A 72,089-nucleotide genomic window follows, 5' to 3' on the forward strand; every position below is an offset into this window, starting at 1 on the left:
AAAAGGTCGACTCCTGGCCCACTTCCCGGAATGAGAAGTTTCTCAAATTTATATTTGTCAAAGCGGTAACCCTGTACCGAATTTCAAGCAAATAGCGCCATGCATATGATTTTTAGGAATAGTACGGTCTCTGGTTTACTTCGCGGAAAGAAAAGTTTTTAAAATAATAAGCTAGTCACAGAAGTACCCCTGTACTAAATTTCAAGCAAATCGCACTATATACTGTTTTATTTAGAATAGGTCGGCCCCTGGTCCACTTACCGAAATCCAAAGTTTATCAAATATTGTCTTTGTCAAAGAGGTACCGAATCGCAATATAAATGAGATTATTTGGAACAGTTTGGCCTTGGTCCACTTCTCGGACCAAATTTTGAATCTAAAACATCCTCAAACCCCCTTGATCACACACAAAATTTTATCCAAATCGGTCCGGTCGTTTAGGATGAGTTCAGTGACAAACACGAGTACTAAAGAAATATATATATAAGGTGAATTAAATCTTCTTAGCGCAGGTGCTATCTCTATTTTGTCTGTAGCTCTTTTTCCAATACACACATCTCACTCAAAGCAAGTTTGCTCCTTCAATTCACAGCGAATATAGACACGAATTGCATTTTCAACCCGTGAATTTTGTGTCACATTTTTTCCCTCTCACCAATTTTTCATAACGCGCCTAAAGAAGTAAAACTTCAAAAACATTTTTCGCGGGGGAAACTGCTTTTGGGTTTGAGGGCGTTTGCTTGTTATACACGAATTGAAAGCGTAAAAACATTTGTCATGTGAGCACTTATACTCCATTATTTACTTAAATGTGGGCTACTATTAGAGTACCTAAATACCGCTAGCCGCTAGTTTACTATACCGTGGGTGGTATGAGTAGGTGGCGCTGCAAATTGTGTTGTAAATATTAAAAAATCTAAATCACATAATTCCTTAGACAAAGTATCGGTTTAACGATTATTGACAAACATTTGAGCAGCTTATCAATACTTTTCAATGTAATCCATTAGCATATAGCTTCAGCATTAGGAAAGCATTGTAAGTGCTAAATAGTTACAATGTGAAAGTTTCATTGCCCAAATGGAAACTTTCGCGTTTGTTCGGGTGAAACGAACATTATGTACCTAGTTGTTATGTTTTATGTATAAGTTTGTAGCTCATCCCTAAATTTTAGCGACAAAATTTAGTTTCGGGAAGTAATTCTAGACAGGAAAGTTCTCTAGACTCCTGTAAGAGATCAATCTGCGTACCATGTGGCTTTTATCGAAAAAGTAGTACACTGGACCTATATAGTAATTGCACCCCAAATTTTCCTAAATTGCATTCTGGTTTGGTGGCATGCACAAACAGAGCCTACAAACCTTAAACGTTTGCAAAATGTATAAAAGAGTTCGGAGCGCGAACGCAATAGAATATTTCCACAAGCGATACATCAAGGAGGTTAGTGGTAAAGAATGCACAAGCACATTTTTAACCCCACATAAGTTGGGGCTATCGTCTCTATTTGATAGCTGCTCACACCGCTAGGATGGGTATCGGATCAACTGTGATTGCAGTCACAGTTGTAGATGTATTGATAAGAAGGAAACCATGCAACATCTGCTATACCATTTCGGTCAAACAATTCTCGAATATATTAATGAGATAATGAGATATAATACAGAGAGAATTGAACATTACAAGGGGATGGTGCGCCAGTGTGGGGCTTAACATCAACCAATTTAAGACGACCACCATCCCCTTCACCAGAAAAAGGGCCCTACCAGCCCTAAGAGCAATAACAGTAGATGTCATTGCACCTTACCTTATTGATAATTTTCTATGTATAGAACTACTTAGTACAAATTAATAGCTTTTTAAACTTACTAGACAGGGTCTTAGATCTAATATTTGTAAGCTACAATGTTAACCATAAGCTCTCGATAGCAGCTAGTTACATCTCACCTCCAAATCAACATCATAGCCCGCTGATGCTGGAGCTTGAGTTTTATCAATATTTCGAACTACCAACATGTGATAATAGAGCGGGCTTTAACTACTCGCGATGTAATTTTGATGAGTTAAACATTTTGTTTGATTTGAATTGGGACCATCTTTTTGGAAATGCAGATGTAACTGGTTGTTGTGATATTTTTAAATCAACAATTTATGACTCAAACGGTTAAGGAATTTAAAGAATAAGTTCTATAAAGAGTAAAACGCTCTACCAATGCCAATGTTCGTGAGCGCTACATATTTTACAGAGCTGAATTTAATAAGCTCAATAGATTTTTGTATCGGCGGTACGTTCATAATGTTGAAAACAGTATTAAATGTAACCCTAAATTTTTTTGGAGGTACATTAAGTCGAAAAGGAATTGTTCGGATATTCCGACATCGGTCCACCTTAGAGGTATTTCGGCCAACTCAATTTCGGAAGCGGCTTACTTATTCGCTGAATTATTTTCCTCGAATTTCGTTACGGATAATGGTAGTGGGGTGTCGTCTGAATATCTGCCAATTGTAGATACTTCCATCAATTTCGGGAAGCTATGCTTGACTGACTCGGACATAGCTAATTTTGATGAATGGAAATTTACTTTTTTTATTACGCCTATCCTTAAAGGTGGTAATAAAAATGATATCGAAAACAAGTAAGGAAGGCTAAGTTCGGGTGTAACCGAACATTACATACTCAGCTGAGAGCTTTGGAGACAAAATAAGGGAAAATCACCATTTAGCAAAATGAACCTAGGGTAACCCTGGAATGTGTTTGTATGACATGTGTATCAAATTAACGGTGTTAATGATTATTTAAAACGTAGTGGGCCTTAGTTCTATAGGTGGACGCCTTTTCGAGATATCGCAATAAGGGTGGACCAGGGGTGACTCTAGAATGTGTTTGTACGATATGGGTATCAAATTAAAAGTATTAATGAGGGTTTTAAAAAGGAGTAGCCCCTAGTTATATATGTGAAGGCGTTTTCGAGATATCGACCAAAATGTGGACCAGGGTGACCCAGAACATCTTCTGTCGGGTAATTTATTTATATATGTCATTTATATGGTATATTTTATACCAAGATAAAGTGACTTCAGATAAGTACGTGAACTAAGTTTAGTTAAGATATATCGTTTTTTGCACAAGTTATCATGTTAACGGCCGAGCGGAAGGACAGAGGGTCGACTGTGTATAAAAACTGGGCGTGGCTTCAGCCGATTTCGCTCATTTTCACAGAAAACAGTTATCGTCATAGAATCTATGTCCCTACCAAATTTCACAAGGTAAATACATTGGTAAATGTTTGTTCGATTTATGGCATTAAAAGTATTCTAGACGAATTAAATGAAAAAGGGCGGAGTTACGCCCATTTTGAAATTTTCTTTTATCTTTGTATTTTGTTGCACCATATCATTACTGGAGTCGAATGTTGACATAATTTACTTTTATACTGTAAAGATATTAAATTGTTTGTTAAAATTTGACTTAAAAAAAAAAAAATATTTTTTAAAAGTGGGCGTGTTCTTCATCCGATTTCGCTAATTTTTATTTAGGACACATATGGTAAAAGGAGTGACGTGCCTACCAAATTTCATCATGATATCTTCAACGACTGCCAAATTACAGCTTGCAAAACTTTTAAATTACCTTCTTTTAAAAGTGGCCGGTGCCACGCCCATTGTCCAAAATTTTTCCAATTTTCTATTTTGCGTCATAAGGTCAACGCACCTACCAAGCTTCACAGCTTTTTCCGTCTTTGGTAATGAATTATCGAACTTTTTCGGTTTTTCGAAATTTTCGATATCGAAAAAGTGGGCGTGGTTGTAGTCCGATTTCGAATAGCGATCTGAGATGACCACCCAGGAACCTACATACCAAATTTCATCAAGATACCTCAAAATTTACTCAAGTTATCGTGTTTACAGACGGATGGACAGACGGACGGACATGGCTAAATGAATTTCTTTTTTCGCCCAGATCATTTTGATATATAGAAGTCTATATCTATCTCGATTAGTTTATGCCGTTACGGATTACCGTTATGCGAACAAAGTTAATATACTCTGTAAGCTCTGCTCAGCTGAGAATAATTATAGGCCGATATCCAAACTTACCACTGTGTCAAAGTTATTTGAGTGCATAGTTAAGAATAAAATTTACTTCTCCGTGAAACATCTAATATGTCCTCAGCAGCACAGTTTCATTGCGGGTAGATCTACCATAACTAATCTAGCTGTTTTTACGGAAGACTGTTTGGATTCCTTTCAAAAGGGCTACCAAATCGACGCGGTCTATACTGATTTTTCTAAGGCTTTCGATAGGGTATCGCATCGAATACTACTGGCAAAATTTGAATGCTTGGGCTTTCACTCTGAGTTTCTGAAGTGGATCCCTTCTTACTTAGAGAACAGAAGTTGTGTCGTTCCTCTAGATAATTTGTAATCTTTTCCATTCGCCCCAACTTCCGGTGGCAAAGGTAAAGTCATATCGCCCCGAAACATGGAGGAATTGAGAGAGAATATCCCAATCCGTCAGCTCCCGAGCGATGATATCCTCAAGCAGATAGTTTTTGAGAAAAGGTATAAAGTAGAATTGGGAGACAAGGGTACATGGAAGGAAAGCAGAATTGAAAGCATTCAGCAACGATATAAAATAGTATGGTACACCGATGGCTCGAAGACGCCAGAGGGGATTAGATCTGGAGTCTATGCACCAGAGCCAAGGGAGCATACCCGAGCATTTTTCAAGCGGAATTTTTCGCCATAAGCCAGTGCGCTGACCTGAACCTTCAGCACGAATACTCCAAAGAAACAATCGCCATACTCAGTGACAGTCAGGCCGCCCTCAAGGCAATCTTGGCGTTTGAAATAAAATCAACACTGGTCCTTGAATGCGTTGGAAAGCTAAATCGACTAGGGGCACACAACGAACTACTGCTGACATGGGTTCCAGGCCACAGGGGAGTTGAGGGTAATGAGCAGGCGGATAGTCTGGCCAGAGAGGCAGCAATGACATGACCATTTGTCCCGAGCCTTTCCTGCCAGTAGGCCTGCAGGAAATTAGTGGGCATTTATTAGTAGAAGAGAAGGGAAAGAGGGGAAAACACTGGCGCAATATGCCAGGCCTGAAACAATCTAGGTTACTGTTAGGGTTACAGCACGACTCGATATAAGGCATTGATAGGCCTCTCGAAAGATAACCTAAGAATCCTAGCAGCTATTCTTACAGGATACTGTAGAGTGAATATTCACATGCAGAAGCTGGGCATAATATCGAACAACATATGCCGATTTTGTGATCAATCAGCAGAGACGGCGATAATGTCCTCCTGGAGTGTGACACAATCCCAAGACGCAGGGCTAAGTTTATGGGCTCACCATGGCCAGAGAATTCTCACATTAAATTCCTCAAGACAGGTGAACTGTTAGGGTTCATCAGCGATGTCGGCTTGGATGAGGTGCTGTGAAGAATCTGAGGGCACAATAAACCAATGGTCGTATTGCAATCCTCAACTAATTATATATCTATCTATCTATCTATTAATGAAATATTCAAACTTGAAACAAGGGCTAAAATTAAATTTATTAACTCCTCAAGATGGTTCGAGCCTTGTTAGCTGGATCAACGAGAGCTAGAGACATTCAGAGATGCCAACTCCTTTCAATCTTACCTTAGCCCTACTACTTGGGTCGCTTACACTTAGAGGACACGGAAAGTTATTCCCTTTGTATCTTTTTAAGGCAAAAGAAAGGTGTGAGTACCAAGTGCACGTAAAGTTTGATTTGTGAACATACGTATTACTGGGGTTTGCCCAATGCTTGAAATTCGACACAATAGTGTCACACTATTCCACTTTCATACACAGAATAATTTAACGGAATATAACATTATCCAGTACTAAATCATTCTGGGTTCCAATTTCGGTTTCATATTTCTGAAATTTTAGATCTTTAAGTTCGATTTTAATTTACAAATAAAGTTCGGGGACGAATGCATTGCAAGTTTCCATTAAGATTTTATTCATTTTTTTTCAATTTAATTTTTGGTCTGGCTTTGTTCTGGTTTCTGCTCTTGTCCAATTCCTATTTAGATCTTAGTTGCGCACTCAATTCTAGTCTGGGTCCTGGTTTTAGCCAGACCTCTGTTGGTTTCGGTTTAGATATCGGGTTTCCAGTACCGATTTTCATTTTGGTTCCGGTTTCGCCCCAGCATCCGGTGCGTATTGTATCGATCCCGGAACGTTTATCGATCTTAATGCGTTTCCGACTGCAGTTCATTCCTAGGCTTAGGTTGATCTGACCAAACCCATAGTATTCATTCCTAGGTTTGGTTTCAGAATGAGTTCCGACTTCGCTTCGCTTTCGGTTACTGTTCGGATTTGTCATCCTTTCTTTTAACCTTTTCCCTTTGCTTCCCTCCCTTTATTTTTCTTTCTTTTCCTCGAAGGTTTTAGGGATTGTTATCGGTATACCATTAAGGTAGAAGCGCGACCATTTTGGGCAACATCATTGAACATTCAAGGCCCTCCCGCCCCCCACCCACAGGTTCCTCGCCTGCTAGAGAAACAGGATTGGCCCTGGTAGGTTAGGTTAACAATTGGGTTTGAGAAGCTATCAATTGCGCTGGTAACCTCTTAAGAGGATTGCGCTTGAAACCTTCCGTCATTTGCATTATGGTATAGATTGCATCATCTTCCTTGCTTTCAGAAAATGAGATGGCTTTCTTCGCAAATCAATAACTCCCTATACGTCGTTTAGCAGGTCACCATTGCCATTGAAACCTTCCGTCATTCCTACGAGCCTTTCTTAGAATTTTCACGCCGTTCTTGTTCATATTCTTTCTTCCTCCTTCGCGTCACGATAACGCTCCTATACACTGCATGGTTTTGCGCTTGTAGGCAGTGGTCTTTTTCCTAGGCAGCTTGATATTTATCACTGTTCGAGTTTTTTTTTCCAGATCTATTCTCTGAGATATGTGCCCGCGTTGTTGGCTACATGCTACGTGACAAGTCGAAGACTGTTCTCTGTTGTTATTGTTGTTGTTGTTGTTGTAGCGATAAGGTTACTCCTCGAAGGCTTTGGGGAGTATTATTGATGCGATGGTCCTTCGCCGGATAAAGATCCGGTACGCTCCGGCAACACAGCACCATTAAGGTGCTAGCCCGAACATCTCGGGTACGATTTATATGGCCACATTAAACATTCAGGCCATCCCTCCCTCCCCAGCCCCAGGTTCCATGAGTAGCTTGGGGTCGCCAGAGCCTCGTCTGTTAGTGAAGCGTGATTCGCCGCTCGAAGGTGAGGTTGACAATTAGGCTGGAGAAGCTATATATTGCGCTACACAACCCCTTGAATCCCACTGCTCTCTGCTCTGCGAACGCAAAAATTGTTTAAGTCCATTATAGCAGACTTGAAATGATACTTAATTTAGAACCCTGTTTAAACCAATAAAACCCTATTTTATTTGAACTATGATTAGGCACCTGTATATTTCCGCAGTTGCTTTAAATTTATATTTGGTTAAGTATTCCAGTATTCGGTGCGGCTCTAGGCTTTTGGCTTTTGGCTTGCTTTTGGTGTGACCATTGCACAGCAGCGTAACATATTTAACAGAGCTCTTGTATTACCAAAGAAATTGTATTTACATAGGCAATAATGTTACTTCAACAGAGCTCTTGTACTTACATAGGCAATAATGTTACTTCAACAGAGCTCTTGTACTTACATAGGCAATAATGTTACTTCAACAGAGCTCTTGTATTTACATAGGCAATAATGTTAAAGTTTCTCGCCGTGTGGCAGCACTGCGTGGCGCGGTTCAGTGGCTGCACACATTTTCCAATCAGCTGTAGCTTTGTTTGTATCCCGGCATCGCATAATATTTTGTAATTTTGTGAAAAAACATAAATAATGCGATTAAAATAGTCTATTTAATTCAAAAACAGATAAAACAGTAAAAATGGATGTAATATTACCATACAACACAAAAAACAGAGAACATTTCTGTGATTGTGCATTGAAATGTGGATTCCATGAATTCGTTGTGGTAAGGGTGGGCAAGGCACAGCCGGCATTTACATCTCCATCTCTATAAACAATTTGATAATCCTTTTTTATATAATTACTAGCTGAAGTTATTGTACACAATGAAGGATTCCGACTTGGATGTTTTCCCAATGATGGCGCGTGAACGCTTAGATCTAATATTATACGGTTGGGAATCGTGCCAAGTGCATTGGGATGAATTGAAAACTAAGCAGACTACGTCAACAATACCACCGCACTTATGCACCGTGCTAAAACAAATAACACAATATTCGCTAGATCTTTGGTTTAGTAACGAATGGGAAGACTGTAAACCAAAATACAAAGCAATGCTTATGATTTGTTTAAAACGTGCAATTGAGTTGTTGATGACATTAGCTGATGACACGGTATTCGATTGGGGTTATACATTACATTTGGGTACTAAGCCTTGGGATATACCATATTTGCAAAAATTTGTTAAATGTAATAGTAATTTAGCGAAAAAATTTAAGCAATCAAGTGAACAATTAGAAGCGCCAGCAACGGCTGAAGGTAAGTGGTTGTCGGTACCAGTCAGTGATAATCTATTTTTGTTTGGTATTCTCTTTCCTCACTTAGATATAGAGCATTTAAAAAAAGAGGGCTTACTTTTGATGTTATTGCGTCTTATAAAACTTTTCGATGCTGGCTACATTGAAGGTGTGCGTAGGTTATCAATGCGTGTTATTGCTGCGTGGAATCATGAATATGAGCAATGTAAGCTTCTGACAAACGTGTCTTATCCGGAGATCAATAGACAACATCAACAGTGTTTAATACTCATTTGTCATATTTATTTGATGGCCATTTATGAAATGGATGATATACGTGGTTTTGTTATTGATAATATGGTAAGCGTGATTTAGTTTATGGGGGCTAGTTTTATCTATTTGGTGGTATGGCCTAGAAGGCTTATTGTGGTCATATTAACCGTTCCCAAGATGGTCGGTGTAGTACCTCAAAGATGCTTGTTACCGGAACGTGCCAGTTCTATATCCGGCAAAGGACCATCAACATCGGTAGCACTCCCCGAGGTAGTGCCTTTATCGTTAATACAAAAACAAAAATGAGCGATAGGAGTATTTATGACCATGAAATAAATAATGAAAGCCTCTGTGCTTTGGAAACCAGCACAAAAACTACTTTTCCGAAAACTGCTACTCCCTTTGTAGTCCCCAATCATTGACATAGCACAGCAAACGAAAGACCCAGCAGTTACTCTGTAGAGAACTAGCCAAGCGAGTGAATAAAGATCTTCTGGCAGAGATGTCTTATTCATTGTTGTTGTTGTTGTAGCAATGTTTCGCCCCACCTAATAGCTGCGACCGATCACAAATTGTCCCCAGCGGGTTAGGGGATCAGAATATACCCGCGGTAGGTATGCCTGTCGTAAGAGGCGACTAAAATACCAGATTCAAGGGGCTGTGTAGCGCAACTTTTCAGGTTGCCAGCGCAATATATAGCTTCTCCAAACCCAATTGTCAACCTCACCTATCCGCGGCGAATCCTGTTTCACTAACAGACGAGGCTCTGGCGACCCCAAGCTCCTCATGGAACTTGGGGGTAGGGAGGGAGGGAATGGCCTGAAGGTTTAATATGGCCACATAAATCGTTCCCGAGATGGTCAGGCTAGCACCTTAATGGTGCTATGGTACCGGAGCGTACCGGATTTGTATCCGACAAAGAACCATCACATCGATAACACTCCCCAAATACTTCAGGGAGCAACCTTATCGCTACAACAACAACAACAACAAATTGTCATCAATATCCTCTAACGGGAGTCCAAGGAAACTTGCTGTTTCGACAGGGGTGGACCGGGGGATTCAAGGGGTTGTGTAGCGCAATATATAGCTTCTCCAACCCAATTGTCAACCTCACCTTCGAGCGGCGAATCCCGTTTCACTAACAGACGAGGCTCTGGCGACCCCAAGCTCCTCATGGAACTTGGGGGTGGGGAGGGAGGGATGGCCTGAAGGTTCAATGTGGCCATATAAATCGTTCCCGAGATGGTCGGGCCAGCACCTTAATGGTGCTGTGTTACCGGAGCGTATCGGATCTGTATCCGACAAAGGACCATCACATCGATAACACTCCCCAAAGCCTTCGGGGAGTAACCTAATCGCTACAACAACAACAGCAACAGGGGTGGACCATAATGAAAGGGGTGTTAGAGGCGTTGGTTCCACATTACATTAAAGATATGGTTGGTGTCATGTGGGACACGTTGCAAGCGGGGTATACATTTTGTATGTCGGGGTTGATTCTGGATATGTAAGAGTTTAACCTGTTACAGTATCCAGAACGAAGTTGAGCCAGAGTGACTCGCGTTTCCCTGGGGTATATGCGTTCCTCTTCCGCAAGTTTTGGGTACTGTTCCCTGAGTACTGGATTCACCGGGCAATTCCCGGAATAAAGGTCCGACGCCTGTTTGTGGAGTTCACCAAGGACCTGCTTGTGTTTTTTTTGCTTCATGCGCCTGAGTTCTCAGGTGCCGTATTACCTCAAAATGCTTACGGAGATGACTCCTTAAGTCCCTAGGCGGTGCAGGCTCATCAATCAGATGTCTGTTGGGATGCCCAGGTTTCTGGGTATTCAACAGGAACCGTTTGGTTAGCATCTCATTTCTCTCCCTGATGGGGAGTATTCTCGCCTCATTATGTAGATGGTGTTCTGGGGACATAAGAAGACAGCCCGTGGGGGTTATGAGCGCAGTATTTTGGCAGGCCTGTAGCTCCTTCCAGTGGGTAGTTTTTAGGCTTGACGACCATATAGGGGACGCGTAGCACGCAAACGGCTGGCCAATTGCTTTGTATGTGGTAATGAGCGTTTCTTTGTCTTTTCCCCAAGTACTGCCATCAAGGGATTTGAGGATTTTATTACGGCTCTGGATTTTCGGAACAAATGCGGCTGCGTGCTCACCAAAATGTAGATCCTGATCAAACGTCACACCCAAGATTTTGGGGTGTAGGACAGTCGGCATAGTGCCATCGACGTGGATGTTCAAAATAGTCGACATTTGAGACGTCCAAGTTGTAAATAAGGTCGCGGATGATTTAGTCGGTGATAATGCCAGGTTTCGCGAGGCAAAAAAACTGGAGACATCAGGGAGGTAGCCGTTTATTCTGGTGCAAAGCCCATCGATCTGTGGGCCCGGGCCTGTGGCCATTATTGTGCAGTCATCGGCGTAAGAAACGATAGTAACTCCTTCCGGTGGCGAAGGTAGTTTTGATATGTAAAAATTAAACAAAAGTGGGGATAGGACACCACCCTGTGGCACCCCTTGTTTAATTCTTCTTGGATTTGATATTTCGTTTCTGAATTGCACCGATTCCTGCCGACCACCCAGGTAATTTGCGGTCCACCTTTTAAGACATGGGGGAAGAGTATACCCTTCCAAGTCTTGCAGTAACGTGCCATCGATGACCGTAACCAAAGCTTTTGATAGGTCTAGCGGTACGAGTACTGTTCTATGGTGGGGCTTCTGATTTAAACCATAATTTATATGGGTGCTAATGGCATTTAGCGCGGTGGTGGTGCTATGGAGTTTTCTAAAGCCATGCTGATGACAGGCTAGCTGCAAATTTGCTTTGGGGTAGGGGAGCAAAATGGCTTCAAGCGTCTTGGCTACTGGCGATAGGAGAGATATCGGGTGATATGACTCTCCTATGTTAGGTGGTTTCCGAGGCTTTAGTAGCGGGACCACCTTGGCCATTTTCCATTTTTCGGGTATTACAAAGGTGGAAAGAGACAGGCTGAAGACATGTGCTAAATATTTGAAACCCTCTTTCCCTAGGCTTTTAAGCATCGGCATGGCTATGCCGTCTGGGCCCACTGCTTTCGATGGTTTAGCATGAACGATGGCATCCTCAACCTCTCTGGCGGTGATGGTAATTGGTGACGCGCTGAACTTATGTTTACGTGCGTGTCTGTTGGCCCTCCGTCTATTTTTGTCGACCGTAGAATGTATTATGTATTGTCGGCAGAAAGCGCTCGCGCATTTTTTCGCATCCGACAGCACTTTGTCGCCAAAGGCGATGGAAACTTTGTCATTGTGCCTAGACGGATTCGATAGGAACTTTACAGTGGACCAAAGTTTACCTACACCGGCAGAGAGGATACAACCGCTTACGTGCTCCTCCCATTTCGCCCGCTTGTGTTCATCCACAAGCAATCTGATGCGTTTATATCCCTTATTTGGGGGTCGCCGGGATCGAGCTGTCTTATAAGGTCACGTTTTCTAGCTAAACTTGCGGCCTCTGCCGGGAAGTGGGGCTGAATTTCGGGAATTCTACCGGCGGGAATAAAACGAGCCGAGGCGGATTCAATGACCTTGCGGAAAGCACGCTCCCCTTGGCGGGCATCAGTTGGGATAGGAAGGGCAGCAAAAGCGGTTGTCTGTAAAGGATTTGTATTCGTCCAACTTTCCTTTTTAAAGTTAATGAAAGTGCGTTTTCTGCGACGATAAAGTCGGGAGGACGCTATAACGAAATAAGTATAGGCAGGTGGTCGGATGCCAATGTTACCATCGGCTGCCAGTTGACGCAGTTTTCGAGTTCTGCGCTCACGATTGAAATATCCGGCGAACTGTGACAGCTTCCTACCATACGTGTGGGGGCGTCTCCGTTTATAGTGCAGATCGTCGTTTCTTCTATTTGATCCGCTAACATCTCACCCCTACTGTCCACCCGCAATTTTGAATGCCATAGATCGTGATGGGCATTGAAATCGCCTAAAATAATGTGATTGTTTCCAGTGAGTACGCCGCTGATTTCAGGGCGGTATCCACTGGGGCAACAGGAGACAGGAGGGTTGTAGATGTTGATGATTTCTAGATTTGCATCGCCCGACCGGACAGATAATCCTTGACGTTCTAAGACACTGTCCCTGTGGTCGACGTCGGGATCAAATATATGATATTGCACAGTGTGGTGTATGATAAACGCGAGGCCGCCTCCATTTCCGCTCCCGCGATCTTTTCTGTGGACATTATACCTAGAACAGGTCTGCAATGGAGATCTTGCTGCGAGTTTAGTCTCTAAGTCTCTGCTAAGGCGCAGACTACGGGACGTCCTACGACGTGAACAGCAAGGAGCCACAAAAGATTTATAGAAGTTACGTGGACGTCTGTTTTTGGGGTCTAGCCCAGAACAACCTGTCCGATGCAACCATCCCTTACACGAGACACACTGACAAGAGTATGACCGTCCTAAAAAGTTTCTTTTCCGGCAGATGCAGCAAAACCATCCCCCCTATTGCGAGTGCCGGTCGGAATAGACGACAATTTGTCGATTCCATTTTTTGCATTTAATGTTATTACTATACAAATTAATCGCCAAATCTTTGGACCTTTATAAACAGCTATTTTATACAAGAGAGATTTTCCTTTTCTCTCAACTTTTCGATGTATGTAACATAATTTGTATACATTATAAAGATAATCGATTATCGCTCAGCGGTCGACTATCTACTGCAATCGACACTCGCAATAGGGGGGCATTTCTCAGGACCGGGGTCAGGAGATGGACCCGGATTGGGTTCGATACCTTCCCGGAGCAGGAGAATATGGAGCAGTCCCGCTGCAAGGAGCTGCTGGGAGGATGACAATTTGTGGGAGGGACGCAACAAATTAAATGGGGTTACACTGAAATGGCAGTCCTTGGTCGGGAAAAATCCCAAGTCGCTCTGGTACAGAGAACCGACGGCCTTGGGAAGTCTTAGTCATTAATGGCATTTGTTAAATTATAGCGGGCTTTGTTGTAATCAGCTAAGCTAATCGAATCCGTTGAGAATATTATTTAGGGAAAACAACACGAGATTGATCACTCATTGACTTATTATTGTGAACTACAAATGAAACATTAAACTCTTCTCCTTTTCTTAAAGCTAACCAACATACGTTTCTACTATGAAAATATGTCAGATGAAGTAAGCATAAAGCCTAATCGAGCAGAATTAGAGTATACGCCTGCTCGTTACATAGCCATAACATGTATTAATTTACAAATAAGTAGCAATGAATTTATTGATGCCTTCATCTATGATTCATTTGATGAAAATTTCGTAAGCCTCTTTGGCGTTATATCACAATCGTATTTAAGTTATTTGCTAGGAAATCTACTAATGGAAATGAATAAATTAAACGAAGATGATTTTCAAAAATATAGTGAGAACTTCAAACGTATCATACATTTGTACATTAAAGAAAGAGAGCGTAGCGAAGAGTTTATGCTACGTGAGTTGCATAAGAAAGAATTAAAGCGCCGCAGCCATACTGTGTCCGCAACAAAAGAAAATATGACAAATTTCTATAATAAAATGTGTAAAGGCAATCGGTTGAGTAATATTGGCAGTACGGAGCATACAGAGGAAGATGATGAGAAAAAAAGTGTTGCATTAGAAGATGAAAATGAACGGCGTGTTGATCCTGTTTTTCAGCATTTACCATATAACGAGGATGTATTAAATTATGTTTATACGGTGTTGGTGAAGAGGGTGCGTAAGAATTTCGTAATTACCTGTTTGTGTTGAGATGCAAGTAGTCATACATCAATTTTCTCTTTTCAGACACATCGCGGCTGGTATTTTGCTAAGCTTATAGTTTTACTCAAAATTATTGGGCTGCAATTGAACGCTATTGAAACGTGGCGTTATCATCCAGGACTTACACCAGAATTTTTACTAAATCTCGAAGTGAAGCTGTCAAGACACTTTGAGGACTTAGCCACAATTTTTCAGGAACATCTTTTCATGGAGCAGGAATTTTGGTTGACGGGCTTCTATTTAAATCCCTGTAAAAAGTATTATGAAACTGTGATTCGCAGTGGTATGCGTTCGAATCGTTTAAGTCATCGTTTCGAAACTGGCGAAAACTATGATGATGATGATAGATTCGACAATAGGCGCGATCGCCGTGGTACACGCGATAGAAGTGGTGTAGATAAGCACGAGAGAGTCAATGCCATTAATGCTAAATACGGTTTGTTAAGCTCTACAATTGATGTTAAAGAAATTGTAAAATTAGCAAATCATGAATCTCCCGATATTGATTACGGACAACTATACAAAGCTTTGCGTTCTTTTAAATTACCAGATAATACCATTAAAGATTTACTCACTGTTATTTTCTTGCCACGTAATAAAAGTTTTGCTTGGGCGCTAAATTGGGTAGAATTGCGCAAGCGCTGCAAAAGCTTATTAAGAGATAATGAACAAAAGCGTCACTTTGTCGAACTAAATATGGCCGAAGCTAATGATCGTTTGAAATTTTTGAAAGTTGATTATGAAAAATACAAGCATCGACCGCAGCTGGATTATGGTAGCATTGAGCAGGGCTATGAGAGCAACAACATGCATAATTTTAACAAAGATAGTAGCGATGAAAACGACGATGAAGATTCAGAAGATTTTGAAGCAGATTCTGATTTAGATGAACCAGCGAAACATGAACGTAAGCACTTCGAAATGATTAGAAATATCGTTAAATTTATTTGTTTTTAATTTTAGCTAAAAAAAATGATCATTCAAAACTTTTCGATTCATATTTTATGAGCACAAGACGCACACGTGCGCGCGCCGCTGCTATGATAGCTGATGTGTTGGAAAGAGATGCAATTGAGTTGAAAGGTGAGAAAGTGGAAGTAGACGCTGAGGTCAAAAAATCGAATGATGCCACAGAAAACTCAAAGAAGCAGGAAGATAGTGCAGAAAAAGATGCTACCCAAGATACTAAACTCGATTTCAATGCAATGATACAAGAACGCAAGGTCTTTGACAATAGAACTTGTGGCTTTAATCCATTTCCCGATATATGGAGCGTAAAAGAAGAAGATTTGAAAATTGTTGAAGATAAAGTACCACATTTAGAAACGGGCATTTTATTTGAAAAATCGGCTAAATTAGAATTTCTTAAACTGCAAAATGCCAAGTTGCTTAATCAGCAGAATTTAAAGTATAAAATAGCGCAAGAGGTCATTATGCAGGATGTGGAAATAGAGGCTGCTGAAGAGGAGGAAAAAGAAAAGGATATTGAGGAGGATTATATAGACGCGCCAAAAGGTGGGTATTTTTGAAATGGAACTGCTACCTAACGCTTATTTTGTTTTACTTCTATAAAAATTACAAAAATACCATTTTACTCCGATGGTTTACAGATGCGCAGCAACCTCATTTGCAGTCGACAGAAGAGTCCGATAGGGCTAAACATGATTCGATAACTGATGTAGATATGGTATATAATTATAAAAAAATGTCTAAAAATATGTGATAGATTTATTATGCTCTTTTTTTATATTACCAGCCTGATGATGAAAGCGATGTCTCTACAACTGCACGCCGGGACAGTGACGAAGTTAATGATATAAGTAAAGAGGAACAGCTGGATCAAGGAGACGAACTTTTACGTGAACGTTTCTCCATTCCAGAAAAGGTATTCGAAAGTCCCGTAAAATCAAAAGAAAAATCCCAAACCGATACTGAAATAAATATGCCGGAGATAACGCAGATTAAAATCGAAGAAAATCTAAGTGACAAAGAAATGGATGCAAATGAGAATGAAAAGGAGGCAGAAAGACGTGAAAGCGAAATGGAAGCGGAAACGAATGATAATGAAAATAAAAAACAACCATTAGAAATAGAAAGAGAAGTGGAATCAAAGGAAAATGGACAGAAAACAGAAGACAACAAAAAGGAATTGGAATCAGAGGAAAACGATAATGACAAAGAAGCTGATAGAAATGAAACAAAGGAAACCGAATCAGCGGACAATGAAATAGAAACAAAAGAATCGAAACCAGAAACTGAAAAGGAAGTGGAGCTTGGAAATGAAAAGGATACAGAAGCAACTCAGATTGAAAAGCCAACAAATTCAAAGGAAACTGAAATGAACCCCCAAACCAAATACAATGAAAACGTAGCGGAATCAATTGAAATCGAAATAGAAGCTAAAACTAATGAAACGGAAACAACAACTAATGATAATGAGACAGAAATAACCGCAAATGAGTTGACCGAAAATAAGTTAAGTGCTGCAGAATACAATGATATTTTGAAGCGTTTTACACGAAGAAAACTGTGTGTTAAAGTGCGTAGGTTACAAGTTAACGATGTACAGACATTGCGGCAGCCAAGCGTACGATTGGAGCGTTTGGATTTACCGTCAGTGGGTAATCGTTTGGGGACACTGCGGCGTGCTGAAAGAAAATGTAAGATTCAGCTTATTCCAACATTTTAAAAATTTAAATACGTACGTGTATTTATACTACTTCCTTATCTTTATTTTTTTGCAGTCTACACTGACTTGGATGACTCATCAAAATCAAGCGTTGGTTCTTCAAGTAACGACCGCCCCTTACAAGAGACAGTGAAGAGACGCTTATATTGTTCTGAATCGTCTACAGAGTCAGATGAATTAAAAAAAAAGCGACGTATATGTCGTCCAACACGTGGGAGAGGTATGCAAAGGAACATTGCTTCGAATGCACCAAGTAGGATAGATCATGAACCAGTAAAGATTTCGAGCAATTTAAAAATGACGCCACGTAGTGCGAGTGGCCTAAAGTTTCGTATTTCAACAAATGATAAAACAAAACGTGTTTATGGCGATGGTGCGAGTACAAGTTATACAGCTGCAGTTGCTCCACACTCAAATGCTAAAAATCTGCCAGTTATTGATTATATACAAATCTCATCCTCTTCATCGTCCGATGAAGGAGAAGTTTTTGTTATACAGAATGTTAACAAAAAGAAGGAAAACATAATCAATATAGCCATTGATCCATTATTTGAAGAAGAAATACCTGTATTCAGAATAAATAAGTGAAGTGAATGTAAGCTAGTTCATTAAGTATTACAGTACACAGTGCAACATTGTATTTTGGCAGTGAAAAGTTGGGTATGAACGGCTTTGTCTTTTATAACATTAGGTTCAAAAATCTGTAGAACACATCAAGCCGCTAACAGCCAAATCTAGATATTCTATGCAGTGAAATATTTAAAAACCCTTTTCTTATAAAGAAAATCAATTCCAAAGTTTAACGAAATACTTCTCAGCTAACTGGAATATTACCCTATCTCGGCTGCAACTTCGAAAACACCCTAACTCATAATATTTTCCAAAAAAGCCCTGTTTCAATATCAATTTGCAATGTGGAACCAACACACATGTCTGTCTAGGTCCAACCATATTTAAACTGTAAGTTCCCTAGAGGATATCGATGACAATCGCATCTAGTGTTGGGGCAAAGCAATGCTTTAAGGGGAAGGTATAATAGAGCTTCCCTAGTCAACAATTACGACATATATACAGGGCTGTCATGGAATCCAAGTCCGGTTTTGCGTTTTATCGGAATTGCAAACCAATATTGATTTAAATTGGTGTCTAAAAACCGTATTGGTTTTGCTGTTTTCGAATGTAAATAAAAGCGATGTTCGAATCAGCTGTTTTGCAGTGTTATCGGTGCACCAACAATTTTGATGTTAATTTTTTTTGGAAAAATTTTATAAAATAAATTGTTTTGCGCATCTAAATAGAAATAAACAAATTTATTCACATCAAAATGTCAGCACTCGTAGCATTTATGTCATTGGAAGAAGAAAGTTGCGAGAAGGTCAAAAGGAAAATTTTGAGAGATCGCAGCAATCCATTTGAGTTGCCAGAGACAGCGTAATTAAATTTCTTAATGTGGGTTTCTAAATATTTATAGTGTATTTGCAGTTACATTGCATACTATTGCATAAACAAAGAGGCTTTCGGAATGGTATTGGACACCATTGAATGACGCTTAACTTGCTCGAAAGTTCTGCCAGTGCTGCAACTAGCAGCTACGTTACGATTTTTAACTGAAGGATCCTATCAAATATCAGTTGGCAAGGATTCTAGCATGAGTGTAGGAAGAAACACGGTGTCAACGATTTTAGATGATGTGCTTCGTGAAGCCCTTCGCAATATCTGTATGTTTCTCCATCAATTCAATCAAAATACTGTTTTGCATTGAATTTTTATGCTTTCCCCTATTAAGAGTGAAAATATATGTAAATTTACCTTTATTTACTTACATTTTTAGAAAATGATCAACTACAAAAGAAAAACATCTATGAAAAAATGAAATACATTGAAATCCAACAGCATTTAACTGATTGGTTTGTTTCCGATAGTAAAACCAATATTTTCGGATTCTGTGACACCTAAAACCGACACTAAATCCAATTCGAACATTAAACCGATAACATTGGATTTCATAACACCAAAGTAATTTTTTTGTCGGTTTTAATTCCGATTCCGACAACAATTGGATTCCATGACAGCCCTGATAATTTTAAAAAATCGGATTGCAAGTAACCAGAAATATTTTCCCGTAACCTGCTCAATATGAGCTTCAACTTAAGGGGCGATCTTTTGAACCTTTTTTATTTCGTATGGGGACCCACCGACGTAATAAAAACGTTTGCGTGAGGTTGATAAGCTGCTTACATATATGAGGGAATTTCCACATAAAATAGTTATGCAAGAATAGAGGTATTCTCTCTTGTCTAGAAACCGTCGAAAACGTTGAAAGCTTTCGGTCAGAAGTTTTCTACACGAAACAACAAAATACATTTGTGTTTATAAATTTTCCATTTCTCCTTTTACTCAAACCTATGTAGTATATTTGAACAGAAAATTTATAAATGTGATTAGAATATTGAACAAATTTTTCGATTAAAAAAATCAAAATTTTCTGTGCGGGGCAGTTTTGTTAACTATTTGAATGCATAAAATATACGTTTGATAATAAACTTTTGGCGCTAAATGCAGTATCAGATTGATAAGATATAACTTGTGCAAGTGGTACATTCTCCGAGTGTTGTATATTCATCTAGAACATGTGGACTATTTTCCCAGACTGAGAGAATTGCCCCAATGTATAGCTCTGCAGTTGGTATAGGTAATCAAATGTGCTCCTAAAAATATGCAATATTTTTCTACCGTACATTATTACTGTTCGGGGCTAATTTTAATAAATATATCATTTAGGCCCGGTTTTTCAGTCCAGTCAAATTTAAACTCCAGTTAAACTGCTGAGCAGTTTTTCAGTCACAGTTTTTTCATTATTTAATTATTCTTAAACCAGATAGTTCTCTAGGTTGTTGTTGTAGTTGTTGTCACCGCTACAACAGATATCCAACTTCATTCTCCAATCCCTATCCAACCTTTGAGAAATTTTGTAAAATGTATAGTTCTTGAATTCCCAACGTCGAAACATTCCTTAAGGCGTCATTCTTAAATTATTTACCGACCTTTGAGAGATTTTGAGAAATTTACAGTTCTCAAATGAATATTCAACACATTTCTCCAGTTGATATTGATATTGATACATTGGACATCGAGCTGACGTGGAGTAGAAAACAAAATTTCCAAGGAGGTACCAACCTGTTTATTGTGAGAAATAAACGCCTAGTTGATTGCAGTAATGAAAACACAAATTATATATATTTTATTTATTTTCGTGAAAATACTGTACTATGCAATCTTACATTCGAGTCCAGTTAGAGAACTCAAGCCCAAATGCTTGTTGATCGCAAATAACTGATAGGTTAACTACACCTTTTCCAGTTTAAGTTCAGAAATTTACAATTCAAGTTCAGAAAATTGCAATTCATGTTCAGAAAAGTACAATTCAAGTTCAGAATTTCCAATTTAAATTCAGAAATTTACAATTCAAGTTCAGAAATTTACAATTCAAGTTCAGATTTTCCAATTCAAGTTCAGAAAATTACAATTCAAGTTCAGAAATTCCAATTTAAGTTCAGAAAATTACAATTCAAGTTCAGAATTTTCATTTCAAGGTCAGAAAGTTACAACAAGAAATGTAATTTTCTGAACTTGAATTGAAAATTCTGAACTTGAATTGTAAATTTCTGAACGTGAATTGTAAATTTCTGAATTTAAATTGGAAAAAGTGTAGTATTTAACCCTGCCATATCGACCGCTTAAGCTCAGCTTTAACTTCAGTTAAGGTAGACTGAAAAACTGCAGAATAAGTTTGAGCGTAGTTTAACTGACAAACTGTGTTGAACTTGTACTGAAAACCCGGGCCTTATAATGGTCATCAAAATGGATATCGTTGAAATAAAAGGCAAGTCTAGAAGATCATAAAAAATAGCATATTTTCAGGCGCATTTCTTTTTTATTTTTCGTAAGTTCTTGTCTTAAAAAATGTTTGAAAGAGTTTACCTTGTAAAATTATCAGCCAAATAATATTGTAAAATATTTTTATCTAGCGCTTTAAACATTATCTGCATTTGTTTGAAAAATTTCTGTAATGAAAAACCACCACGCTTTTCTAAGATTGTGTTTGAATATTTAAAGTAAATATTTTTCATATCATATTACTATGTATATACAAGTATTCAAATTATGTTATACCCTTTTCACACAGAAACTTAATCGAATCACAATTTTATTTAATGAAATATTTAAGTTTCCCTTTTCATACAGGGCCTATTGCTTCATTAAGCGAACATCTCTCAGCAGCCCCATAGATGTTGCACCTAACCAAATATGTGCCTATTTTCGAAAAAGCCATATTATCTTTTGCAGCAAATGCAGCGAAAATAAATTTTGAATTTTTTCGTGATTTTCTATTTTTCGTGAATTATTGAAAATAGTTTATTTTTGATTGTTATTTTTGTTACATTGATACTAAGATACGAAGCACCAAGCAAACCCGACTGGATTTTTCACTCGATTATGCATTCAATAAAGCAATAATGAGATAATTAAGAATTTGTATTTTGTATGGAAGATTGAGTTCGATTAGGGCTTTAATATAGAAAACTTGACTAATTATTTCATTAAGCTCTGTGTGAAATTGGCATTATAAACACCCATAATTCAATTACTAAAGGCTTGTTCCCTTTTGACAGCAAAGCTTTGACAATCCCGAATAAAAAAATCACTTTACTATCATTAGTATGTGAGTAGTGAAAGTAATTTTGTACCAGTAGGTTTTCTGTAAATTCTTCAATTTCATTAAATATTGCATGAGATGATATAGAGATATATTGTCTTTGGCTTTTAAAAATAATTAAACCTTACGATATCTCACAAAAATTTAAATAAAATCTGATTTTCTAGTAACATTACATTCATAATTTTACTTTGGAAGCAGACTTCCAGGTGCGTTCTAAATACAGAAAGTTTATTGGTCGTGAAACGGGCAAAACGTTAATCTGTTCTTAACAGCTGGTACAATAAGCTCTCGAAAGTGAATTTTTTGCCATGCAATGATCGCGTCCCGTATATTCCAAACATAAATAGCGTACCCACAAATCCTTAAATGGAACCTTATGCTCCGAACGTGAGGAAAGAAAAAGACGCAAAATATGGCCAAATTTTGCCAATGGTCTTTCATATGAGTCGATTTCCTGATCGAGTTTTCGAGGTGCGGGTTTGCCGGCTTCGTAGATATACGGAAACTTATATGACATAAAATGAATGTAGCTTTAGCTTGTCAACAGAGAGTGCACGAGTCCTTGAATTCATTCATGAAGCGTTGTCTTCATAAAACTGCCTTTGTGCATTCACACTAGTAGATCATGGTATATTTATTACTAGGGATTCATGCCATATAGTACTTAGCACGCAATTTTAAATTTACATGTCCTCCTTTTCTACGGCCAGATGACCGCAATTATGAAAACATCTTATTTACGGAGCAAACTTCCTGTGATTGAATCATAAATAATACCCAGGAAAAAAAGTTCAAACTTAAAATGTCGCATAAAAGTTGATGTTAAAATCATTTTCTTATGATTCTAATTTGAATTAATTTCGCCTCACCACACGAATATCGCTGAAATGCTGCACAGTGTTATAGTTATAAAATATTTTAACATTTTTACTATTAAGTTGGTTTGGTTAAACTAAAGCCATATATATTTATAACAGCAAATGCTAAATTTAATGCTAACTAATTATAACTTATATACGTACATATTTAATTACTTTATTAACAACTAAAATATTTCAACAAATTAACTGCTTTGTTTTCATTAAATACTAGCAGGCCCGGCAGACGTTGCTCTGCCCTATCATTGGTCTATCTCCATAAATTTTAAGCAGTTTTTACCTCTCTCCCTACTACTCTCCCTTCCTTTCTCTCCTCTTTTTCCTTATCTTGTTATTCACTTCCTTATCTTGTTATTCCTTCTACCATTCGCTTTTTCTGCATCTCTTTCTCCCTATACGTCCTTTCCCTCTTGTTTTCCGCTCCATCTATTTATATCCGTCTAACTCTATCTCTTTTTCCTTCCCTCTGTTGTCTTCCCTCTAGTTCCTCTCCACCCCTTTTTTCCAGTCACAGTTCCATCCCAAGTCCTAGTCCCAGTTCCAACCCAGTCCCTGTAGGTCCCTGCTCCATTTCCCAAAAAAAGTGTCCTAAATACTAATCTATATGCCCAATTTCAGCTAAATCGAACCGTGAATAGAATCTTTCGAATAGATCGGTCCGTGGCTCACTTCTCGGGAAGAATTTTCACAGAAACTCTATCCTATCTTTAAGTTGGATAAAACTGCACACGGAGTGCAAATTTGATTAAAATCTATTAAGTAGCTTAAGGGATCGCGGACAAACAACGTGACACGAAATTAATATATATTAATACTAGCAGACCCGGCAGACGTTGTTCTGCCCTAAATTTGGCCTATATGCATACATTTGTATAAGCTTTTTCCGTCTAACTCTACCCTCTCTTCATTTTTTCCTAATCCTTTTATTCACTCCTCCCTCCGTATTTTCGCTTCATCTATCTCCATCTTCGTCTCTTTCTATCTCTTTCTCAGTCTCCTCCTCTCTTTTCTCTTCTCTCAAGTTCTTCTCATTCTTCTTCATCCCTTATTGCCTGCCCAAGAGGGTGGTATGTATTTTGTTCTAGTCTCAGTCCCAGTCCCACTCCGAGTATCAGTCCCAGTCCGTTGCCGGTCTATTTCCCGGAAAAAGGGTCGTAAATATTAATATAGGCAAATTTATATACCAAATTGCAGGCAAATCGCATAGGACGTATGTAAATAGGTATGTGGGTATTATTAATTCATGTCCTTATTTCGGCTTCGCATGCATATTTATCAGTTTTGCCAGGTTGATGCGCCTAAATCGAATATCACAATGAAAATTACTTTAGAGCTCTCAGCAACGGCTTTCATTTGATATCCATATTACCCGGCACCCGGGTCCATTTTTCGGCCTATATCTCTAGACCCTGTACAAAATCGACCGACGCATCTCTTCAAACACCGGTGACCAACTAACACACATTTTAGCCTTTCTTATATATAGATTTTTATTTTTCACACTTCACTATAATATTAAAACGAAATGCAGATATTCGTTGCTTTTGAAATTCGGCTTAAAATTTGCACACGGAACAACTAAAAACTCTCCTGAATTAAAAAAAATGTCTTAGTACCTCAGAAACCCCGGGCCCGGGGGTAATCCCCCATTCCCCACCCCGTCTCGACGGGCCTGGTGATGTGCTATACTTGATATCATACGCTATAATATTTTTTATTGATGAGCACGTTGTTTAATTAAACACCAATCAATTACACGGAAGTTCCACCTGAAACTATGAGTGCCGGTGCATATACGTAACATTTTATTAATAAACATTTAAAAAAATTGCAATAAAATAATATTGCGACCATAAACTGAGATATAACCTATCCTATATTTCAAGTTAGATCAAACTACACACGGGGTGCAAAACAAATTCAAAATCGGTTCAGTAATTTAGGAGTCCATCGCGGACAAACAATCTGACACGTGATTTTTATATATAAGGATTACAACTGGGAAACAATTACTTTGGTACTCTCAAAAGCGTTTTGGTCTTATTTTTGGTACGAAGAAATATATGTGAGTGGTTGCATAGGAAAAATTTAAATTTATATCACTTAGAATATACGAAATTGAGAAATGTTGCATATACGAAAGGGGTGTAACAGCAGGTATAAAAACAGCCCAAGTAGCAGGAATAGTAACAGCCAAATTCGCTCTATTAGCTAAAGTATTTCTAAATTGAGGACTTTCAAAATTCTTTTTCTATAATGAACACTTAGTCCGATTGAATAAAGGAAAGAAAAAATTATTGAAATCGGTTAAACCGTTTATCAGTATTAGCTAAAATATTTTTCAATCGAGGTTTTTTAAAAAATAACAGAAAATAACAGAGAAAAAAATATTAAAATCGGTATAGCCGTTTTTTAGCTTTGAACGTGCTAACGCACACAAATTCATTTTTATATATATAGATAATGCATGTACACGGAACTGGGCCGGAAAGAAAGTAGCAAAGGGCCGTTCTAAATTAAATTGTTATGCTGAGAGGACCTAAACAATGTTTTGTATGTATATCTTTTTTCTAACGTGGTAAACATGTCCGCATTGTTTTTAAATTGTAACTTGGTTTTTCGATGATGATTTGGATAGTTGATGTATGCTGGAACGGTTTTCCGTTACCCCTTGTCAAATTTGATTTGACATAGAAATTGCAAAAATAGTTCTGAGAAGTGAAAATATAAAAGTGGAGCGCACATTAATTGAATTGAAAAGTTGGTAGGAAAGGAGATATTATTAGTCAATCAATTGCGCTCCACCTTTATATTTTTACTTCTCATAAATATTTTTGCAATTTCTATGTCAAAATTTAAACATCAAAGTTTAGCAAGAATATGTCTTTATATAAGGAGAAATTTTTCGCTTATTTTTGTCCATTTATATAACGGAAGTGTTTAATTTTTTTATTTTATTTTTATTTTCTCCTTTTCTTACATTTTCTCGGTGTCTTAGCTCTATCTGTTAAGTTTTACGCTTGTAGCTCAATGAGAACTTACATAAAAATCAATCCAAAAATTCCCCCCGTTCCGTTTGATTTTTCTAGATATCTCAGTCCGTGCGCCCCCTAGCGAAACTTTTTGTATTGTGTCATCGACCTCTGAACTAAGCTCGAAATTTTTAGCCTCTAGTCCATCGAGGAGTTACTCAAACCCCGGGTTTATCAAATTTTTTCGATCCGTGCGCCACCTAACGGAATTTTTTCTCCTTTTGTTCCTTTATCACGGTGTCTTGACCTGTCTCTGAGGTTTCATGTTTGTAGCTCAATGAGAAGTTACTTAAAAATCGATTGCAAGATTTCTGTGAAAAGCGGACAAACATTTAACCGACCTAATATAAAGGATGTAAATAGATATATATCGTTGAGAAAGCGAAGCGTGCTCCGCCTATCAAACCGAAGATCCCTGGTTCACGCCCCGGCAAAGCAACGTCGAAAATTAAAAAAAAAAAGTTTTCAATAAAAAAAAAAAATTTCTTAGCGGAGTCGCCCCTCGGCAATGATTTGAAAAACACTCTGCTTTCTGCAATGAAAATCGTCTCAATGAAAACTCATCTGCCTTCCAGATGCAGTTCGAAGTCGGCATAAAAGAAGTAGGTCCCGTTACGCCAATTTGTAGGAAAAATTAAAAAGGAGCACTGCGCAAATTGGAAGAGAAGCTCGGCCTAAAATCTCGGAGGCTATCGCGCCCTACATTTATTTTTATTTATTTATATCGGTTGTTATCCGTAATAAACAGAGGCAAACCATTAAATGTAACCTCTGATTTTAACCCTAAGGCGCAAATTTCATTTCTTATTCTTCCTCTATCAGATTCTCTACAAGAATTTTTTAACTAAATTTTCGTTCGAGAGCATCCTTAGTGCGTATTTTCGGCGCATATTTATGTTTTAAGCCTTTGGTGACCTCCGAATCATCATTTTATATGTTGAAAAACGAGACGGAAACAACTTTTCATGGGATAGATATTTTTACTGTTATTCTCATTTGCTCTCTGTACGTGTCTTGGCCTATCATCCAGAAAAAAGTAATCATTCCGCTCCGAGACAAATACCCTCAAATTGTGGCACAGTGTAATTTGCATTAATTTTGCGTTAATTGTATACCATAAAATTGAGAGTAATTTGAAAACCTGTTCAAATATAGACAACATGTGAGCACATGTATTGTTTTGAATAGGCAGGACGTTATTTCACTTCTAAACTGTTAAATAGAAAATATTTACTAGCAGCCTATGGGCATTTGCCAACGCATTGTAAAATTCGAATAAATTATGCATTACATTTCTTTTTTTTGTATTCAAAGTAAAATCAAACATTGTATTTTTTATTAAGGATAATATATCTATGTTATGTATGTTATATGTTTGTTTGTTTGCTTGGTTTGGTAGTGTATGAACACTAGTTGCCTCGGGCTAATTGCGTTCTAACAAGCGGCATAAATTCAATTCGTAACGCTCCTTATGTTTGTACGCCACACTACCCTCAAGGATCACACAAAACTACATATGTATGTATGTATGTGTGTATATGAGCATATCCTTGTACTATATTCACATTTTTTGTTTGTAGATTGAAATTCATCATCAGCATCAACGACCTTTGCCACATCCACACCACCACCATCACCACTACCAACTCACCATCTTCCCCCGTTTTTGGTCTCTGTGTCAAAGTTAGTGTTGTAATTTGAGATTTTTTGACTACAATTTCAGTCGCATTGTTATTACAAAAGAAATTCCCACCCCGATTCGTTTCGCATGCACTGGGCATTTGTTGTATGTGAAATGTGTAAATCGTTTTTATTTGACTGCACCTGGAATTCGATTTGGCTTTTGTGCGTGTTTTTTGGTGGACAAATGAATTTGCTGCACTTACACAGCTGAAAACGGAAAGTGTGACAAGAATAATGAGCGTGGAGCAAAGGAAGTTGAGTATTTACTAAAATTTGTTGCTGGTAGAAAAATATATTCCTATGTTAAAAAACAAGAAGAAGTTTCTTCATCTCGGCAATTTCCCTATACTTTTACTTCAATCGAAATGATGGGTTCTTTTTCAGGAAGGCAAACATTTGGATCATTTAAACATAACCCGAATCAATCGGCACCGTCTGATCAGCTGTGCGGCTGCAAGCGGTTGCCAGTAGCAGTAAATAGCATCATTAACGATTTAATATGAATCTACTAGGTCATCATACCACCTCCTTCCGCGAGGAACTCGTGTCCTCCAGCGGGTTTGAGGGCTTACAAAATACCCGCGGCAGGTATGCCTTTCGTAGGAGGCGACTAAGATATCAAATTGATGTATGAGTTGTGTAACGCAACCCTTTCAAGGGATATCCAGCGTAATTCATTGCTTATGCAACCCAATTTTCAACCTCACCTACCCGTGGCGAATCCTGTTTCTTTAGTTGCCGAGGTTTTGGCGACCCCAAGTTCCTCATGGGGTGGGAGGGCGGTATGGCCTAGAAGGTTTCATGTGGTCATAGTTCTCGAAATGGTCGGTCTAGTACCTTAATAGTGCTTGTTACCGGAACGTACTGGATCTGCATCTGAAAATGGACTATTAAGTTCGATAAGAGTCCCCAAAACCTTCGGGGAGTGTCCTTATCGCTACAATAATAAGCACTCGTGTCGCCACATTTGTGAGAGAACTCGACTCGTATTGGTAAGATTGACAATTGGGTTGGAAAAGCAAAACATAGCGATGCCAACACTTTGAATTTTTTCCATTATTGATAGCGGTGGGCTATGTATGTGTAGGGTCCATGACAAGAGTACCAGAAGCCAAGCCGGAAAGATAAAAGTGCCAGTGCTAACACAGGAGTTATGGAGATTTACCTTTAGCCCTGGATGCTTGTACAAAGATGTCCTCAGACACATTCTTTTTAGCTATGTATGTCCCTTCAGGCGTACGTCGTTTCCAACGACACTAAGTCAACTCTCTTAGCTGTATACCACCCCTCTTACATTCGGACACTACTTAGTAGACTTAGCGGTCTCGAGGCCTGAAGGGGAAAGTGCTCTCTACCTTAACACCGGTAGCCCCAGACATCTTTTCCCTCACCGTAATTGCATATTGGCATCGTAGGTGTCAAAGCACGGGCGGTTTTGTGCCAGCTTTCGCTGTGTAGAACGGTTTGAGGGTAAGCTCAAGCTCAAAATAGCCCTGCCTCACTTCGACAAACAAATTTTTTGTTTACCAAGGCTAGCGCAGAGCGAAGAGGACCTTAGTGGAGAGTCGTTATTGTTGTTATTATGTCTTTATCGCTAATACAACAACATGAAGTATATCAGCTATATACATGCATCAACATAGTCGGGGAAACAACAGCAATGCTCGCTAAGCCATTGCCTGTGAATGGAATAAGATCCTCTAACCCCAGACATCTGATAGGAGGTCACGTCTCTAAGGTATTAAGGAGTCATCTCCTGCCTTAATTGTTGAACTCATTACCAGACTCTAATGTAAATTTAAAATGAAGTCATGAATAAAATATAGTAAGCATATGAAGACCGCATTCATTCTCAGTCGACCTTGTTTCTAGTTGCCTCTGCCCTTCTCAAATTTTATGAGACCATCTAAATTGAATTGAATATTAGGTGCTTCGTACTTATAAGCTCTCCATCGGAGAACATTTTATGCGACAAGTGGATAAGAGAAACATGTTGTCGGCTTCCGTCCAGCGCAGCTGCAGCCGGCGGTGCACTAACGTGTAACGAGGCACCGCTGTAGCCCCTCTGACTGCATAATAGCATCATTGAAGTAAGTTACCGAGGGACCTAATGACTGGAAAAACCAATCACTGAACTTATAGAGATATCATCTTTGGAAGGAACGTGCTCTCAAAAGTGTGAACTCTTCAAGGTCTAACAAACTTGTCAACTCGGAGTATAAAAAAATAAAAATAAATGTAAGGCGCGATAACCTCCGAAGAGATCTAAGGCCGAGCTTCTCTTCCAATTTGCGTCGTGCTCCTCTTGATTTTTCCCTACAAATTGGCCGGACGGGACCTACATGTTTTATGCCGACTCCGAACGGCATCTGCAAGGCAGATGAGTTTTCACTGAGAGCTTTTCATGGCAGAAATACAATCGGAGCGCTTGCCAGACACTGCCGAGGGGCGACCCCGCTTAGAAAAATTTTCTTCTAATTGAAAAATCTTATTTCTAAAATTTTGATGTTGCTTTGCCCGGGAGTTGAACCCAGGGCATACGGTGTGATAGGCGGAGCACGCTACCATCACACCACGGTGGCCGGAGTATATCATATACTTTTATAGGAGATATGTGTAGATATAGTGTTGTAGAATTGATTATTTTCCAGAATCAAGAGGCAGACTGTGAATTTCTATTGAATTGAATCCAGAGTGCATTGTAGTCAAATCACTTCATCGTCTCGAGTTTCCCTTTGCAAAAAAAGAAAAAAATCCAAGCGGCATACAAATTGTAATGTTTACCCACATCAAGATTATAGCCTTTTGATATTCATTTGCAAGAGAGCCACTAAATAAACATACAAAAACAAACAACTATAAGTCATACATGGAAAAATGCACGGTTTTATATAAAGCCTGGAACCTTAATAACAAAAACAAAATTGTGGTAGAGGTATACATGTATGCATATCTGTATGTATGTGTTGCCAGCAAGTACTTAGTTAAAAGGACCCCCGCTGTAGGATTATCATTAAGGCTACTCAGATGAACGTTCCACACGCATGTACGTATGTAAATTGTGCATCAACCAAGGAAGGACGGATTCTCATAAATATACCCTGCAGACAATCGCTGGGCAACTTCACATTATAAACATTATTTGACAAAGCCAATGGATTCAGCATCGTTGCAGCAGACCGCCGTCCCTTGTTAAATCCAACGGATATAAATTTCATCATAACTGAGGTATTTACGCCTTGAATTAAAAATGCCGAACATGATATGATTGAATTATTTCATCGCGCCAGCTTCCGTGTCCCTTCAATTACTTTCAAGGGCTGAGCTTTAGTAAACTTTAAAAGCTAAGCCGAGTGCTTAGTTTAAGTAACCCACCAAAAAGACTTAAACATCTGCCAAGACGTATTATCAACTCAGCGCTTGGTAGCCTAAAGTCCAACTGTTCGAAAGCAGACTGAAAGTGGCCAGCTGAACTCCAAAGACAACCAAAAACATCCACGACTAATTCGCAAGCTCACGCCCCACAACAGCAATACAAAGCAAATGAGGCCCTTTAGGATTCTCCAAGCTCACGGATCTTGAAAATTGTCGGGGAGAAGCTTATCTTAGTTTTACTTATGTGGATAGCTAGTATGCAGTTTTCGGACTACTTAGTCATCCTACTCTTTCAAAGAGTTGCTTTTATAACATTCCCCCGCAAAAAAAGGATAGACAGATCGCCAGTGTAAACCACACTTAAGTTAGGTTGGGGTAAGAGGTCGTGCACGGGAATTTGCCAAATTTTCATTCGAAGAATGCCGGTTGGTGGAACATTCGTCCAACCATAAAAGTTCCTCTCCCTACCACCTACTTTCTCTGATAAACTTAAGTAGGGGCAAAAAATCTACCTTCCTAATCAGAAATCTTAGTCGTTTTGTTTGCAGTATATAGACAGAAAAGGTGATGAATCGACTCCTCTTACTTCTCATCCTAACACCTTCTGCACAGGCAACTTGTTGATATGCGCCACCGTCGGCGCATCGTTGCAAAAGGACACCCGTAAATACTCTCACTGCTTTAGCTAGAGAAGGAAGTTAGTTCCTGTCCTATCCAAACATGACTAAAAGGACCTTGGGACATCGCAATAATTCCTTTTAGTCCACAGCAAGGCCGTTGCCCTAGTCTCATGTTCCTTGATTTTTCTCAGAAGATACGGAGCTGTCTACCTTGCTTATGCAGTTTTTAATGAACCTCTGACCGATACGGACGTATTTGCATCGAAGCAGCTAGTCAAGCAAACTATCGTGTTATCAAGTGTAATTTTAATTACTGCGTTCTCTTAAGTGCACAAGCGAAAAATATATTTTTTCTCTTCTCTTTTCTGTGTAATAAAATTTGTACAAAACAATTTCTAAACATTATAACTTAAACATACATCATGGGCAAACCGCCCGACAAAGCAGGGCACCCATCGTTGAAAGTGAAGAAACATTAAAAAATGTATCGCCATTTTTAATTAAAAAAGTGATTGATGCCACGTGCTCTGGTGAAGTGGATATGTGCAAAAAAATAAGCAACGGTTCCATGATAATAAAAACAAAAAACGTTAGCCAAGCACAAAAACTTGTTACCTTGATTTCCTTCTCACCCTCAATAAAAATTGAGATAACAGAGCATAAGACTCTCAATTTCTCAAAAGGCGTAGTATATTCAAATGATCTTAGAGGAATAGAAGAAGACTTAATTGTTGAAGAACTAAAATCACAAAATGTGATAAGTGCAAAAAAAATCTTAAAAAAAGTGAATGGCTCTTTACAAGAAACGGGACTTATTATTATAACATTTGCCACGCCATACCTTCCAGGATAACTCTCCATTGGATACAAAAAAGTTAAAATTCGGCCCTATATCCCATTACCACTTCGTTGCTTCAATTGCTTCCGATATGGGCATATAACGAAAACCTGCAAAAGTGAGAAAATTTGCCCCATTTGCTCTACCAATTCACATTCGATCTCCGAAACAGACACACCATGTTCACTTCCTAAGGTATGCATAAACTGCACTCAGGAAAATAACAAGAAGAACAACCACAGCTCTCTCGATAAAACTTGCCCAATATTCATGAGAGAAAAAGACATTCAAGCCATAATTACGTTAGAAAAAGCAGACCGTAAAAGAGCCATCGCAATATACAAAAATAGAAATCCCAACGGTGACGCTTCGTATTCATCAATTGTGAAAGCAAACCAAACTTCATTCGCAATCTCCAGCAAAACAGCCAACAACTCCAACCAAAGAGAAGTCGTCAGCTATTGCGATTTACCTACCAAGCCTCTTTCACCTTCGCCTTGTACAAGTAGTAAACCATGCGATATCACTACCACTACAACTCCCAATAAACTGCAAAAAAAGAAAAGTATCACTGTTCTGCCAAAAAACGCCTCTAAGAGATTAAGGCAGCAAATGCGACAGAAATTATCATTGTCAAAAAACACATCTCGTTTTCGTTTCAGACCCCCTAGACCCCTAGATATGATTGTAGAAGAAATTCTATAATCAAAACACACATTTAAATGTATAAATCTGTTTATGTACATTTACATAAATATGTTTACACATTTATATGCGTACTCATAATTAAATACATAATTAAAAAAAAAAAATAATAAGCCCAGTAAGTAATTAAGTATTAAAAATTTAAGTATTCTCTTATTACCAAAAAAAAAAAAGAAAAGAAAGACAAGTTCGTGCCATTTGAATATAATAATAACAACTTTAACCTGCATTGTACACAAACAATGTACATACATATTCGTTTTTAGCACCCAGCCACCCAGCCACGAATCACACATAGCAAACTTCCAGCCTGCTCTAATCAGTGGGCCGTTGAATATACAGCTTTTTTTGCATGACTCTCTTAAACATTCCTTCTCTTATTATGATTTTTGTATTTGTTCGCTTTCCAGTAAGCTGTTTAACGTACAGCATATCAAAATCTCACTCTGCTCTTGTCTACGGCAGGGTCGTTTAACAAACAAACTTGCAGTAGAAACACTTTTTCAAATACCAACTTCTCGTTTTCTAACGTTTATGCTTTCTATTTTCTCTATTCTCTTCTTTTTCACATATAAATATTCTCCTTTTTATACGCAAGAGCGTATAAAAATTGAGCAAATAGTCATATCAATGGACTTCAGAATTCTCCAGTGGAACATGAAAGGTTATCTTAATAACCTCCCTGATCTTCAACTTATTATAAAAGAGGAAACCCCCAGCTTTATTTCTCTTCAGAAGACTCATTGTCAGTCGACATTTACTCCAATCCCACCACATAATTATGTAAGTTATTTTCAAAATTGCCCTTCAAATGAATATGCAAAACAAGGAGTAGGAGTATTTATTAAAAAAAATATACCGCACAAACTTTGCCAAATAAATACGGCTTTGCAAGTCATTGCAATCGAAGTAAATTTAAACATTTCTTTCACAATTATTTCCATATATATACCTCCCTCACAATCTTTCTCTCAACTTGACCTAAAAAATATTTTTTCCAATTTCAACACCCCATTAGTCGTACTTGGGGACTTCAATAGCTGGAATACCATATGGGGTTCAGCTAAAAATAACAGTCGTGGAAATATTGTCGAAGGAGCTCTAATGTACTCTAACTTTTGCGTTTTAAATGACGGCAGACCAACGCATTTCTCCACACATTGCACATTTACTCATATTGACATTTCCTGGTGTTCTCTAACACTTGTACCAATCACTTCGTGGTTAGTACTCGAAGATTTGCATCACAGTGATCACTTCCCCATAAAAATATCAATCAACTTACAACAACGTCAGCCACAGCCAAGACAAACTCTCAAAAAATTTTTGCTGGATCAAGCAGATTGGCCAAAATTTTCAGCACAAGCTGATATCGAGCTCTCGAATAGGCCTTTGAATAATCATAGCAACAAAGACGCAGCTTTATTTACTAAAGCAAAAAATAGAAACATCTTCAGCGTACCATGGTGGAATGCTGATTTAGCTAAATTGAGAAGAGAAAAAATGGATGCCTGCCACCTATTTAAAGCTAACTCTGTACCTAGTAATTTGTTAAATTTCAAAAAACTCAACGCAAGTTCAGGTTCGAAGCAAAAAAGGCAAAAAGAAAAAGCTTTGAAGATTTCACTAAATCAATAAATAAAGACTATCCTATAGCAGACATATGGAACAAAATTAACAGATTTTCAGGAAAATCGAGCAGCAATACAATCACTGCAATTAAAACTCAGAGCGAAACACTTGTCGATGCTGAAAAGATTGCGAATTACATTGGTACTGAATGGTCACATTATGCATCAGATAGTAACTTTTCCCCTGCATACAATCAGTTAAAAAACCAACAAAATAATTTTACTGTCTTGATCACACATAATAAAAAAGCGAAAAATATTGAAGAACCTATTTCTCTTATTGAGCTAGATAGCTGTCTTCGTAAAGTTAAAGGCAAAACTCCGGGTATGGATCGTATTTCATATCAAATGTTGAAAAATTTATCGCCTTTTGCGAAAAAACGCCTAGTTAATTTGTTTAATACAATTTTCAACTCTGGAGTAATTCCACATGCATGGAAGCTTGCAACGATAATCCCTATTCCAAAACCCCAAAAAGACATGTCGAGCATTAACGAGCTTAGGCCAATTTCACTGCTCTCATGTATTTCGAAAATTCTTGAAAGAATTATAGCAAACAGATTGTCATGGTTTATGGAAGAACAAAATTGAAATAGTGTTGACAATGTAGTGTTGCAAATTTCTGACGACATGGACCATATCGGAGTAATGGGATGAAGCTTTGTTGTATTTGTTGGTATATCAAGTTCGGCGACATAGTTCAGAGACGAGGATAAAGCTGAAGTTATTCTACGCTCCCTTTTCCATGACTGTATACGTTTTATATCTTCGTCGATAATTGAATTATTAGGAAAGAGAATTTTTGGCAATAGTCTGCCAACCATCTCCGTAATACTGTTTTCACACAGACGGCTTATTGAATAATAAAGGCAATTTTCTACATTAAGACGCTTATTGAGCTCAATCTTCCCTACAAAATTCGAATCTATTATTATTTCATTAGTAGCTAATCGAATGCCTAATGAAGTCAAAAGCACAATGCAACTTTGTTGGCAGCGTTCCGCTTCCGTTTCCGTTTCTTAGTTTTCAAAGCAAATGTCATTGTCTGCATGGCGGAACGATACAAGGTGGCCGCATCGAACAGCTGATTATAACCTTTTTTATACTGTTTTCACACAGAAACTTAATGATCTCATTTCACCTGCTAATGAAATCGTAAATTTTTTGCTTTCACACAGAAGTAACTGCTCGATTACTATGAAGAATGATACAGACAATCATGGCGGAACGATACAAGGTGGGAGCATGGTGACATACCTACAAACAAACAAAATTCCATGTACTTGTAAATTCGATGGACAAATGTCAAAATCGTACTGCGCCGGTAGTTGATGTATCAAATCAAATAAAAAAGGTTATAATCAGCTGTTCGATGCGGCCACCTTGTATCGTTCCGCCATGCAGACAATGACATTTACTTTGACAAATGACATTTTTAAGCACTGAACACACCCAAAACTGAGAAGCGGAACGCGGCCAACAGAGTTGCATTGTTCTTTTGACTTCATTAGGCATTCGATTAGCTACTAATGAAATAATTATAGATTCGAATTTTGTAGGGAAGATTGAGCTCAATAAGCGTCTTAATGTAGAAAACTGCCTTTATTATTCAATAAGCCGTCTGTGTGAAAGCAGTATTACGGAGATGGTTGGCAGACTATTGCCAAAAATTCTCTTTCCTAATAATTCAATTATCGACGAAGATATAAAACGTATACAGTCATGGAAAAGGGAGCGTAGAATAACTTCAGCTTTATCCTCGTCTCTGAACTATGCCGCCGAACTTGATATACCAACAAATACAACAAAGCTTCATCCCATTACTCCGATATGGTCCATGTCGTCAGAAATTTGCAACACTACATTGTCAACACTACACAAAGACGTAACCCGAAAAGAAATGTATCTAAGTTCCTTCAATGAGATAAAAAACTCACTTAAAGAGGAATGCTGGAACTTTCTCTACACAGACGGATCTAAAGAGAAAGTAAGTTCTACAGGCTATGCCATCGTAAACGATGAGGAGAAGGTGGTAGCGTTAAGTCGTCTCCACGAATCTGCATCCATATTCACTGCAGAAACAAGTGCTATATACACAGCACTAAAAATAGCAATAAACAATTGCCAAAAAACTGTAATTTTCACAGACAGTCTTTCGGTAATAAAATCTATATTTTCATATAATTGTGTAAACTGGAACATCATACAAAAAATAAGAAATATTCTTAAAAATAACACAATAGAGCTTTTGTTGTTCTGGATACCAAGTCACGTTGGAATAAAAGGCAATGAACAAGCAGACATTGCAGCGAAATACGCATGCTCTGCACCAATCACAACTGATCCAGTTATTGAAAAAATAGACATTAAAAGATTTGTGAAAGTATTTTTCAAAGAAAAAAATAAAAGCGATTTCTGCAACTATATCCACCATCACTACACCGCTATCAATAGAAGTGGCGAACCACCTCAATACCCAACTGATGCAAGTAAATATAAAATACGAATATTTTCAAGACTGCGTCTGGGACACACAAACGCAACACATCAATATCTTTTTGACAGCAGTAAAACTGAATATTGTGTTTCTTGTGGAGCGCGTTTAACTATCTCCCATATTTTGTATGACTGCTCGCACCTGGCCGATATCAGAAATGAGGTGTTTGGTAATAACAGAGCAATGGAAATATTAAAAAATCCATCATATAAAAACATCAACGACATGTATCAATATGTAAAAAAAATCAAGCTAAAATTGTAACCACAACATATGAATACATATTTTAACTCTTATTATAAGAATACATAATTAGTAAAAAATAGAAATTATTTAGTTTTAAGTTGTAAATAGTAGTATTAGTATTAATATATTTTTCTAAGCTCAAAGTTGTAAATATTAAGTGCCTATATAATAGTCTTTAATTTTAAGTAGAGCTGATAGCCATAGCAGCTAGTGCTCTCTTTTTTTAGTCTTAAAATTCATTTTAAGCCTAAATACATAATAATAATAATAATACCTTGCTTATGCCCATTATGAAACTTTTATTGGCCATATCTTCTGCACATTCATTGCGTTCAATGTCGTTGTGCCCATAAACCCAACAAAGGGAGACATTCAGATTGCCTTGTGAACGTTAGCAGGGCTCGACAGCTCCGCGCGATATCCGAACTTTATCACGTCGGATTTTAATGCTTTTAAGGCGATCTAGCTGTCGACAAAGATCGTTATATTGGTGTCTGGTACTGTACTGTCCTGGCGGGTTTGAGATTGGTTTGCAGAGTTTCAGTTACAAACATTATAGAAGTTTTTTCTCAAAATATTGAGTATAAAAAAAGAAGTATTTAGTTAACGAAATTTGAAAAAAATTGTCACAGCTATTTTTCTATTCGCTGCTGCAGGTAACAAGATCACACGAATCCTACATGAAACCTAACTCAGGGTGCATCTGAATTCCTGCGGGGTAGGTACAATATACATAGATATATATCCTTACAAACAAACATAGTAAATCCTAACACAATTTTAGGTGTCAATATTAATGCAAGAGATGGATATCCAAACAATTGGTCAAAATCTAAGCAGCTCTCCCCTCGTTTTGCCTTTGGTAGAACGTTCATACAATTTGTTTGGATGTTTGTTTGCAAGGATCTTAAATAAATAATAATAACTCGGATGTCCATGTAATGTAAATAGAAGTTTATATACCAAATTTGCCTTGACTGTGTTTGTTTTCATTTATGTGACCATGCAGTAGTAAGACCATCCGTCCTGTGCCAACGGCTTTGACGATTATGCCACAAAATTTTTTATGACACCCTAACATAATGACATTGACAAGGACAACGAGCATAATGAATTTTAATGTGATTGTTGTATTGTTTGCAATTTACACAGTGGCCAATGTGATTGAGAGTTCTATGTACATAAATAAATATGAATGAATTCATAAAGGAAAATCATTTATGGGATTCGCTTGGTATAGAGGCCCGCCAGACCTCTCATTCATAAAGTTTGATGTTGTTTTAATGCAGGAGCGGGAAAAACGTGGAGATTTGTACTATTCCGTATTTTTTTCGGGACTAGGCAAGGATCGAGGATTCCCACTGCAGTAACAATCCGCAATCCATAATAGAATTTCTTGCAGTACCACTGTAACAAGAACAACAATAACAAAATTTTTATTAAAAGTTATGTCCCCTTTCCAAATCTGCAAAATGAGCAACAGCTGAATTATATAACCAAGCAGTTACTATCCCCTATCGTCTCATAAGCATCTCCTGACTTGTGGTGGAGCTCATTTGAATCTGCGTATATGAAAAGCCGTGTCTCTGTCTTTCAGATTTTTCACGTGCATATCTTGGCATGTCTTGGGTTCTTTCCACCTCGTAAAAGCAGTCGATATTGATGGTCTTTTGCCGGATACCGATGCGGTACTTGGTGGAAAATCGCACCATCAAGAAACTAGAAAGATCATCTAGGGAACGATTTTATTCTATCACCTTGAGCCTTCTATTTTTTCCAGCTCCCTTCGTCCGTGAGGAACTCGCCAGAGATTTTCCTGCTAAATAATCAGAGTTCATCACGGTGAGGTTGACAATTGGATTGCAGAGGCTTTCAATTGCGCTGCAGCGCTGCAAACCCCTTAAAGACTTACGCTATACAGCCTATTGAATATCACCTGTGCAACTCTTCTCTTTACCGCACTAAAACCTTGGATTAAGAGATTCGCAGCTCTTAGAAACCGATAAGCTGATGCCGTTAGTAATATTTCTGTCGCGGAGAAGCAAATAAACCACACCGTTGATTTAGAGTTCGACAAATCCTTTGAACAGCGGCAAGTGCTTGTCCCAAGCGAGTGGGAGAAAAGAGAAAATAAAAGAGGGGTGGAAAAAGAAGAAAAACTATAGTACGGTCATCATAAAAAGGCAGAAGGCGAAGACCAGGATGTAGAAGAAGACAATGTCGAAAGCAATGAAGTTTACTTTTAAGATTTTTATTACATTTATGGCCACGGCTACAGTTACGGTTGTGCCTACGGTTACATTTACGAGACTTCCTTAGGATTTAGACTAGCTTTATGGTAAATATTTATTTTAGGATCACGGCAAAGCCTACTCCTACGGCTACGACTAAGTTATTGTTGTTGTTAAAGCTACGTCAATGATTATGGTTACGGATTTGGTACGGTTATAGGAAGCTTATGGCTACGGTTATTGTGAGGATTATTCTAGCATTACAAACGACTGCTTCTCTAAATAATCCGCATACGGCTTCACGTACATTTATGAATATAAAAGCAGTTGCTCACGATTACGATTACAGTTACTGTTGCGATTACGGTTATGGTATAAGTTACAGCTACGAAGACGTAAATGGTCATGGAAATAATTATTGTTACGCTTACGATTATAATTAGGTAGTGGTTACGGTTACAGTTACAGTAACAGCTGCAGGTTCGGTTGCAGTTACAGTTACAGTAACGGTTACGTAAATCCTCTTTATCGAGTTATTCGTATGTGACCGGCCTGGTTTGGTGTGAGCCACCGAAGATACTGGCTTCAAGTCCCAGAAGAGTTTATTTTGCAGCTCGAAGTTGGCATAAAACCTGTAGGTCCAGTCCCACCAATTCGTAGAAAAAACTAAAAAGCAGCACGATGAAAATTGGAAGAAAAGCTCGGCCTAAAATCTCTTCGAAGGTAAAACCTGCCAAGTATTATTATATATATGGGGTATTCCATCCCATTTCGACCAATTTTGAACCCGACCCCTTTAGAATTGGCTGAAAGTTTTTCTTCTTTTTCTAGCTTACGAAAGACGTTTTTCAGAATTTTCTCAAATTTTTTCATCCAACTCAAAAAAAGTTATGAATTTAAAAAAAAACACCGTTTTTGTTTTCCAAATGCTATAATTTTTCAAAAATTGACCGTTTGGGATCTTTTTTTTTTTAATTTGTTTTTAAATGTACTTTTCGGAAAAAATACAAAAAAACTTTTAAAGTTTTTTTTTCAATTAAAGAAAAACAAAAATCGGCCCACTCCGGGATTAGTGGGGATGATTGCAGAATTTATTGAAGTTTTTTTATGAGAAAAAAAAAAAAAAAATGGCGAAATTATAAAAATCTCGAAAAACTGAAAAATTACAAAAAAAAAACTTTAATATTTTTTTTGTATTTTTTCCGAAAAGTACATTTCAAAACAAATTTAAAAAAAAAGATCCCAAACGGTCAATTTTTGAAAAAGTTATAGCATTTTGAAAACAAAAACGGTGTTTTTTTAAAAATTGATAACATTTTTGAGTTGGATGAAAAAATTTGAAAAAATTCTGAAAAACGTCTTTCGAAAGCTAGAAAAAGAAGAAAAACTTTCAGCCAATTCTAAAGGGGTCGGGTTTAAAATTGGTCGAAATGGGATGGAATACCCCATATATATGTATATATATATATATATAGAATCTTCTATAAATCCTATAAAATAAAGTCGCTAAATGCCATGTATGCCTATAACTTCACACAGAATTCTCCGATTTTAAAACGGTTTTTTGCATTTGAAAGCTTATTTTCGTGATATGGTACAGTTAATATAATTTGAAGGTATATATTATAGGGGCGTTGCAAATTGCCAAAATGTAGTAAAAAATGCAAAAATTTTTGTTTACACAGCTATAACTCATAAACGGAAAGATTGATTTGAAAAATTCTACTTTTCTGTAAAACTTTGAAATATTTACCTTCGTTCTGCATCAAAAAAAAAAACTTGATTCCTTTCTTATATCAGCCAAATTGTTTAAACAAAAGTAACATTTTTACCAAAAAATTCGTGTGTGTGATTGTTCGGTGTCAACTGTGCGAGCAAATTGCTTTTGAGTTAGGCGTGATGCGACACACACGTATATACACATAGCATTCGCTGCGTTATTTAACTTCGGCCGTAGGTTTATAGGTATGTATGTGTTTTCATATCAGCTTGATATACATATGTATGTACATACACAAATAATAATAAATGGTTAAGAATGCATACATCTCTCGAAAAATACTATTTCGTTAAAATATTGAACATTTCCTTAAAATTTAAAAAAAAAAAAGCCATAATATTTTTAATTGATAAGCACGTTGTTTAATTAAACATCAACCAATTACACGGAAGTATATCCGCACCCCTGAAAATGTGAGTGCCGGTGCGTATATGTAACGTTTAATTATTACGTATAAACAAATAAAAAAAATTTCAATAAAATAATATTGCGGCTATAAACTGAGATATAACCTATCCTGTATTTAAAGTTAGATCAAAGTACAAACGGGGTGCAAAACAAATTCAAAATCGGTTCAGTAGTTTAGGAGTCCATCGCGGTTAAACAGTGTTACACGATATTAAGATAACGCTTATACGTCAAACTTCACGAGAGCTTTCTTCTACTTAAACGAGATCTTCGTTGAATCGCCTAAGCTGATTTAATGTATCTGGGAGGTACATACGTACAATGAAAGTGTTGCTACTCATTAATTAACACATCCTCACACTTCCAATATTCTTCTAATCCAATTTCAGCTCATAAGCTGAAATCCCTTTCCATAAACAATGAATTTTTAATACTTTTTGATTATGTATGCACTTCATCAAATTTAGTTAAAACCATTTCTATTGAGTCGTCTATGCTCATCGCCTTTGCTTAATAACCTATAATGCACTAATTTAATATGTTAACCCTTTCAGAGTCGCACTTGGCGATATGCGTTCAAGCACGTATTTGTTGGTGTTCACACTCAACTAATCATAATTGTAGGTGGGTTGGGGTCTACACCCCGGAACATTTGTGGTATCATAACATGGACACGTGACAGGCATGCGCTATACATCACGCTATGTTATATTTAAATAAATATGTATAATAATTATGTAATTACATGACAAAAGGCGCAACAGTCCATGTAAGTGGTGGCGATGACACCGTAACCATTTGCCGGCCATACTCTACCAGATAACAAAACGCCCATTTGGGGTAGAGTGTGATAACAAAAATGAAAAAAAAAACCAACAACGGACGGTAAGCAGTAGCTGGCGCCTGTTACCACTTACACACAACCTGCACGTGCCTTAAAGGATAAAGTAGGTAACAGAAGAAAAAAAACAACAGTGAAATATAAACGAAATACGAGCAGCCTGGTAATACCACACCATAAAGACTTAACCAGTTGAGTGGATTTGGCCACAAGTCTTTAAGTCATTGTGGTGGTGTAGGTAGCGGCGGCGGGTCACAACGTTGGCGTTTGAGTCGCGTGCCACGTGCTGCTTAATGTGCTGTCTGCCTCTACTTTGGCAACTGTTGCAAATACAAAGTAAAATCAACAAAGCTTTGATAGCCGACGGCTGCTGTGACAGTTGGCAGAAATCGCTTTAAACTACTAATAACAAATTGTCTTGTTGGTGTAATAAGTGGCGCGTGTGGCTAATAAAAATTTAAATAAATAAAAAAGAAAAATATATATTAGGGATTAGGGGTATTTATGTAGTAAAAAACGTCGCGAGGCTTTTTTAATTTATGGAATATTTATTGAGGTGTACTTTCAGGCACGTATTCACTATGTAAATAAAATTGATTGGTTATGCGCCTATAAGTATGCTATACAATTATACATCGATATTTACGCAAAATAGACGTTGGTAGGACGGGTTCGAATGGAAAATAATATTTTCACAATTAAATTGAAGAAAATTATTTTGCGTACCTATTTTAGGAGGGGAAACAGTGAACTTGTGTCAAATGGCGCATTGCACTGAGTCTGAAAATATAGTTACCACAAAGGAGGTCAAACGACTAAAATTACGGATTTTTACCTACCCCAGTCAGCCACACAAATCGATTACAAACACAATAAATATACACAAGCATCAATTTTGACAATACCTGCTCATGTACCTACGAACTATAAATACAGGACAAACGACAACAACAGATCAGAACGAAAATCGACACTGATGATGGCACAACGCCGAAACCGGCTTGTCTCAAAACCAAATTTGACAAGGGATGACGGAAAATCGTTCCAATATACATAGTTACTGTACTTCGACTTCAAATTAAATACATTCAACAACGCTCCTTGAGCGAAGTTTTAGACGCGCAACCGAAAATAGTTTTTTTTGTAATTACCATCAACCGCCCTGGTGATTTTGGCTGTTGAGTAATAAGTTGCACCAGTCTCCCCGGATTCGCTAAAGCATAAAAATATTGAGCCACCATTGGGGATCAAGTCGTCCGCCATCTTTGTTCCCCAACTTAGTGGTAGCTTATCCTTCCTCTGTTAGCAAACGCGGTTGTAGATAGGATGACTGATCCGTAGCATCTTCTTTCGCTACACTATTTCCATACATGCGTATAGTTTACCATTTTACCTCTTTTGATACATTTTGCTTCAGTGCTGTTACGGCTGCTTTGACGTGTGCAAAAAGAAAGTGTCTGTCGATCTTCTTACCCTTGGTATTTAACAGCGGGTTAGGGGGTTAGAATATACCCGCGGTAGGTATGCCTGTCGTTAGAGGCGACTAAAATAGCAATTAGATTCAAGGGGTTGTGTAGCGCAACCTTTTCAGGTTGCCAGCGCAATATATAGCTTCTCCAAACCAATTGGCAACCTCACATACCCGTGGTGAATCCTGTTTCATTAACAGCCAAGGCTGTGGCGACCCCGAACTTCTCATGGATAGAGGGGTGGGAGAGCGGGAAGGCCTAGAAAGTCGCATGTGGTCATAACAAATCGTTCCCGAGATGGTCGGGCTTGGTACCGGATCTGCATCTGGCAAAGGACCATCAGCATCGATAACACTCACCAAGGCCTTCGGGGAGTGCCCTTATCGCTATAACAACAACAACAACAACAGGATTTGATGTATTGTGAAAACTTGGTCAATAGTACATTTATAATGTCTGAAGCCGCACTCGTACGGTCCTGTCAGTTTATTGACTTTGAGCTTTATTTCGCACAGCAGGCTAGGTAGAACCCTATATGTGGTATTAAATAGGTTTATTCCGCGGTAAAAAAACTCACCTTTCATGTTGATTGCACAGATCTGAATTAAACACCAAATTGACGGAGGAGCTGACGAATTCTTCTTAGCAGGAAAACTGACGTTCTTACTTTGTGTTAGTAGAATTGTAAAACGTTTATTCTGTTGTCAGGAATTGGAGTAGCGGATTCGTATTATAGTTTTTGCTTTTTCAACCTCATCGAAGACTTAGTGAGCATTACCGATGGAATTGGAAGCGCGAACAGATGCTATCCCTCTCTGGGGACGATTTATTTTAACCCTCTTACTTTCAGAATGGTGAATTTCAGTCGCGTCTCACGACATTCATGCCTATCGTGATAATATACTAATCCACTTAGCTCACTGATCCGTTAGTCGCTATCTAGTCATGAGGAGAATTTTTCGAACTTAACTACATTCGAACATCGGTTACCAGGTACACGTTTGGATATTATCCTATCAGCCAGTATCTGAAGTTCCCCGCGCTCATGTCCTCCGGTCTCACGAGTTTTTCGTTTAAGCAGGTGTCTCATCTTCCTCGTCGCGTCCTGATAATGCTGTCACATACCATGCCTTGCTACACACCACATATTGTATGCTGTATGTCCCTATAAATAGTGTCCTTTTTTTTAGAGGCAGCGCGTCATTTCTCATCGCGCAAGCTATTTATAGGAGCTCTGTGAGAAAAGTGTCTCAACTGCTTGGTTATATCGTCAGGGATTGCTATCAGTGATTAGGTGCGAGAAGCGAATGGAGTAATCATCACCTGTCTATTTCGTGGGTAGCTGAAAATGTCCTTGGGTTATTGCGTGCACTTTTTTGCTTCCAGAAAGTAGTGGTCCGAGTCGAAATTTGGATTTCATAAAAGGCACAACCATGATACTGGTGATGTATTTTCCATAAATCAATTTCATGTTTTTCGTTCAAGAGAAAGCTAATCTAATTAGGTGGTATTGCAGATGACCATATATCGAGCAGCGTTGATGCCAATTCATCTCATCCCATACTATATTATAAAGGACTTCTCCCTTGCCCACTCTGGCTTAAAAATGACCAACCATGATCAGCCGGGGTCACATGCACTTTCCAGTTGCTCATAAAAGGTGTCCCTGTCCACGTCGGCCGTATCATCTATTGGTACGAGGATGCACATAAATATTACAAAGAGAAGCCACATCTTGATTCCAACGAGATGCTTTTTCACGGTTCGCTGTACTTCGTGGCGAGCTCTCTTCCCTCCATATGGCCATTGTGGCAGACATCGCAAGACACTATTACGTCTTGCTTTGTTCCATCCTTCGCGCTTCTTATATGAAGGTGATGTCAGCCCTTTCGTTCACAGTGAGGGGAACCGTGGCTAACGATTTTCATATGACTCCAATTATAATGATGATGTAGCATACACCTAGAACTCAATAAAAGTTTAAGGGAAAAAGTTGCATAAATTTAAAACCACTTTCGAAGTTCCAAAACAATTATCAGGTGTGTCGTAAAATCATTTAATCCAATAACAAACATGTAAGTAGCTGGAATTCTCGATTATCAACTCCTAGCTTCGCATTGCACCCATGGGACCAAAGCTATACCCATTTTCTTAAAGTATACCTAAATGTATGTTAGTAGCATAATCACTTCCTCCATAGCATAATAACTTCTTCCGTCCTCTCTATATCTTAATTTCGATAAGCTGCACAAATGCACTAGCCCCCATCCCTCTCCACCCCATTCACATAATGGATACTTCAATGATGATTACAAACAAATTTTCAAAAACAATGAACAATCAAGATTCTCTGTGGCATAATAATTTGTGGTTTATATTGGCAGAAAGAAAAAAAAAAAAAAAAAAATAACGCCATTAGGGTGATAACCAAAATGGCCACTTCTTTGGTCTTGATTTAAAACAATAACAAGTATGACCAGTTTCTGCAGCATTTACACATTAAGCACATTTTTGTTCAAGTGGTTATTGCACGAATCTTCTTTTTTGCTGGTGGACATTTAAGCAAAGAAACTCCCCAACCCACAATTAGTCGCCGCTACTCGAGCCCATCACATAGCACTTTACGTATGAACCAGTGGATAATCATCATACATGATTTTTTGTTCTTGCACTTCCTTTCTTTCCGTCTTGTTTCGATTTGAGGCTATCCAGTATGATGACCGCCTTTTGAGACTTTTTTGTGTTGTTGAAATAAACAAATTTGTATGTTTTCCCCCCAGGGGTGCATAAATACTCTGCGCACTGAAAATTTATATGCTCACCTCAGTCTGAGAGTTGTTGGACACGCGAAAAAGCGGCGAGAGTAAATCAACTACGCCAACCCTTAAGCGTACACACATCCGGCTAGGTATTTGATAAGCCTCGGGACGATACGTTGATATGGAAGTTGCAGTGTGTTTGTATGTGTGTACCCCTGCAGTATAACAGCTAGTTTTAAACTACCTCACAACTAGTATCAAGTGCAACTAGTTAGTTGATTGTTTTTTTTTTACGGGCAACTGATGTCTTGAATATGAGGACGGCCTACGAGATGAAAGTTTGCCTAATTTTGATCAAACATATAAAACCGTTGAGACATAGTTGAAGCTAAGTAAGTAAAGAAAATATTATCCAATTTGTGTAAGGCGAAGAAAGGGCATATATTCAGGATCGCAGTAGGTTTATATCCGTCGTGGTTTTATATTTACCCTAGTCTTTACCTGGAGACGCAGCTCACGAAAAAATTACAGCAGATTCAATAGAAAATTTTAATTTTATATAAAGGCTGTTTATTGTCCACATTTCAAGCATAGCTAAGGCCTCGATCTGGCCAATATACAAAATATTGTTGACCTAAATGGAATAGACTCAGATTTGTATTGATTTAAAAAAAATCTTTTCAAGCGGTAGGGGAATGGTCGGGACATAGTTATGAGAATATGCTGAAAATACTACGAAATCATCCCGAATTAAATCTGAAAGAAAACAACTCAAAATTATACCTAAGTACTCCCGAAAACAATACTGAAATGATCTCGAAAACCACAGCAAAATTTTCCTAAATAATTACGAAATAATCACGAAAACGATCCCGTAATGATCCCGAAACCAATGCCTGAAGTAGTCAGGAGTCTCACTATTAGCGGTAAATATTCCTAGGAATGATCCCGAGGAGGGGACTATACCACTACTCTATTTTCTAGAATGGTTCAGAACTCGATCTAAAGAGTTTAGAATACAAATGATAACAAGTTTTGCCGGGGTTTTAGTGTAAGTAGGGGAAAAATCGTGATATGAAATTTGAGCATAGTATTTACGCATGAGATGTTCACTTCTTGAAGTTAAGAAGAAAACTGATTCACTGTATCCTCTGCATCTTCTGCTGAATCCCAGTCGCGCACATATACATAGGTGAAGAACGTAAAGATATTTGATGCTCTATGAAACTCTAGGGAGCACTCCTGGTCTAGGAAAAACTTACCCAGAGTAAAACCGATTTTAAAATGAACTTTTCCTAAAGGTTCTCAGGGGCGTGATACCGACCCTGCAAAAATTGTTGGATTACGTGTTCCATTTTTTTCATGTTGGAGTACTCTAACAATACTCCTCTGCAATGTGTTTGCGGACCACCATCAGCCGATCATTGCTCGTGTTTTAACGACCGTGATCACGACACGATGACGATCGAACAGAGTTGCCAAAAGTAAAATATTGCATACAAATAAAATAAATAAGTAAATATCAAGCGCTATAACCTCCACAGAGATCTAAGGCCGAGCTTCTCTTCCAATTTGCGTCTTGCTCCTCTTGATTTTCCCTACAAATTGGCCGGGCAGGACCTTCATGTTTTATGCCGACTCCGAACGGCATATTCAAGGCAGATGAGTTTTCACTCATAGCTTTTCATGGCAGAAATACACTCGTACCGCTTGCCAAACACTGTCGAGGGGCGACCCCGTTTAGAAAAATTTTCTTTTAATTGAAAAACCTTATTTTTAAAATTTTGATGTTGCTTTGCCCGGGTTGTGAACCCAGGGCATACGGTGTGGCAGGCGGAGCACACTACCATTACACCACGGCGGTCACCTCTTCATTATGAACTAGTATTTCCTCGTAAAAATTTCTGCCTTGGATAGCGTGGATTCCAAATTAAGCTCACAGCCATTTGACTAGATGTACACTACGAAAAATTTCTGGACGAGTTATATTAAGTAATCTATAAAGGCTACAACTTACTTAAGAAACAATTTTTGTTGTTATATCGGCCTACTGATTTGCAAGATCGCGGGTTTGAATTGATGTTAGCACTCCGAGTGTATTTCTGCCATGAAAAGCTCTCAGTGAAAATTCGTCTGCCTTGCAGATGCCGTTAAGAGTCGACATAAAACAAGTAGGTTCCGTCCCGCCAATTTGTAAGAAAAATTAAAAAAAGAAGCACGACGCAAATTGGAAGAGAAGTTCGGCCTAAAATCTCTTCGGAGGTTATCGCGCCTTACATTTATTTTGTTTTTAATGAAAAAGTGACAGGCTAAACTGTTTTAAGGGTTTGCCCCTATCCTGCACTGTACGGAGTTCTCTTAAGATTGGAAATTGCAGTTCGTACAGGCCTTGTAATTTTTGAACTAGCTCATTTTCAGTTTGCAGTTTTGCAGAAGACCAACTACTGGGTTCACGTCGCATGTTCGTGTACTAACGCAAACAAGTATGTATTAGAACAAAAACAATTATTAAAGAAAACCTTAACCATACTCGAATAGTTAAGAGTTGCCAAAAGGCTGTAATTGTTGGTGGATTTTACATTTTGGATATGTTTACTAAGCTATCATTGGCAAACATCTTTGGTGCCTAAGGTTATTTTATTTATGTGTCGATTGAACTACAAGTCACACCTACAAGGTTGATGCAGAATGCAGTACATTTCGTGGATGACAGTTCCCGTGAAACCCGTCTCCAATTGCATCCTGCGAAGACTGAAATAGTTCCATCACCAGAAGTTAAACAAGTCAGCATAACTTTAGACAGTAAACTTAACTGGAACAAACATGTGGAGGTGGACCAAGAAAGACTGAAAGTACCCTCTATGGCTCTAAAAGACTCATGGGTAAGACTTAGTGTGCTCAGGATAGACATATGGCGCTGATTTTACACCGCTATCATTAAATGCATCTTATTTTACGCTTTTGATTCCACGGCCGTCATGATGAATGCAAGAATAAAGGCAGCTTGGGCAGTGGTATTCATTCTAAAGACCGTTCGCCCTTCATAAGTATAATGTTGTCAAGATAATAGAGCATCTTTCAGCCGGGTTTAGAGAGAAACGGTGCATTGAACAGATCCATGTCTGAAACAGCAAGAAAGCTTGTGTGAGGTGCCCAGACAAACTACACCTCTCACAAATAAGCACCCAACTGCATTCCTAATTTATCGTCTCTGTAGGAAATGTGGAGGCGAGGAGGAGATTAAATGTCTTGAACACTTACTTTGCAGATGCCCTGCTCTGGGTGTAGATTCCGCAACTGTGACTTTTGAAACGTACATTTTTCTTTCATAAAATGTGTATGAAAAAGTAAATAAAACTCACACTTACTGAATCCAGCCCATGGTCAGGACACGTGTGGAATGTTTCAAGAAACACTTAATCTACATTAGACTTACCGCTACATTTTTTTCTAAATTTTTAAAGGAGAAAGAGCAGTACATCGTTCAGCGGTTTCACAATGTGCCAGCCGGCCTAAGTGTAAATCTGAGAGATTCATCATCCCTGATGGGAATGTTTCCGTCAGCAAATATTGTAGGCGTACAGGATCGGTGCTTCGAGGAAGAAAACCACAATTGTTTAGTATGCTAGTATGCTAGAGTGTCCTAAGACTTAAGTGCACCTAACACAAAACTCTTAAACATAGAACTAACGTAGGTGTTGCTCGGTATGCTGCTAGATCTAAGGGTAGGATACCAAAAATGAAGAGCTTCGCTTGTCGTTGTTCCTCGATCACTACTTAGTCAAATTAGATCTGAGCACTCTTTTAAGAAAATTTTAGTTCGACACCTTTCTCAGGACTGTCCACCATAAAAATATAATAACATACAGCAATATGGGTCAAACAGATGCAGGATAAATCCATCCGCATTATTGGGAGCTAGTCCACATTTTTTGCTAATAGTTCGTTTTCACGTGTACAATACAATGTGCCCTTTCTGCTCACGCTCTATTACGTAAGTCTTAGAGTTAAGCTTTTTAGCCAGAACTACGCCTAGAAATTTGGCCTTATAGCCCAGATTAGGGCGCCGAACACCCTAGGTTAAACGATAGCATTTTGTACAGCCTAGCGTATACTTTATAATTGCATAATTAGTTAGCATTTTCTCACCGTTACGTAGATAATATCTTTAAGGGCCAATTGAACTTCCTTAACCCTAACGCCATGGTCGTAACCATACCCATATCCATAACCATCTCCAATGTGATCGATTAATGGTCCCTTAACCTTAAAATAGTGAAAATTTCATAAAAATGAAGAAAAGGAAAAAAATTGCAAACATATTCCACAAAAAAATAAAATTAATTAATTAAATTATCTAACTAATTTCTTCTTTGAAAGTGCAGTGTCTGAAAGTCCTGCCGATGCTTGCAATCTGGTTGCAAATTACTTTCAGAGACGCTGTTAGCAATCATACAATTGCCCATTTGCCCTTAGGAAATATCGATAGTTTAACGATTTCCTCGGATGAAGTGGAACTTGCGATTTCCAGTCTAGATAAAAGCACCTGCGTGGACCATGAAGGTTTTGCCCCAATATTTTTTAAGCTGCATTCAGCGTTTGTATCAACTCCAATAGCAAATATTTTCAATATGTGTATAGATAATTCAACCTTTCTAGATTGTTGGAAAGTAGGGTCAATCGTCCCTATATACAAGTCTGGTAATCGCCATAACGTTTGCAATTACAGACCTATTATAAAGCAAAGCACAATTTCAAAGCTTTTTGATTTCGTACTTCAAAAAAGACTAATTAATAAGGTAAATTGTGTAATATCGAAATTCCAACACGGCTTTATACCACAAAGGTCGACTCTTATGCTAATTACGAAAAAATTTGTAAATGCTCTCGAAGATCAAGCTCAGCTTGACGTAATTTATACTGACTCTTCGAAAGCTTTTGATAAGGTTGATCATGCAATTTTGACCAACAAGCTCTGGGCTTTCGGTTTTAACGGAAACATTTTAAATTTCTTTCATAGTTTCTTAACAGTAAGGAAACTATTTGTTAAAATGGGCACCACCAACTCTTCTATATCAGTAAACGCATGGTCAGGTATAACGTAGGGAACGCATTACGGTCCACTCCTATTCCTTATATTTATCAATGATTTGCCAAATCTTTTTGCAAAAGCAGAGTGTTTAATGTTCGCTGATGATATGAAGCTCTTTACCAAAGTACGTAATTTGACTGATTTCCTCGATCTTCAGTCAGATCTAGATAATTTGCATAGTTGGTGCTCAGTCAATAATTTGCATCTTAATATCCAAAAGTGTTGTGTTGTTTCATATGCAAGAAAAAGTAATCCTGATAATTTCGCCTACTCAATAGATGGAAAAATATTAGAAAGGGATACGCTGTTTAAGGACTTAGGTCTTATTTTTGATTCGAAACTAACTTTTATAAAGCATATCGACCATATTGTGTCTAAAGCTTTCTACGTCGTAACTCCGCCGAATTCTGTGACCCAATGACCTTAAAATCACTGTACATCTCGTTGGTGCGTAGTCTTCTAGACTATTGCTGCATTATTTGGAGTCCATACTTCCAAATTCACTCTCACAAAATAGAGAGGGTGCAAACATTTTTTACTAAGTTTGCTTTATGTAAACTTAGTTGGCCTGACGGCGTGTCTAATTATCTGGGAAGGCGTAAACTGTTAGGATTGACAAGCTTATCAGACAGTAGGAGCTACTTTTCAATAATGTTCATATATAATATCATCAACGGTATAGTAAATTGTACCCAAATCTATGAGTCAATAAATTTTAACCATACAGCTCGTGAACTTAGACAGGTGAGACCTTTCACTGTTCCTGTGCATAGATCTACCTACGCATATAATGAGCCAATATCGAGATGCATTCGATTATGCAACACATATTCGGAGGCTTTTGATTTTAATTTGAGCATAAATACCTTCAAACTAAATTTATTTAAAATATTTAATTAATCAAGTAGTCTGTAAGATTATCCGTAGACGAAGAAATAAATAAATTCACCAACTCAAATATTTTTAGGTTATGGATATTACGAGAGACCAAAAACCAATTGGTTGGTTATGGTATGGTTATGGCGTTAGCGTTATGGTATGGTACCATTAATCGATTACATTGATTTCCATAAGGTAGGTTCGATCAGCTGTTTTATCTGGTTATGGTTATATGGTTATAAGTCACCATCAATTGGCCCTTTAAAAATCTACCTTTTAATTCGAACGTTTAAATGGCAACCACAACCATATCTGAGCTTAACACATGCACATGAATTTCCATATTTTTCCTCGACGACCACTAGTCAACACCGCGAACCTGCATATCTAACACAAACACACACACAGCTATATATGAGTACACGGACTACGAACTGAATGCAACCAAATGCCTTTGATCGCGCAACAAGCATTAGTGCCGGTCGAAAAAGCCATCCTTCCGATTGGTAGTCGCTTAAACGTACACTTCACTACCACGTTATTGGGTGGGTAGGTAGTAAGAAGGGTGATGCGGCAAATGACACCATCATATATAAATATTCAAATGTTGTTGTAGACCAACCCCCTGCTATAATCGGTAAGGATTTGAGATGGCGCCGTCACGACCGACATCAATACGCAGGGGGTTGAACTGCTCAGATGGCTCATAAAGCGCGCACTAGTGAGACAACGTGTTTTGGTTATGAGGTGCATCGAGCATAAAACTAATGAGCGCCTTCAAAGTATGTTTAGTTGGTTAAGAAACGCGCAACGGGAAACAAGCAAACTATTAAAAGTGAAAGATCAAACGCAAATGAAATAAAAACCGTTAACATACGTGCGATGAAAATGAATTTAAACCGAACTTTTTGTTACACGCAACGTTGAGTGGAAAAACATAATGTGCCGCGTTGTTTACGCAAGTACTTGAAAAGAACTGTTAGATTACTTATCAGCGCAGTAAAATGTCCTCGTGTTATAGCGGTTTTGATGATCGCTCATTTGAGTTTGATGAAGATTCATCTTACGATAGCGGTTACGAGAAAAGTTTTGAAACTGAATGTAATACTACAGCGCGTAAACTTGTGTTCGATAATGCCGTGGACTATTGTGCTACCGCCGAGTCACCGCTACCAGTCGGCGCTTACAGCAGCACCAACGGCCTTAATGGCTCACTCACATTTCCAGCTCTACTTGACGCCAGCAGCAATCATAGCACACGCAGCGTACGTACACTCGTCGATCATGTCATCAGCAAAGCCCCACCAATGCATTCAGAGTTTGTACCCACATTAACATCAACACCAACCAAATATGCCGCCGGCAGTGAGCAGCCAACTGAACCTCGTCCCAAGCGTAAATATGCCGTCGGTAAAAATCGTGTAACGCGTTCGCGCAGTCCAACGCAAGTGGTACGCATCAAAAGGTTTCGACGTATGAAAGCGAACGATCGTGAACGTAATCGTATGCATACGTTGAATGATGCACTGGAGCGTTTGCGTGAAACGTTACCCTCACTGCCGGAGGAGACTAAGCTGACAAAAATTGAAATTTTACGTTTTGCGCACAATTACATCTTTGCGCTCGAGCAGGTGCTGGAAAGTGGTGGTACAATAAACTTGGATCTCGAAAAGCTGCAGAACTTCACTTTGAGTGGTGAGCGTATCACCAAAGAGTTGTTCGATGCCATATTCGTTAACCCCAGCGCTTATCCGAGTATCTACAATTTTGGTAGTGGTCTCTCTGAGCGCATGCCATATCTGCATAAGTCGCCATCTATGTCAGGGCCACATTCGTACTTGGAACAACAGCATATATTGTCACGTGGTCGTCCACCACAAGGTTACGCCTACAACAGCAGCGATATACGTCCATACAATGTACAACATGAAACTCACAATCCATTACGTGGTCCTTTTGCTAAGTCAGCGACGCCCGCGGCGACGAATACACATTTTTCACAAGAAAAATATGAATTGTATAAAAGCACTTTTGAAGCTGCCGCCAATATACGACCTTCATCTGCTTCATATGCGTGTGGTTTGGGCAGTGCGCAAGTTGAAAACCGTCCTGCGGATAATACAATCGAAAGTTTCTCCACAACAGAGCCTGTCTATCCACAACTTACAACGAGTGCTACAAATTGTTATCAGTCATCGACATCAGCCATGCAGACGTCAGGAGGCGAGTCTATGATTCACAGTATTGCGGTCACAGCAGGTCAAGCACCGCCGAGCTCTATGCTCCATCATAACAGCAGTTTTTATACGCAAACGCCACCTTGGAAGGATTACAACGAGCAGCTGATGAACTCAAATAATAGCAGTTTCGAGCAGTATGCGAATGTAGTATAGCAACGGATTTTGTTAGGGAATGTTTTTTGTTGCTTAGTAATTTAAGTAGCTTAGGACTATTTGCTTGTGAGATTAGTGATAAGTTTTCTGAAGGCAGGCAGTAAGAATTCAATAGCAGGTCTAATAAGGTTCATTCAGGCATTTGCGGCCAGTTTAAAAAGTTCTGTAACTTAATTGGCTAACAGCGCAGTAATATGTGCTATTCAAGTTTTTACCGCACATTGATTGACCGGTCCATACCAATTGAATTTCAATTTGAAATACATTTGAGAACTAACTAACTCTCAAATCTCAAGTGTTAGTCCTCATATCTATTTCAAATAACCATTTATAATATTCTCGAACTAAAATGTACCTTTTCAATATTGAATTTTTTCTGCTTTGCAAATTAAGAAATTTATTTTTCTCAAACCTTTCTCAAACATTAGCGGACCGAAACGGAATCGAGAAAGAGAGGCCTGAACATATTTTAGAATTTATGAGAGATACTCTTGAAAGTCTTATTAGGCCCATTATAAAGTTGAAACCTAATTAGGAGTTGGTTAGGGAATTAATGCCCCTATTACCGTTTACAACTCAACTCTGGTTTGGCTGAAATTTCGCAATTTGGTATTACAGATTACAACTCAACCTGTCAAAAAAATGTCGGTTGAGTTGTCTAGTCTAACAACTTTTTGTGGCATTACCGTTTACAACCTTGTGTTGGTGTACTTGTCAAAGCCGTCAAAATCTTAAAACTGATTACTGGCCGTTGTCTCATACAATTTTGCAGTTGTTTTGAAAAAATGTAACGTTTTACAAGACGGTTCACCACCTAATTTTTAACAAAAATTTTCAAAGTTGGTATCAAAAGACACGTCTCGACCACCAATTTAAGAATCCGAGAACAAAAATTAAAAATTTTACTTCTGTCATATCATTTCGGTTCAAATTTTCATGTGGTTGTTGTATTTCGCCATATTTTTTGTACACACTAATGCTTCTGCATTGGATCCACCCAGCGTTATTTTTGCAAATCGCGGCCAAAGGCCGCCAACGCAGAAAGATGCTCTGTACAAATAAAAACTGTGGATCGGACCTCATATTTCGGACCCTCTCGCGCCATTTTGTGGGTTTTTGTAAATATTTTTCCACAGAAAAAAAATTTAAATTTCCGCTTTCGAATCCTAAAAACGGACATCGAAACGTGTCTTTTGATACCTTTGATAAGAGTTAGATGGTGCACGGGCTCATAAAACGTTACCAAAAAAAAAAAACAAAACAAAAAATTTAAAGCCTGTAGTTAAACCTTTTTTAATCAAACAATAATCAACAATTTTTAATTTTATGATTTATTTAATAATTTGGGAAAATTTTAAACAACGTGACATCAGTGAAATAAATTTTTTCATATATTTAAAGCGATACGGGCAATCTCCGGCAAACTCATATAATAATCAACAATTTTGTACACATTTATAGAAAAAACAACGTTTAAACGAAGGATTACGTTGAATAACTTTTTGACTTTATGGAGCGACATTCCGAAGTTGGACGAGGCGATGCAGCCAAAATAGGTGAAATTATGCGACCGTTAGTCCCATTGATACTACCCACTACACCTGGGAATCCTGTTTTAGAGTAAAATACAATTTTTGCTGTTTGGGTTTTAATCCACATGACACAAATATGCTCTTCAATAATATCTAAAACCAGTCCAACACCAAAGTCATTTCCACAGCATTTTTGATAGCTGCCGTCAGCAAGGAATCGGAGTGTGGCGCATAATTTTAAAATACGAACGCGTATGCAAAATGCTTCCTTTCAAATTTGCAAAATAACTTCACGAGAAGCTCATCATTTGTCACTTAGACATTTTCTTACATGGTGCTTGGTAGTTCCAAGGGATTGGAATGGTCACGCTATGTTTTCCGTATTCACGACATGTCAATCACCAACATTTTCGCCATTATAAAATATATTTTAATATAATGTTCGTTTTGCTTTTATTTTGTAAATGCTTAAATTTCCTCCACAAATTGATCAGCTGTTCATTTATCTGTCAAATCATTACTTTCTGAAGTTGGCAACTCAATTCACCTTCAACTGAAATAAGTTGTAATTCGTAATACCAAACAGGAGTTGAGTTGTCTGAAAGTTGAGTTGTTTTAATTACAATCCAACTAAGTTGAGTTGAATACCGTAATAGGGGCATAACTAAGGTTCCCAAACTCAATGGCTTACAAAGGTACAGTTTTTGAGTTTCTGTATGATTTTTTTTTGTATGAGAAGCAGCTCTACTGAGCTGTAACTCGAAGCGAAAAATCACACATATAACTCGAAGATTTTTGCTTAAAATTTGATAAAATTCGTTGGAAAGTACGTTTCCAGGTCAAACTCGTTATTGTCGTTATGCAACACTTTCTCGGTAAATTTCGAAATTTTTAACAATGAAAACTGTAGATACATATCGGAATAAAATCAGAGAAGTAGTATTCTGCAACCAAGTTCTAAGATGACGCTGAAAAAAAAAAACCTTTTCGAACTGAAATTCTGAGATAGGGGTTTTTTCAAGGAATTTTAAACTAGGATTTTCTTCAAATTTCAGATGGAAGGTTTCCAAACTGCTCCCCGATATATTTCTACCAGGCTCCGATATAAGAGTTGAGGGCCAGATTGTGAATTTAAGATAAAATGTTATGACGGCTTCGGAACAATGAACCTTTTCTTGGACCATTTGCCGATTTTGAACGGTGTGCTATTCAGAACACAGATTTGGGGAAAGAGCCTCAGCAAAAAATTCGGATCGCAAAATATTCGTGGACATTTCACATGAATAATGGTATCTCAGGGCTGAGATTCTATCAAATGTAACTATTTTTTTGAAGCATAAGTCATGAATGTAAAACATAATCCCTACTTACTCAATCGCAAAACACATAATCCCGAAATATATAATGGAGACTACAAAACCCAACCGATTATAATCCAGATACAACAAAATCTCAAGCACGCTTCTCATGGTACCACAGACCCATGAGTGAGAACTCTAACGGCTGCATCTACCAGCTTAGTAGTAGTTGTGTAAGACTGCAAGAATAACTGGTTGTTGGACGCTATGTCCTCGTAAATGAGACGATCAAATAATTCTATTGCATGGATTTCTGTATCCATCTTTGGTATCTTTTTTTGTAGTTTGGTTCCTAGATACGAGCTCCATAATGCAATATTGATAAGTCCTTGCACCAACAACAACATATTTAGTTATTGATGTTATGGAAAACCTGTTTTGAATTGAGAATTCTTCATCAAAGAAGATTTCGAGTATCTCGATATGAACCTGAGTACCTGTAAATAGGCTAGGATGAGTGACATCTACCAGATTCAAGGACTGTGTAGCGAAACCCTTCAGGTTGCCAGCGCAATATATAGCTTCTCCAAACCCAATTGTCAAGCTCACCTATCCGCGGCGAATCCTGTTTCACTAATAGACGAGGCTCTGGCGACCCCAAGCTCCTCATGGAACTTGGGGGTTGGGAGGGAGGTAATGGCCTGAAGGTTTAATGTGGCCACATAAATCGTTCCCGAGATGGTCGGGCTAGCACCTTAATGGTGCTGTGTTACCGGAGCGTACCGGATCTGTATCCGGAAAAGGACCATCACATCGATAGCACTCCCCGGGGCCTTCGGGGAGCAACCTTATCGCTACAACAACAACAACAGTGCCATCTACTCGACCACTGCACTACTCCGCTGCGTTTTTCTCACTTTTTTCATTAAATTTTTTTTTTTTTCTCCAACTTTGTTACTTTTGATTTTGCTTTTCGACTCACCTTTGGTACATATAAGATTTATGTGAAACACCAAGTATTTGGAGTATTTTTTGGTTATTTTGTTAGCATTTTATTTAAATGCTATTCATTGTTATTTTTTACATGTTTTTGTTTTTGCATGAGTGTGACCGTTGCAAAAGGATTCGTTTTCAACACACAGCGAAACCATTTTTCTGAACCAGTTAAGTTCTGAACCCGAATTAGGTTCAATATCATTCTTTTTTTCTTGGCAGTTTTCAGTAGATTTTACAAGATGTCAATAGAATTTTATAAGGCAGCGGATTAACTTATTCCAGATCCGGTATCTTTTAGGTCTTTTTGTATTGAAACCCTTATAAATGTTCATATTTGCCTTCAGCTCAAATGGCCATAATTCCCACATTTGTCGCCTTTAAGACTTATTCAGTTTTACAAAAAACTCAACAGTATAAAACAAGCTTTCCGCAGTTCTTAGTCTGGCAAAAATCCCTGGCAATTCAACGGAAATCACTCCAAAATCACAACTGTTTATAGTTCTGAAAAATTTAGTTTTTGAGAAAAAAGTGCCGATCTCTCGTATTAAGTTTTCTCAAAAATAATGGCTTTTCCTTTGAGAATAGTTTATAGCAGTTTAAGGAAAAGTTTTGGACTTAAGGCCAGAAGTATTGTATGAGGGCTAGATTTTTTCTGTCGCTACCCTCAGAAGCACAGTACAGTAACAAATTTACGATGCGGTGATACGAAAAAACGACAATTCCGAACTCGATCTCAATTAAGGTCTCATTCTCTATATGAAACGAGCGTTCGTTTAGCCTCAGAGGCGAATGGCTAGTGTATTTGTACTATGTTCAACAATGGTAAGTAAGAAACGTAAAGGCCTAACGAAAATGTAAGAGAATACGATTGCTAGACGAAATAGTTTGGAGGCGAGCCTTTCGGCGGAGCTGTCGTTCGCAATACAGAATGAAGCCATTGGTTTAAAAAAAAAAAATTTTAAATATTCTAGATGAAAACTTATCCAAACAATTTGAGGCATTCCTTAAATAACATCAAACACTTTTGAACGTAATCGAATAGAAATACTTCAAACTGTATATGGATATAATATATTATTTCTTTTACATAGTATTAACTCAATTTTGTTGCGCTATAACAATGGAATATTACACATTCCTCAAAACGATGATTTTTTGTTTTTGTTGTTATGGTGCATCAATATTAATTTTGAACTCATCAAAGAACGTTGCCAAAAGTTGTAAAAACTTAAAAACAATATACTTTGATTTAAACATTATTAACAAAAGACTAGTCATATTATTTAAAAATCATAAAATTTGCTCTATTATGAAGTGATGCTTGAATGCTGTCAAATTGACAGTATCAATACCGTTTCGCGCTTCTAGAACAACAAGGCAATGTTATTTGAAAAGCTTTAAGTGGCATTAACATGCGTTCTAATTTATATCACTTTATGAAATAGCAATTTTAAAAGTATTTTATTCGTCAAATATTAAGGCATGTTAAATATTTCACATTCTCTCTAAATAGCGTGTGAAATATAGAACATATCTTATATTTAAAAATAAGTTAACTGAAAAACATACAAAACGCAGAAAATTTGTAAGATAATCTAAAATGTAACAGGTACCTTACTTTAGTTACTTATGTATAATATAAATTGTATATGTTAACTTTATATTATATAAGAGTTTCGATATTTACCAAAGATTACAAACTAAGTCAAGTAAATAAATATGAAAATATATTTTTGTATGTTAAATAAAAATAGGAGCTAGTCATGTAAACTTTGAATTTATTACTAAAAAAAGTTAGGTACATCCAAGAGAATTGAAATAAGTTGTAATGTAATTTAACATTAATAATATTTTTTCATATTTATATGTATTCAACGTGAAAATAAAGTGGAAAACAAATGAGTAAATCGTGATACATCTTCTTTTTAACACCCTTATATTAGCTGCACTTCACTCAGAAACAACTTGAATGAAATGGCACTTAAGAAATTGTTTCCTCTTCGCATGGCCAAAATTTCGTCAAAATGAGGAAAAATTCCTCAATTTGAAGAATTTTTCCTCATTTTGAAGAAATTTGGCCATGCGAATGAGGAAAAAATTTCTTAAGTGCCATTTCATTCCCATTTTTATTCAATCGGGAGAAATTTTTTTCCGAGTGTTGTATGTATGCTTGTTCGTAACTCTCTAGGCTAGGCGCGCAAAGGAGAGTTAGACCAATCTAGTGGCAATTATTGAAGACTCGCGGCAGTGGTTATATAACTCGCTACAAAACGAGTTTTGCTTAATAACGGAGACACGAACCGGTTGCAACAATTTTTAAAAAACTTCTTTTACATAAACAGACAAACGAAGGAAATAATTTAATAATAACAATGAGGGAGAGCGGAACGCAATTACTACATGTTTAATGTTTGCTATGCAATCCAATTTAGGGTGAACTTTAAGTAATTAAAAATAAAAATAAATATAAGGCGCGATAACCTTCGAAGAGATTTTAGGGCCGAGCTTCTCTTTACTTTAAGTAATTAGTTAATTATATTTGTCAATGTGTGCTCTATATTTACGGAGATTTTGGTCCGGTTCTTCGATGTCAGGTTGAACACCAAACAGCTGAATAAAGTTTAATCTTGCCTCTTTTTTCAATAACATACAAATTTCGCTGATCATCTCCGCTTAAGCGGCCGAAGTGGCAGGGTTAAACTCCAGTCAATTTTACCGGGAGTTCAAACTCTCACTGAAAAACGGGACCAAAATCTCATAAATTGTCAACAGTCAAAATATCTTGTTTAAGGGTAAAGATCACACTCATTTATTTACAATTTTTTTTATGAATAGAAGAAATTATAATAAAAAAGTTTTAAGAATTAAATAACGGTTTGGAATCGGTAGTCCATGATGTAGCAATCGAATGCTCTAACCACTGATCTATCTCTCACATATGAATACTGTGGGAAATATTCAAGCAAATATTGATTTGTTTTGAATGTCAAAAAGTGAAACATACACCCAAATATTTCTAACTAACAACGCAGTAGAAAAAAAAAACATAATAAATTGAGTAGTCTAAGCGCACCTCTTGTGAGTATGATATTGTCTCCTTTACCATTCATACTACATACTACATATCGGATACCCTGATCAAAAACAGCGTTAAACTCAAAAAATCGCAATGTTCAGAAAACACGAATATTGTTTTTGAAAAAATGTTTGAGATCGTGTATATTTGAATAAAATTCTGACGTACATCATTCTTCAAACAAATTCTGAAAGAATGACCAAGCCAACATAGCTCTTTATCAATTCACGAAATATTTAGTAGGAAATGAATTATTTCCCCCAAAACCTGTTAGCAATTACAAATTTATTATTAAGACTCTTGGTATACTACTAAAGGTACTTTTCTACTACAATTTTCGCTGAAGGAGATTGAATTATTCCCCGTTTTCCTTATTTCGTAAAAGCAACCAGTCCAGTTTTTTAAATTTGGTAGTGTAATAGCTTTGTCATCATTTGAGAACAAATCTCTGGTAATTGAATTATTAGTTGTAAGATTGAAATGTGGCGCTATCAGCAAACATACCTATTGATCAAATGTTTTGGATCCACTCAACTTGCTGTATTTTACGTCAAATTACCGATAGAAATTTTTCCGTTACCCTAGCTCAATGGGTTTTGCTCAGGAATCGAAAATGAGTTCCACATCGGAGCTATTACGCTCGCTATGAACTCATTTAAGAGTTTTGAATACATTTCCCTACTTACATAGTCGGCCGAGCCTAATTTCATATATGATAAATATAAGCCTGAGTATGACGCAATAAAACCAGACAGGTGAAGTCGATATTACAAAAACGGAGTCGCATTTGACAATACTCGCCCTCATAAAATTAATTGTTTCTTCTTGACTTATCTGCAGCATTGATTTTTTCAGTATTGCAAAAAATACTACATTAATTACTTACTTACTTACTTACTTAATTGGCGCTTAACCGTCTAAACGGTTATGGCCGTCCAACAAGGCACGCCAGTCGCTCCTTAGCTCCGCCAACTGGTGCCAATTGGTCACACCAAGGGAATTTAAATCGTTTTCCACCTGGTCCTTCCACCGGAGTGGGGGCCGCCCTCTACCTCTGCTTCCATAGGCGGGTTCCGATAGAAACACTTTCTTGGCCGGAGCATCATCTTTCATTCTACATTAATACTACATTAATGCCTTTCTAAAATATGCAGTAACATGTTGGAAAAGAACGCCTGTGCTTTGTATTTCCTTTTGTGGAAGTGATTGTAAACATACAGAACTAAAGAATATGGGAATATACTGCTGACGTCAATGAGATGATAGACGATCTGGAACAATGTCATGAAGTTAGGGATGTAAATCATGCGTTGAGATGGCTCATTGACCAGAAAAAGTGGCTGGTAGATATATAGCGGCAGAGGATTTACAGTAACAATGCTTTAATAAATCAGAGCTAATAGATTTGCTTAATAGGCAAAAAAACTTTGGCTTATCAAAAATTTATTTTAAATAGCTTTGGCTAGTCTTGTAAACATTAAGACGAACATGAAATACTCCCAGCCGTATGATCAAAACCGACAGACATTGTTCTGACTCTCTCTATCTACCCATATACGTCTCCTCTGTCTAACCAACTTTATCTCTTATTTATTTCCTCTCTGCATTTTCTAGTTAACCTTAACTGGCTCATTCAATTTCCTAACCGTTTGGTTCTGCCGTAAATTTTCCCGCTTTTATTCTTACTCTTCCCGCTCTCGCTCTTATTCAAGTCTAACTCTCACTATTACTCGTAATCTTATCCTTATTCTTAATCTTCCTTATAACCTCTTTTTACTAATTTTTCTCAAACCATCACCCTTATTCTTACTTTTACTCTCAATCTCAATCTTCCTCTTGTTCTCTTTTTCCGACTTCCCTCAAAGTTCTACTACTTTTTCTTCCCATTTACTCTGTTTTCTTTTCTCTTTTCTTTAATGTACCCATTTCTAATGTGGAAATATATCGAGTTTAGCTTTTTTCGCAGATTACTTTACAAAGTTAGTAAAAAAGTAACAAATAAGTACCAAAAATATCCCATCTCCTCCCTGAACACTTCCGGCTTATTGTTAATAGCTTTATTCATATCGGAGTCATGAAAACGTCTATATGCCCATATTTTTGAGGAACAAATCCAATCTTTTTTTTACGACACTCTGAGGAGTAAAAAGATTGGTTTTTTATTTCAATGCCCCTAGCACTCATCATAAAGAAATATGTCACCTTTTTTATGTTTTTCTAAATCCTAAATCACAGAAAGACATGGGATCAATATCGATCTACTTATCTTTATTTTTGTTGTTATGTTTGTTGTTATGTTGTGTTATCGTTGTTGATGGTCCTTTGCCGGTTGCAGATCCGGTATGTTCCGGTAACAAGCACCATTAAGGTACTAGACCGACCAACTCGGGAACGATTTGGTATGACCACATACAATCTTCTAGGCCATTCCGCCCTCCCACCTCCTCTTACGACAGGAATATCTACCTAACCCGATGGGCATACATATGTTTTTCCTCAATTTCCCTGAACCCGAAAGTACTATAACTGTTTTGTCAGACTTCTAAACTCACCAGAAAAACTGACAAATCCCAATGTTCTCTCCCGAATTTTGACAAAAACGTCATAGTAAGTATTTCTATGTCTCTAGGACTTAGCTATAAGTGACTAATTGCATGGTTTTGTTAGGTTGAACTGGCCGGTCCGTGAGGACCTCCTATTGACTGAATGAGTTCTAACTGAGTGTTACCACAAGTTTACTTATTGCATATTTCTATAAACATCCATCGGTAGGTGTACGTGTGAGCATAACTTGCAAGTCGTTAAACCAACCAACAACTTCACTTTTATTCGTCCGTTAAAATAACAAAGCAATCCGTTGCGACAATAACTTTATACATTGAATTTAGACCAGTCAAAGAAACGTCAACTTCAAATAAATAATAATAACGAGCTACGCGAGAAAGGATATGCACTGCGACCCACATATCCGTACACATGGAGAACCGTGCGTTATTTTGGCAATGCAACAACAAAACAAACCAACAATCCTACAAACAAAGTCGTCGTAAGTGGCGCTACAATTCGTTATGGGGTGAGTAAGCCAACCAGCAGCACGACATTGAAATCACTGAGTGAGCGAGTATTACACGAAAACAATGGGAAACTTTACGATTTCACGTCACCTGCCAAATACAAAAGAGCTAGGCGCTGGAATAACAGATTTGCCCTAAACATCAGACAAAACATTCTGCGCACACAATCATATAAACATGGAAGTAAGTGCGTAAACCGTTAGCACTGCGACTTTGAAATCATGAAACATGAGTAATGGAACCCGGAGACTTGAATGGGTACTCAAATTATTTAGTTGACTGCATTTAGATGAGGGCAGCTTTTGCTTTGCTGCTGAAAATTGGCGCGTTTTAAAATTTCCGCAAAATGTACGGCCTGCTTTTGGAAGTTGGAGTGAAAAATTAGTGTATGGATAAATATGACAAAATGTTCGTTTAGGGAATCACTAAAAGCGCGTATTTCTTACTTTGAACAATCTATTTTTTTTTTTCAGTTTTTCGGAATTTTGTTAATTTTCAGTAGAAGAAGTTGGTAAGATCGCCAAATCCAAATCTTTAAACCACCTACTTTCTCACGGTTTTACATGACACAGTTTTTGACGGATTTACACAAACAAAACGTGCAAAAAATAGCATACAGACTAGATTCCTTCATAGTACAGTTTTCTCCTAGTAATCTATTTTGAATTGAGAATAAAGTGAAAGTTTCAAGGTATCAAAGAACAATCAATCAGTTGCTCATTTCCTACCAAATTTGGGATATATAAGCCTTACACCAACCGAAAGCAGGGAAGATGTCATAAAAGAAGTCATCCCGTCCTCTTCGGGGAAAAATGGGCAAGATGGGTTGTCGTGTACACTGATCCTGTTTTTATGCCTGCCCGCAATCCTACAAATTGTCGACAGTCGCGTGTGCGTAATTCACTTAGTCAGAATTTCTGAGATTGAGCTTATTTAATTTTTCCAACTTAGAACTTCTCGATGCTTAGAAAAATATACCAAATTTTCCTGACCGCTTAGGGAGTTACTGTTTGCGGTCCCAAATAAAACAATAGCCCATCCTGGCACAGTGTTCAACCGTCTCATTCCAAGATACTCTCGTATGGCCCGCCGTAGTGCTACTACTACCTCCACCTCGCAGACCGAAGTATAACCCCCCAAGAGAAAAATAAAGCTTCTCAACATCTTCAACAAACACTCTATCGCCTGACCCATAGTGAGACTTTGAGCCATCAGTAAAGAATCTGAAATATGTCAGTATTTTGATAAATTTGTGAATATTGTGCCCAAGGCAAACCAATGTTAAATGATTTTCTCAAAAAAGCTGCCACCATTGCCATTGAATCCAGTAGCACGGGAGTCTCAATAGCAGCCCCTATCAATATCCGATTATTCAGACTAGAGTTTCTGTGTAATAGCGAAATGTTAACATTGAGTTCTTGTTTTGTTATGGGCTTACTATTGCCAAATTGCCGGCTCCTTATGAGCTTTTTATTTTTATACACTCGGTAGCGCTAGCCAAAAACGGCTGAGGGACGACCCCACTTAGAAACCTTTTCTTCTAATTGAAAAAACTTGTTTCTAAAATTTTAATGTTACTTTGCCCAGAGCGTGAACCCAGGATATTCGTGGCGGTAGGCGGAGCACACTACCATTACACCACCTTTTAGATAACGTTTTGACAAAAAACGATAGATGTGTCATCGATATTGTAATGAAGTTTTATAGGTATCTTTTTTATTACAAACTGACGGGTGGTCGTGAGTAAATCGATAATAGTCCTTTCGCTACCAAATCGACAACTTTGAGAGAACCTTTTGATAAAAAGTGATAGTTTACCGATACTCCGAAAATAAGTCGAACTTTTTTTGGTAAAATTTCGATAACTTTTCGATAACAAGTCCATACTTGTTGTTGCCAAATCGATAAATCTGCGATAGCAAATCGATAACATGCCGATAACAAATTGGTAACAGAATAGTAGGCCGATTATTATGCGGTAACTTTATGCTTTTAAATCGATAACTTTTCGATAAAATATCGATAAATGGCTGATAGCTTATTGGTAACACGTCGGTGAAAGATCGATAATTCTTTGATAAAATATTGTAAATAATCGAAAACTTCTCGATACTACAGCGATAATCTTCGTTATAAAAAGCAAATTTAAAACACTTTGAGAACTCTTCTTCAGCTCGACTTTTTGTTTGGTATAAGACTACTTCGCTTAGTGTACCCAACTGCAAAATACTACTTTTTACATGAGAGTTGTCTCCTTCAATATCATACGTACATCTGTATGTATAACTCAAAAAGCCCATTTTTCTGCTGTATTACTTTTCATTCAAAATTCGGGCTGAAAAATGCAAAAATCAAACAAATAGCAAAATAGCGATTATTCCAATCGAATGATTTGATCCATATTAGAGTATTGTTCATAGAGCGAACAAAATATAAAATAACTTCAACACATGGCTGGCTTTTCGTTGATAGGAGAAACTGCGGACGGCACAAAAATGTCATTTGTGAGTTTTTGTCAAAGGTGTTAGGATTTATCTTTGCAATCATTTGTTGAAATTCATACAAAGTACACACACATACATGAGCACTCATACAACAAACACGCAGCGGGACAGTTTTCAAATATCGAAAGTTGCTACTGTCAACGGACTGCATTAACTCTAATTCATATATAGAAGGTGCCAACAAAAGTTCGATTGTGTTTCTGTTACTTCGGGACTCTTAAAGCGTTGTCGGTATGTACAGATGGCACTGATTTGCACTTTATTTGACAGGTCACCGAACGATTTCCGAAAATAAAGTGTCATTTAGTCTTACGTTAACATGCTGGAAACGGCCCTTAAGTGTGGTGGTTCGCACCAAAACAAAATATTTACATCGCAAGGAGTATCAGGAAAATTGGTAAAGTTTGTAAGTTGTATTTTAATGGGGGAGTTAGTTGCCCTTAATAAGCAAAGAATGAAGTGGTTAGTTAAATTTAAAATTAATCTGCTCCCCAAGAAGAGTCATTACCGCGGTAGTACCGCAGGATATCGGATTAATGCTAGGCAATAGATTGCCCACATTCGTAAAACTTTGCTATGCCTTCCGTAAGTGCCTTTACGTTTGCAGCAACAACATCGTTTCCTCTCGCTATCAACTTTATAGTTTCCTTCACTTTAGGTGTTATTGTTTTCTTCATATATCTAGTAGTGGCAGATCACCCGAAGCTTTTCTCACCCACAAGGCCCTATCCCCAGAATTCTCCTCTAAGGGTAAGCAATTATCCCTTTGGCAATGGCTTTATAGACCAGGAGGATCACCCGCTCGAGGAGCACACCCTTTCTGCCAGAGATAGGAGCATGGAACCTCGCATTAAGCAGAATCAGCACACGCCCTCGTAGACCCATAGACTTTTCTACCCTGTTGATCATCTACCTATAAGCCGAAACTCGAGGTTGTGGTACCGTATAAGTTATATAATATTTCTTGGCTGTTAAGGTTTAGTCTGTAGCCAAAAACGAGCACTTGGTCACAGAAGCATCTCATTCCTATTCGCGGCGTTATGCCTTACTTCTTGCCAAACCTTCTGAAAGTATCCACTAACCGTTTATATGCGCATCCAACCAGTCAGAACTCATGTTGCCATGGCGCGTATTTAAGGGACTGCGCAGGACCAGGAAACTCTCTCATGGCCTCCATGTAAACTGCAAGGATTACGATTGCAACACAAGTCATTCTTCTTTTCAGATGACGTAGTCTTCCCTGTCTCTATTCAAGACACCCAAAGTGATGGAATTGGCATACCTACCGATGTCGTTAAACATTTTGTTGCTGCTCCCCACTTTTCCGGGGTCTATTGTTCAGGTAGGCTTCTCCATTGCAAGACCTTTGCCTCTTTCTGCCACTCTAAGCGTCGAACAACTCTCAGGAGGCACTCTGCTCCGGGACTGAGTTGGCGCTCTTAAAACGCTCCTGCTCTACTTCACCGGTCGAGAATACTTTAAAACACTACAGTACAATAATACAACTGAGCTGCATTCTGGGTGCCGTGGTGCTCCAGAACGACCACCCAGAGACCGCTTTCGACACCCCTCCCCAAGGTTGTTCGTTGAGGTTGCTTTTAACCCACACAAGGTAAGCTCTACTGTCACGTTTGTCATGTTTAGTCAGGGTATACGAGTTCCATTTCTGTCTCTCCGACACCGCAAGTTAAATGATGACGGACCCAGAACTTACCCTGACGCATGTAAGGGTTTCACCAGGACATTGACAGCCGCAAAATTAACCAACCAGCCATTTCAACATGGTTTCATCTCCAATAACTGAGGTGGCGGATTACCGCGGACACCAGCTCAGGTGACAATCTTCTCCAAACATCGTCAGTCCGTCACCATTGTGTGCTGATTTTGACACATTCATGTTGTGTCTTTCCTCCCATTAGTATACACAAAGCGATCTAAATCGATTGCGGGTTTTATCGAGTGGTTTTCTCTGGATCCGCCACAATCCGCAAAAGCAGTGGCAGCTCTTGCAAGACGTTACATTTTTACACTGGTCGATATTAGGCTACTTACAGCTTCGGATCCAGAGCACGATACCATGTATGATATCACGGTCAAGCTTGGTGGTACACGTTTTTAGAAATATCTAACGAACTTTTATTATTCCCCTCGTATCTGCGCTTGCGGATGGATATGGTAGGGGTTGTTTGGAATCGCGTTTTATATTAAAGCATCCATACAATATTCGTTGGCTTACTAACACTAACGCCAGTCAAACATTTGCGTGTACTAATGCACTAACTTTGCTGGGGTAGATCTTATCCTCCAAATTACGTCTGATCTGTTACGAGCTCAGTTTGCTGGCGCGTCTTTCCGTTTTGAGTTTTTGTTGCTTTTCAAATTAGAGTTTTTACATTTTTTTTATTTGAGTGACAAGCCTCTACACTCAAGTTTTCCATTATGTACCCCCGATTATGTAAGCATGAATATTTAAGTTGAATTTATTAATACAAAAAAAAAAAAAACGAAAAACAATTTTCTGATTTTCATGCAACGATAAGAAAACCAAAAAGAAACAAATTACTATCCAACATTTACATCGCATTTGCGCCAATAATCGCAGTCGTTGATACTTTTGGGAATTACCTTGATCGTTTTTGTTGTTATTGTTATTGTTTGTTTTTGGCTGCGTAGTGTAGCAGTGATTGCGGAAGTTTAAGTAAGTACTCGGAATTTATTCGCACATAAATGGTTTAAGGATGACAAGCGATTTTCGTTTCCACAATAGCAACACATACACACACACACACATATACATCTGTAGTTTCCTGGCTTAATCATATTCCTATGTTTTGTTATATAATTCAACAGCAGGATGGGCAAATTTAGCGGGCAGTGTTTTTGTTTTAGCTTGCGGCTATTGGTTTTGGCACTCAAGGCAATCAATTTCTTGTTGTTTTTTTGGAAAAGTTATTGCAGGATAATGGGTTAACTGCGATGAGATTTCAAAATTGTGTAAATTTTTAATGCAATGCTATTTTGATGAATATTTTGCATTGTCATTATTCCAAGGATTCTGAAAAGGATTATCAATTATTTTATATTCTTTTTATGATTTTTGTAAAATTAATCTTAATTACCCACACCCGTTATTCGAATATAAATTCCATATCCGTTGATTAGTTGCCTATCCGCCATCGCTAATAACAACAACAATATTTATTTTACTCGCATCATATTTCGTTTTGTGAACGCTTGGAGATTTTTACTTTAATGAGTCAGGAAGTCGGGCTTTTTATATTCAATGGTGTAAAAATATTACCATACTAGACATAATTTCAGAACACCAGCGGGTGGGGGCCTTTAAATATACCGACGGTGAAGCATATCTATTGTAAGGTGGAAGGTGTGCCATAAACTAAATGGTCATAATGTCAATTAACTTTACGTTCGCTTCAAAAGGCCACAAAATTCATAATCACAACGTCAAATTTAAAATGGTTGCAATGTCAACGATATTGGCCTTATAACCTTCCTGCTTTTCCGAAAGGGTCATTATAAGACAAATTAAAGTTCTCTCTCGGCAAAAGAAAATCAAGCTCGTACGCGTCCTGCTATATGATGCAGAATCATGGACTATGAAAACATCAGATGAAGCGGCTGTGGCAGTGCTCCAGAAAAAAGTTCTTCGAAAGATTTAAGGACCTCTACGCATTGGCGAGTACCGAAGAAGATTTAATGATGAGCTTTACGAGTTTTACGCAGACATCAACATAGTCCACCGAATCAAAGAGCAGCGGCTAAACTGGCAAGGCCATGTTATGCGAATGAAAGATGATGCTCCAGCTAAGAAAGTATTTTTGTCGGAACCCACCTATGGAAGCAGAGGAAGCGGACGTCCCCAACTGGGCTGGAAGGGTCAGGTGTAAAACGATTTAAGCTCCCAACTGGTGCCTGTTGGCTGAGCAAAGAAGCGACTGGCGCGCCTTGTGGGATGGTCATAACCATTTAAAAGGTTAAGCGCAAATTAAGACAGTAAGTGTGTTGGTGCGATTCACTGCAGGATTCCGAAGACTACGCTTAAGCTTACACTACGCTTACGCCTGCATTCCGAACTGCTCCAAATTGTGAGCAAAGATGCTTTCAAGTGAAGACACATTTTTTTAATGAGAGCAAATAACTAGGATTAGTTTCCTTCTAAAAATGTTTGTTACCCACTTTATCTTAGCCACCTAAGTCCATAATGTACACAAATACAAATAAACACCATTATAA

The 72,089-nt window shown here is 38.0% G+C and overlaps 2 protein-coding genes across 2 annotated transcripts; both read left to right on the forward strand.

Annotated features, from left to right (window-relative positions):
* The first annotated feature begins 7,851 nt into the window (after window positions 1–7,851).
* On the forward strand, window positions 7,852–23,066 carry LOC137253316 (uncharacterized). Its single transcript, XM_067790024.1, has 9 exons — window positions 7,852–8,026; window positions 8,109–8,559; window positions 8,626–8,897; window positions 13,933–14,541; window positions 14,614–15,496; window positions 15,553–16,104; window positions 16,200–16,276; window positions 16,346–17,249; window positions 17,334–23,066. Exons 1-9 carry the CDS (start codon window positions 7,940–7,942, stop codon window positions 17,864–17,866), a joined length of 4,368 nt encoding a protein of 1,455 aa, XP_067646125.1. The 5' UTR covers window positions 7,852–7,939; the 3' UTR covers window positions 17,867–23,066.
* Window positions 23,067–53,966: 30,900 nt separating this feature from the next.
* tap (Basic helix-loop-helix neural transcription factor tap) lies at window positions 53,967–55,355 on the forward strand. The gene is made up of 2 exons (XM_067792038.1): window positions 53,967–55,036; window positions 55,238–55,355. The coding sequence occupies exons 1-2, from the start codon at window positions 53,967–53,969 to the stop codon at window positions 55,353–55,355; spliced, it is 1,188 nt and encodes a 395-aa protein (XP_067648139.1).
* The last annotated feature ends 16,734 nt before the right edge of the window (window positions 55,356–72,089 follow it).

The sequence above is a fragment of the Eurosta solidaginis genome, chromosome 5 (assembly GCF_040869045.1).
Source record: "Eurosta solidaginis isolate ZX-2024a chromosome 5, ASM4086904v1, whole genome shotgun sequence".
NCBI classification, from domain to species: Eukaryota; Metazoa; Arthropoda; class Insecta; order Diptera; family Tephritidae; genus Eurosta; species Eurosta solidaginis.

Bases quoted from the DNA above. Each gene is read 5' to 3' on its own strand.
- LOC137253316 (XM_067790024.1), top strand. From the start codon at position 7,940: ATGGATGTAATATTACCATACAACACAAAAAACAGAGAACATTTCTGT. The intron at 16,105-16,199 runs GTGGGTATTTTT...GATGGTTTACAG, and splicing joins TTATATAGACGCGCCAAAAG to ATGCGCAGCAACCTCATTTG. The intron at 16,277-16,345 runs GTATATAATTAT...TTATATTACCAG, and splicing joins CGATAACTGATGTAGATATG to CCTGATGATGAAAGCGATGT.
- tap (XM_067792038.1), top strand. From the start codon at position 53,967: ATGTCCTCGTGTTATAGCGGTTTTGATGATCGCTCATTTGAGTTTGAT. The intron at 55,037-55,237 runs GTGTGGTTTGGG...AGCACCGCCGAG, and splicing joins CCTTCATCTGCTTCATATGC to CTCTATGCTCCATCATAACA.